Source organism: Oryx dammah, unplaced genomic scaffold (assembly GCF_014754425.2).
Source record: "Oryx dammah isolate SB20612 unplaced genomic scaffold, SCBI_Odam_1.1 HiC_scaffold_23, whole genome shotgun sequence".
Lineage (NCBI taxonomy): Eukaryota > Metazoa > Chordata > Mammalia > Artiodactyla > Bovidae > Oryx > Oryx dammah.
The window spans coordinates 39,608,809-39,680,504 of record NW_024070207.1 but is presented as its reverse complement, the minus strand read 5'-3'; the positions used below and the strand labels follow the sequence as shown (position 1 = coordinate 39,680,504).

At 43.3% G+C, this 71,696-nt stretch overlaps 3 protein-coding genes across 9 annotated transcripts in view; 1 reads left to right on the top strand and 2 right to left on the bottom strand.

Moving 5' to 3' along the window:
- The window catches only part of ZNF75D (zinc finger protein 75D), a 26,724-nt gene extending 23,199 nt beyond the window's left edge, over nucleotides 1–3,525 (bottom strand). For 5 of the 7 annotated variants that reach the window (XM_040266210.1, XM_040266206.1, XM_040266207.1 and 2 more), the window contains exons 1-2: nucleotides 3,189–3,450; nucleotides 826–1,349 (exon numbers count right to left, since the gene is read on the bottom strand). In XM_040266210.1, coding sequence (XP_040122144.1) covers nucleotides 826–1,272 — 447 coding nt within the window. In that variant the 5' untranslated portion in view covers nucleotides 1,273–1,349; nucleotides 3,189–3,450. Of the gene's footprint in view, nucleotides 1–825; nucleotides 1,350–3,188 lie in introns of all 7 variants that reach the window. The other 2 variants (XM_040266205.1, XM_040266211.1) reach the window with 2 other exon arrangements.
- Nucleotides 3,526–18,770: 15,245 nt separating this feature from the next.
- On the bottom strand, nucleotides 18,771–22,570 carry LOC120882279 (small integral membrane protein 10-like protein 2A). Its single transcript, XM_040266204.1, has 2 exons — nucleotides 21,890–22,570; nucleotides 18,771–20,331 (listed from the first exon to the last, which is right to left on the bottom strand). Exon 1 carries the CDS (start codon nucleotides 22,431–22,433, stop codon nucleotides 22,197–22,199), a length of 237 nt encoding a protein of 78 aa, XP_040122138.1. The 5' UTR covers nucleotides 22,434–22,570; the 3' UTR covers nucleotides 18,771–20,331; nucleotides 21,890–22,196.
- An 11,522-nt stretch (nucleotides 22,571–34,092) lies between these two features.
- CT55 (cancer/testis antigen 55) lies at nucleotides 34,093–46,856 on the top strand. The gene is made up of 6 exons (XM_040265278.1): nucleotides 34,093–34,217; nucleotides 34,432–34,502; nucleotides 37,420–37,604; nucleotides 40,077–40,221; nucleotides 45,387–45,499; nucleotides 46,665–46,856. The coding sequence occupies exons 1-6, from the start codon at nucleotides 34,093–34,095 to the stop codon at nucleotides 46,854–46,856; spliced, it is 831 nt and encodes a 276-aa protein (XP_040121212.1).
- The last annotated feature ends 24,840 nt before the right edge of the window (nucleotides 46,857–71,696 follow it).

Genomic DNA, 71,696 nt, shown 5'->3' with positions numbered 1-71,696 from the left:
ATGAATAAAAAAGGGTTTTCGGTCAGTTAGATTTTCCAATCCTCCCACGTCCAGGGAACAATTTCATGGAGGAAGGGGATGCAGCAGAGGAAAAAATGGGGGAAGAGCTGGATTCAACTTTCCTCCATACACTTCAGGTGTATAAGACACTTGTGCTCCTCAAGGTGGGCTCTCAAGGAGAGGAAGGAAGTATGCTGCCATCTCCCCAGGGCAGACCTGGTTACCCACTCAGCAGCAAGGCCAAGGGAAAGCATGAAGGAAGGCCACAGAGGCTCTTTTCTCCTGGCCCTGAGATGTGTGTTCCCATCCCAGAGAGCACCACCCCTCAGCATTCAGATTTTCTCCAATTTTCTGTTAGCTTTTTTCTCCTTTCTGATCCTTGTTTCCCTTTTCTCTTTCCATTTCTTCTCTTTCTTTGCAGTCTCCCCAGAAAGGTTTTATTTATACTTTGGCTGCTACCCTCTCCTGCCTTTGACCTTTAAAACCCTGCATTCAGAGGTTTTTTCCTCCCTTCCTAGCATTTTCTTGCCTTTTATTTCTTGGCTGCTAAGTCCTGCCTCCTTGGCCATCTAGGCCAGGCCCACCACCTTCAATTCACCCGGGTCCTAAAGAGGGCAAAATACATTTCTTTTTTCTAAGGCCATGAAAAGACTCTCAGGAACTCCCAAACCTGGAAGCTGTCACTGCTCAAGTCTGTGATTTCAGATTGCACTTAGTTATTCTAGAGGAACAACAGAAGAGTGATGTAATCCATCTCATTCTCCAATTATTGACCCCACTTTCACCCTCTTTCACAGTGTACATGTAAGGAATCTTTCTGCTCACCTCATTGCTTATTCCACCATATTCTCTCTTAAAGCGGTCTACCAGGGCCACAGCCTCTTTGACGTTCTGTGGATGATACTTCTGCACCCAGCTCTGGATACGACTGGGGAGACCTTCCAGGAACTGCTCCAGCACCAGCAATTCCAAGATTTGCTCTTTTGAGTGGATCTCTGGCCTCAGCCACTGATAGCATAATTCCTGCAGTTGGCTGATAGCCTCATACGGTCCAGGTGCGTCATGATAACAGAAGCTCCGGAAGTGCTTGCGAGCACTCTCAGGACTAAGACTGCCCATCTGTGGGCTGGATTTCTTACTCTTATTGGAACTCTCTTTCACAGACCTCTTAGTTCCCTGCAAAACCTCCACATGTGGGTACAAGCATGCATTCGCCTTCACATGGCTCATCATTATTTGCTCTGGGAACCGTTTTTCTCCTACTTGTGACATCCTCCTGGGCCACCTGATAACTGAGGCCTTGTCAGGTTTGGTACAAAACCAATGAGTGGATCTTCTCCCCAAGGGCACTGAGAGAGGGGAGGAAAAAAAAAGTACACATCAAGAATAAAGCCACATGACGCACATTTATTATTTATAGTTATCAGAGAAGAAGGAACAGAACGTTATCAGAAAAGGAGGAACAGAAAGTAACTGTTCTGCCTCCTCTTTAAAATTAACTGCCATTCCTGAAGACTCAAGACTCAGGACATGTTTTCAACCTTTCCTCTGTTACCCAACTTTGAAACAAATATACAGCTCTGGAAAGACAAATGTTAGTTCATCAGTTTTTCTTTAAGGTTGAGGGATGAAAAACTTGCATGCATTTGCTAAAAGGAGCTTTGATGTTATCCAATACTTAATCTGTGCACTCCCTGTCCCACCTTTATAAACGGGAGTATTTGACTTTCTCTACATTTTAATAGATCATTCCAGTTTCTTATCCTCAGTGAGATGAGGGATAACTGCTCTGTCCCTTCATCTTCTTATGCAGACTGATTCCTTTGCTTCATGGAACATCTATATTCTCTTTTCCATTATATTAATACTGGAAGGGAAACTGAGACACCCAGATCAGCAAAAGAATTAGAGAAAAAGTAACCTTATTCCTTTCAGCAAGTTTCCCCCACTAAGCTATCAGATGGCATCAACACTGCTTCTTTGGTACCTCCTGGGAACACTTATAAAAGTCACTGCCCCTTTCTACCTATGTATGAAAATTTCTGCTCACTTTACTAGAAAAAATGACAGCTGGCTTTGTTTACAAGATATCCAAAGGGTCACACTGTTTTAAAAAAAAAAAAAAAAAAGGAGAAACAGTGACGATTAAGGTGCCTCGGAAACAAGAAAGGTCCTAGAAAACGTAACCCTTGTCTTGACTTTACATTTTCTCAGGGTCATAGAGATTTTTAAGCAAGGCTGAGGATGGCCTTGAGAGTCTGATTTTCTCAGAGGTGACCCAAGAGAAACAACAACAAAGCTCTTTCAAGGAAGCCACAGGTATTCAAAGAAATAGTTGGTTCCTGCTGCCTATCTAGGCTCGAGAGGTACAGAGACACTTCCTGCATTTCTCTGTAAGCAGATACTAATGTCTTGGAGGCTGAAATGATCTCTTTCTCGGAGCTTCCCTGATAGCTCAGTTAGTAAAGAATCCACCAAAAAAAAAAAAAAATCCACCTGCAATGCAGGAGACCCCAGTTCGATTCCTAGGCCGGGAAGATCTGCTGGAAAAGGGATAGGCTACCCACTCCTATATTCTTGGACTTCCCTTGTGGCTCAGGTGGTAAAGAATCCACCCACAATATGGGAGACGCAGGTTCGACCCCTGGGTTGGGGAGACGCTACCCACTCCAGTATTCTGGCCTGGAGAATTCCACGGACTGTATTCGAAAAGAGTTGGGACACAACTGAGCGACTTTCAAATTCACCAGTAATATGCTCATAAGCCAGCAGAAACGGGCAAGTTTCGCTGGGTGCACTGGTAGGCTTTACTGCCCTATGCCCCACCTACACCTTCTGGGTCGAAAGTACCAAAAGCTCTCAACACACCAGCAGCCTCTGAGTCTACTTCAGCAGCAACCCTGGGTTTTATTTCCACAGCGTACAAAAGTTTGCTGCCGAAGATTAGATGTGACTACCTGAGTACCGGCCTCCTCGAGAACAGGTACCGCCGGTTCTCAGAGCCACCCGCCTCCCGGCAAAGACGCCACAGCGAAAACGAAAAGGCCGCGCCCCGGCTAACTTCCGCCCTTCCCCCACCCCCGCTCACCGCAACGCAGCCGGCTCGTGAGGTATCTCTAAGGGTATCGGGGGTTATTTCTCGGGGGTTTCCTGACCAAACCCAGAAGGAAAATCAACTTCTCGATTACCTCCACCCAGCTCTGGCTTCCGTGGACGCCACTTCGCTCTTTCTGGGCTCGGCTATGAAGTCACCACACCTCACGCCGTCGCGGGGAGGAAGGCAGGTCCGGGCTCCCGCGCCCCCGGGGGCTGTGCCAGGAAGGCGCAAGGCCCCGGGAGCGCACGGACCTTGGACTTTCAGTCCCCGCCGCGATCCCTCTAGCGCTTCGAGACCGTACCCCGCCACGCCATTTTGGGGTCTCGTGCGGTCGGCCGGGCGCCGACCGGAAAAGAAAGAGTGGCTTCCGGTGGCTGCGTGATAGCCACGCCCATAACCGCCTTCCCGCCACCTGCGGAGTCACGCGCGCGCGCGAGGCCGGAAGTATCCCGCACGTCCGCCCCATCCTGGGTTCAGCCCCGGATGCAGAAAAAAAAGGACAGTTCAGGTCATCGAGTCTCGGGCTCACGGGAGTCCTAGAGGCGCCGCGAAGCAGGCTGTCTCCTGCGAGCGTCCGCGATCTCGGAACCCCCGACTTGATGCGTGTCTTGCGTCCACGTTACTACTGAATCGCGTTCCAACAGCCGGTGGCCTTTTCTACCGGGAAGTTCGCCTGGTTAGGACCCCTATCTCCGAAAGTCATCACTAGGATTGTCCCGGGACTAGAGTTAAGAGGCTTTTGGTACTCCTGGCCAGACCCCTCGCTGGATCAGAAGCAGCAGTCCCTGGTATTTTTAAAATCCTTTTCTGGTTTGCAGGCACGTGCTTCCCAACTATTATTGTTTATTCTTGTTAGGTAGGTTTTAACCTCATGGTGTCCCTTCCATTTATATTTCCCTTTGACATAGAAAGAAATTCAGATATAGGACGCGGAGTCCGCAGAGTCATGTGGATTACAGGTGGCAGATTTTAGACCAAGTTAGGTCTCCTGTTATACCCCATGCTTTTGCTACTATATTATGCTTCCCTGAAGGACAGGAATCTTGTTTCATCTTACACGTCCTGTAGTGCTTAGCATAGTTCTTTGGAGAAGGCATCTTAGAAAGAACCCGGATATCTCAGGTTGTCAGTGTCTCCAAATTTTCATTGTTTACCTAGTATTGAGCTATTTGGACAAAAGTTATCTATAAGAAAGAGGAGAAACTATGTGTAGCTCAGTTGTACAGTGGAGATGAAACTGACGTCAGTGTGAAAACTCAGTGTGAGAAACTACTCTGGCAATGATACCAGAGATCTGCATGCCAAGGAGGAAAATAAACAAGGAGCGCCTGTCTGCCTTTTAACATGCAAACTAAGATTACACTCAGAAGATAAGGTTAATCTTTATTTGCAGAGCAAAGCTGCCCAGACGTGTGAGAGGACGCAGTGCATTATCTGTGATTGTAAAACTAGTAAAGATGTTTACTTCACCAGGGAGTCGTTTTCAGGCATTTTCAACCGAATGTTTTATGACAATGGAAGAGAAGTCAGAGCATTGTTGCTTCTGGATAATTCCCAGGCTTACCTTTCAGCTGAGTCACTAACCAGTGAGGATGGTCAGATAAAGGCATTTTCTTTTTCCTCTTTTTTAAATAGTGAGATTTTTAAACCATGTGAAATTTAATATTAATCTGCCAAAAGTTATTCCTTATAATTGTCTTCAATAGAAATTAGATTATACAGTTAGCCATTTTAAATGAATATGGAAATAAGTATGATGATCTCTTCAGTTTTCCTTATAACCTACTATGGCTTATACGCTTATATGCTTCAAAGAAAAGAAAAAAAAAAGTTAAATGACTATAGACTCCAGGAAGACAGGTTGTAATTCACTTAAATTTCATTACATATTATTAATATGATTAGTGGTTTAAGCATACATTGACCCATGTTTTCCATTATAAAACTCTGCATAATTAAAGGTTTATAATTTAAATCCGTAACACCCAGATCCCTTTCATAGTTATGTTTTGGCTAATATGTTTGAAACACTAAGTAAAAAGAAACTGTGTAAAATCTGTGTAAAAAGGATTTTCTTTCCTCTAAACACTTCAACTTTGAGTCACCCAAGGAATCAAGATGCAATCCTGAGCAGCAAACAACTTTATAGGTGGAAGCAAGAATACTGGAGTGGGTTACCATGTCCTCTTCCAGGGAATCTTCTTGACCCAGGGATGGAACCCGTGTCTCACATCTCCTGCATTGGCAGACGGGTTCTTTACCACTAGTGAAAGCTTACCAGAAGGGGGGCTGAATTGGGGACTAGGTGAAGACCCCTGCTGGAATGCCGTTTTAGTGCCTAAGAGCAATTATATGGGCCTCCTCTTTGCTCTGGCTTCAAGGGCAACATTCCAAGTAGGAGCAACATCAGTTTGGTGACATCATAAGATCTGTATGGGGCTATTACAGTGGCTGCAGTGGGGAGAGGGTACATCCTTATGAGACTTACCATTCACATCAATTACCATCTTACAGAAAACTGCATGCTCACTAGTTCCAGTTTTGTTCCCTGTGACTTCTGCACTGATGTTCTGCAGAACCATGCTGGTCACCCTAACTTTGTCTCACTCTACCAGGAACTACCCAACACCCCCACAATATCTGAACATGTATTGTGGCCCTCATGTAGTAGGCAAAAGGTGTCAGATTACCTACCACCTTTCTTACCTTAACAAGGGGAGAACTTCAGTTCCGGCCTGGAGACCCCTCCCCCTGCCACCCACCACCTCTCATCAATGCTCAGATTACTGAGCCCAGAGTCCCACTCGGTACCTGGTGTGATGCACACACAGAGCCGTATCTTCATCAATCATGCTTGTAGTCATCACAAATAATAACATCTACAAGTGGGAGCTTTTTCAATATACATATCTTCCTGAAAAACATAAGTATTTTACAAATTCTTCTGCCAACTGGGTTTGTATCCTCCAAAACACTTGGGAAAGGGCTTGCATGTATCTTTTTGAGCTAGCGTTTTTCTTTTTCTTTTTTGATATGTACCCAGGAGTGGAATTGCTGGATCATATGGTAGCTCTGTTTTTTTGTTTGTTTCTGAGGAACATCCATATTGTTTTCCATAGTGGCTGCACCAATTACATTTCCACCAGTGGTGTAGGAAGATTCATATTTCTTCACATTTTTGTCAATACTTGTTATAGCTCATCTTTTTCATAATGGCCATTCTAACAAGTGTGACGTGATATCATATTATCATTTTGATTTGCATTTCCTTGATGGTTAACAGCATAGTGCATCTTTTTTTCTATTTATTTTTTTAATTAAAAGATAATTGCTTTACAGAATTTTGTTGTTTTCTGTCAAACCTCAAAATGAATCAGCCATAGGTATATATATGTCCCCTACTTCTTGAACCTTCCTCTTATCTCCCTCCCCATCCCATCCCTCTAGGTTGTGGGTCTCAAACAGAGACCCTGTTTGATTTCCCTGAAACATACAGCAAATTCCCATTGCCTATCTATTTTACATATGGTAATTTAAGTTTCCATGTTACTCTCTCCATACATTTCACCCTCTCCTCCCCTCTCCCTGTGTCCATTAGTCTGTTCTCTATGTCTGTTTCTCCACTGCTGTCCTGCAAATAAATTCTTTGTTACCACTGTTCTAGATTTCATGTATATGCATTCAGTTCAGTCGCTCAGTCGTGTCTGACTGTTTGCGATCCCATGGACGGCAGCATGCCAGGCTTCCCTGTCCATCATCAACTCCCAGAGTTTACTCAAATTCACGTGCATTGAGTCGGTGATGCCATCCAACCACCTCATCCTCTGTCGTCCCCTTCTCCTCCCGCCTTCAATCTTTCCCAGCATCAGGGTGTTTTCCAATAAGTCAGTTCTTTGCATCGGGTGGCCAAAGTATTGGAGTTTCAGCATCAGCATCAGTTGATGAATATTCAAGACTGACTTCCTTTAGGATTGACTGGTTGGATCTCCTTCCAGTCCAAGAGACTCTGAAGAGTCTCCTCCAACACCACAGTTCAAAAGCATCAATTCTTCAGCGCTCAGCTTTCTTTATAGTCCAACTCTCACATCCACACATGAATATTGGAAAAACCATAGCTTTGACTAGATAGACCTTTTTTGGCAAAGTAATATCTCTGCTTTTTAACATGCTGTTAAAAAGGTTGGTCATCAGAGAAGGCAATGGCACCCCACTCCAGTACTCTTGCCTGGAAAATCCCATGGACGGAGGAGTCTGGTAGGCTGCAGTCCATGGGGTTGCAAAGAGTCGGACACAACTGAGTGACTTCACTTTTTCACTTTGCACTTTCATACATTGGAGAAGGAAATGGCACCCCACTCCAGTGTTCTTGCCTGGAGAATCCCAGGGGCAGGGAAGTCTGGTGGGCTGCCGTCCATGGGGTCGCACAGAGTCGGACACGACTGAAGCAACTTAGCAGCAGCAGCAGGTTGGTCACAGCTTTTCTTCCAAGGAGCAAGCATCTTTTAATTTCATGGCTGCAATCACCATCTGCAGTGATTTTAGAGCCCAAGAAAATAAAGCCTGTCACTGTGTCCATTGTTTCCCTATCTATTTGCCATAAAGTGATGGGACCAGATGCCATGAGCTTAGTTTCCTGAAAGTTGAGTTTTAAGCCAGCTTTTTCTTCCTCCTCTTTCACTTTTACCAAGAGGCTCTTTAGTTCTTCCTTGCTCTCTGCCATAAAGGTGGTGTCATCTGCATATCTGAGGTTATTGATATTTCTCCCGGCAATCTTGATTCCAGCTTGTGCTTCATCCAGCCTGGCATTTCTCATGATGTACTCTGCATAGAAGTTAAATAAGCAGGGTGACAATATACAGCCTTGACATAGTCCTTTCCTGATTTGAAACCAGCCTATTGTTCCATGTACAGTTCTAACTGTTGCTTCTTGACCTTGACCTTCTTGATATATGCATTAGTGTATGACATTTATCTTTCTACTTACTTCACTCTGATAGGCTCTAGTTTCATCCACCTCATTAGAACTGACTCAAATGCATTCCTTTTACGGCTGAGTAATATTCCTTTGTGTATATGTACCACAACTTCTTTATCCATTCATCTGTTGATGGACATCTAGGTTGCTTACATGTTCTAGCTATTGGAAATAGTGCTGCAATGAACAGTGGAATACATGTGTCTTTTTCAATTTTGGTTTCCTAAGGGTATATGCCTATGAGTGGGATTGCTGGGTCTTATGGTGGTTTTATTCCTAGTTTCTTAAGTAATCTCCATACCATCTTCCATAGTGGCTGTATCAATTTACATTCCCACCAACAGTGCAAGAGGGTTCCTTTTTTTCCACATTTACTGTTTGTAGACTTTTTGATGATGGCCATTCTGACTGGTGTGAGGTGATATCTCATTGTAGTTTTGACTTGCATTTCTCTAATAATAAGCAATGTTGAGCATCTTCTCATGTACTTGTTAGCCGTCTGTATGTCTTTGGAGAAATGTCTGTTTAGGTCTTTTCCCCACTTTTGGATTGGGTTGTTTCTTTTTCTGGTATTGAGTTGTATGAGCTGCTTATATATTTTGCAAATTAATCCTCTGTCAATTGTTTCATTTACTATTATTTTCTCCCATTCTGAGGGTTGTCTTTTCACCTTGTTTATAGTTTCCTTTGCTGTGCAAAAGCTTTTAAGTTTAATTAGGTCCCACTTGTTTACTTTTGTTTTTATTTCTATTACTCTAGGAGGTGGGTCATAGAGGATCTTGCTTTGGTTTATGTCATCAAGTTTTCTGCCTATGTTTTCCTCTAAGAGTTTTATAGTTTCTGGTCTTACATGTAGGTCTTTAATCCTTTTTGAGTTTATCTTTGTGTATGGTGTTAGGAAGTGTTCTAATTTCATTCTGTTACATGTAGCTGTCCAGTTTTCCCAGCACCACTTATTGAAGAGGATATCTTTGCCCCATTGTATATTCTTACCTGCTTTGTCAAAAATAAGGTATGGATAGATGCATGAGTTTATTTCTGGATCTTTTTCTGTTGGTCTATATTTCTGTTTTTGTGCCAGTACCATGCTGTCTTGATGACTGTAGCTTTGTAGTATTATCTGAAGTCAGGAAGGTTGATTCCTCCAGCTCCATTCTTCTTTCTCAAGACTGCTTTGGGTATTCAGGGTCTTTCGTGTTTTCAGATGAATTGTAAAATTTTTGCTCTAGTTCTGTGAAAAATGCCATTGGTAATTTGATAGGGATCACATTGAATCTGTATATTGCATCTGGTAGTATAGTCATTTTCCCAATATTGATTCTTCCTACCCAGGAACATGGAATATCTCTCTACCTGTTTTTTTTTTTAATCTTTGATTTCTTTCATCAATGTCTTATAATTTTGTGTATACAGGATACAGTTCTTTTGTCTCCTTAGGTAGGTTTATTCCTATATATTTTATTCTTTTTGTTGCAATGGTGAATAGGATTGATTCCTTAATTTCTTTTCCTGATTTTTCATTGTTAGTGTATAGGGATGCAATTTATTTCTGTGTATTGATTTTGTATCCTGCAACATTGCTAAATTCACTGATTTGCTCTAGTAATTTTCTGATAGTATCTTTAGGGTTTTCTTTGTATAGTATCATGTCATCTGCAAACAGTGAGAGCTTTACTTCTTCTTTTCCAGTCTGGATTCCTTTTATTTCTTTTTCTTCTCTGATCGCTGTAGCTAGGACTTCCAGAGCTATGTTGAATAGTAGTGGTGAGAGCATCTTTTAATGTACCTGTTGGCCATCTGGGCTTCCCTGGTGGCTCAGAAGTAAAGAATCCGCCTGCAATGTGAGAGACCTGGGTTTGATCCTTAGGTTGGGAAGATCCGCTGGAGAAGGGAATGGCAACCCACTCCAGTATTCTTGCCTGGAGAAGTCCATAGACAGAGAAGCCTGACCAGCTACAGTCCATGGAGTCTGCAAAGAGTCAGACACAACTGAGTGAGTAACACTGGTCATCTGTATGTCTTTGGGAAAATTTCTATTCAGATCCTCTGCCCAGTTTTAATGGCACTATTCACTTTTCTGCTCTTGAGTTGTATGAGGTTTTTATATATTCTATTTCTTCCTTCAGGTGATCTTCCCTACCCAGGGGTCAAACCTGGGTCTCCTGAGTTGCAGGCAGATTCTTTACCATCTGAGCCACCAGGGAAGTTCCCATATTTTTTTTTTGGATATTAGCCCCTTATCAGATATATGACATGCAAGTATTTTCACCCATTTAGTAGTTGCCTTTTCATTTCATTTATGGTTTCCTTTGCTGGGCAGAGGCCTTTTAGTTTAATATAGCCCCGCTTGCTTATTTTTTGCTTTTGTTCCTTTACTTTTTGTGTCAGAACCTCCTGACTTCTTCTGTGACCATGCCTAGGACCATACCAATCACTCTAATTCTGCCTTACCTTAGCAGGGTCAGGAGATTTCCTTAAACATTCTTATAGTCCTCGAATATGTATGTGTGGCCTTTGTGTTGTGGCCCAAAGGATAATTTTTCATAGGGATCTATTTATTTACCTACTCTCTTTCCTTAATGAATTGTTAAGCCTCAGAAATCACCAGTTATGCAGGGCAGCTTGAGAGACCTGGTATCTCACAGTGGGGCATTTAGTCATCTAGTATCAGGGAGGCAAGAAAAGATGAAGAGAGCATGCAGTTCCTCTAGTATATGCCAGGAAGACTCTCATCTATTGGCTTGACATAGGCTTCTTATAGCCACCTGATATGCAATAGAGCACCATCATGCACCACACCACATGGCCTAGTACACTCACTTGCGTCAGCTGGAGTCACCTGCAAAGGTTTCTCTTCCTATAAGGCTGTGTATTGTTCATGAACCTAGAAACTCAAAACATTATTCCTGCATGGGGGATGTCTGAATTATCTCACAAGCCAATAAAATGGCTGAATACAACAGATCCAAAAATTGCTTATTTAGTGTTATTCATAAGGCTTTCCAGTTCACCTTTTGAAAGCAATTTCCTGTATGTACTCATATAGGATTGATTTTGAATTAATTGCATGGTGGTAGGAAAGAGAAGGGGGCAGAGATCCATTCTGATTGAGTATGGGTTGATACTTATTGCTCATAGATAATGAGAATATGCAGTTTCTCTGTATTATTTTTCAACTTCCATGTGTTTTGATCATTGTCGTGAAGTTTGTGAAATGCAATCTGTTTGGAGAGAAGCTACAAGTTCAGGCCCTTCTGCACATGATGTGCTCTTTTAAGCTCATTATTCTCTGGAGAGCAAGAAAATAAACCTCATAGTGCACAATGTGTATCAGCGAGAAGGGATCATAGGTGCTCTGGAGATGCAGTTTAATCCTAAACTTTGAGATTTGTTGAAAGATATTGAGAGAAGAATGGAATGGCTATATTTATGATTTCCTTGAACCACATTATCTAGGAGAAGGAGGGTGAACTTGGCATTGCTTGGGGTGGGGCTGAAAACCTGGGAATGGGTAGACAGTGACAGGAAACTTGTAGAGAGTCAACAGCAAAATAAGTTGTATCTAAACCAAAGCAAGACTGATGGGGGATGGATTCAATAAACAACAGGAAGTGGAGTCTTACTAACTGGATGCATGAGGGAGAACGACACAGCCAATTCAGAGACAACTCCTGATTTTGGAGTGGATGGTGGTGACATCACACAAAATAGGGAACCAAAAAAGAAAAGAAGGGTATTTTGGGTTTTTAGAAAAGACAAATTCAACTTGGAACAGTTTGACTATGAACACTAGACTGTGCCAAAAGCAGCTAGATCTCTGATGAGAATCTGCTTGGTTACCATTAAGGGTTGGTTCTTGATATTGCAGGGTAATGAACTCATTTTTGCAAGAGTCAGAAATTAAGATATACTCACCAGAGACTGATCTACAAGCTAGAATGCCAATCAGCTTTCATGATGAGAACTACAGTGGGAACTATAATGGTCAGGGTAAAATACCAACACAAATTAGAAAGCAGAAGGTATTCTTGAGGGAAAGTGATGCCAGAACAGATGTATTTTAACTGGGGACCTGAGAAGCCCCAGGTGAAAAATAAGAGTCTACAGTTCCATAAATTTTCCAGAGGAAAACAATGTGGCTGACTTTGCAGGTTTAAGTCCTCTGTGGCATAAAAGGCTGAGCAAATTCGTATGCTCCATGGAGCACACAGGTGATGGAAAAGCATCGACAGGGATTGGTGGAGGCAGAGGGCAGAACCGAGTGAGGGCAGGAATCTAGCGGAGCTCTCAGCCTTCAGTTGTCCTCCCACCGGCCCCCCTCCCCATCCCCGCACCCTGGAGGAGAGGCAGTAGTACCAACTGGCTTGCTTCTGTGGCTGCGGGAGGCCAAAGGTTCAGGTACACCAAAGAGGCAGCAGGGGGCGACTATGAGGGGGTTTCAGCTGTAGTACGCCCTGAAAGTCACAGGGTGGCTTTGTCTTTCCCAAATCCAGGGAAGGTTGATGAATAGAATCCCTTCCATTTCCTGTGTTCTTTTTTCTTCCTTTGGATCTCGACTACCCACTCTGTGCAGCTGAGGGCAAGCAGATGAGAACTGGGTGAAGGAGCTACAGACGAGGCGGAAGGAGTGAGTTGTTTCCGGATGGTGCTCAGTGAAGGCGCCCCCGCAGCCGGCTTCACACAGAAGCTGCCACCCACCGAACCCGTCCCAGGACGAACCAGGCCCTTACCCATGCTCGCGGCTGCATCGGGCCCACGACAGTCGCCAGGTGGGTGCTACCCACGCCAATTTGACCAGTCATGAAGCTGCGGCTCAGAAAGGCCGAGTGGCCTGCCCCGGTTAAGTGGTAGAGCTGCTGTGTTTAAATAGAGAGTTGATGCCCTTGACCCTGACGCGGTGCTGCGTTTTGACATCCTAAGACTAAGCAGCTCTTCTGACCAGCTCAGAATCAAGCTGATCACTAACGAAGATGGGTCCTCAAAGATAGACCGCTTCTGCGTGTCAGCCACTGTGCTCAGTGTCCACTGATTGATGGGATGTGGATTGCCAACACAACACCCCCAGGATTTTCTGATGTAATTCAAAGAATCCACCAGTAGACGGCGCAGCTCCACTGGGTTTTCGAGTTATACGAGGCTCTGCACCCTCACGTTGACGTATATTCCTCCCACTCCCTTCGTGTGTCCCAAGGCCTATCTTCTCTTTCTTATCTTGCCCTTATCAAAACTGGCTGTGCACGGATGACTGTCCCTGTCGCTGAAGGCCTTGGCAACACAACACCTTTAGGGCTTTCAGATGTAGTTCAAGGAGTCAACCAGCAGGTGGCGCTGCTCCACTCAGAAATCGGGAGAATGTAGTCGGTTCCTAGGTTATTTTGGCTGTGCTGGGTCTTCTTTTCTCTGGCTACAGCGAGCCAGGGCTACTCTTGGTTTCAGTACGTGGGCTTTTCATTGCCGTGGCTTCTCTTGTTTCGGAGCACAGGCTCTAGGGCCAGAAGGCTTCAATAGTTGTGGCTCCCTGGCTTCGTTGCTCTGTGGCAAGTGGGATCTTCCTGGACCAGAGATGGAAGCCTTGTGCAGTGAAGTGGCAGGATGATTCTCAACCACTGAACCAACCATCAAGGGAGCACTGAAAGGTGAAATCTTCACTGCTGGATCACCAAGGAAGTCTCACAAATCATGGATTTAGATGCAAGGACATATGACAGGGGCTTGGTTGCAGAAACAAGGCATGAACTTGGCCTCTGGGACCAGAGGGGAATCTGCCACAGGGTGCAACTGATCGGAATAGTGCAGAAAAGCCTGAGCTGAAAGTCAGGAAACCTGGATGCTAATCTTGGCTCTCCCACCCATTAGTTTTGTGGGTTTGGGTACATCACTGTAAGTCTTTTTTTTAGTTCATTTAAAATACAGTTTACTTCTGTCAACCTCTTGACTCGCAAGATATCAGGGAGTAGTGATTTTCAAACTCTAATGTGCACTGGAATCACCAGTTATTATGAAAGTGTAAGTCCTAATTCAATAGGTCTGTGGTGATACTGATGCTGCTGGTCCCTGGACCACACTTTGAGTAGCAGGCAAGCGTACACTACAGAAGTGGCTCAAGGGCTCTCACTGCTGGTGTGGATGGAAGGCCAGAGGCAGGGCTCTAGTCACCAGCCCCTCCCCAGCTTCAGCAAGAGCAGCTTGTCTTTTGATATCCTGAGACTGAGTAGCTCTTCTGACCAGCTCTGAATCAAGCTGATCACTAACAAAGACAGGGTCTCATATACAGACCACTTCCACGAGTCAGTCACCGTGCTCAGTGTTCAGTGATTGATGTGTATTGGTTCACATGTTCCTCGGAGAACCACGGAATTACTCACCATCTCGCAGATGAAGTGAAAGAGAATCTGAAAGTGCTCAGTCGCGCAGTCCTGTCTGATCCTTTATGACCCCCCATGGACCATAGCCCACCAGGCTCCTCTGTCCCTGAAATTCTCCAGACAAGAATACTGGAGCCGGTAGCCATTCCCTTCTCCAGGGGATTTTCCAGACCCAGGGATCGAACCCGCCTCTCAAGCGGGTTTCAAGCAGATTCTTCACCACTTAGCCACCAGGGAAGCCCAGAGAGTCTGAAGGACCTGGCCAAAGTGACTCCACTCAAGAGTCCGGGTTCGAACCCAGCTAGTTTCCCCTCCCAAGTCTGCTTTAAGCACCATGTGCCTGATATACAAAAGGTAATGACAATTGCAAATACTGCTGGTGTTCTGAAAAGTCCCTGGTGACTTAAGGGGGTACCCTGCGTCCCAGATGTATTTGCAAATCTTGTGGTATGCATAGAAATCACATAGTCAGTTCATAGATTCTTATTTGCTCAAGATCTTGTACCTCCTATAACTCGAAAACCTGTATATCTCATCCTCATGGTGTGTTCATTACAGAAAGCAAATTCTGCCAAAACTTGGTGAAGGCCCCATGCTCCAGTCCAAGGCTGGCCAGTGCTGGTGGATCCCTTGAACTATATCAGAAAATCCCGTGGGTATTGTGTGAACAAGAACTTCATTGACAGAAGCAGTCATCCATATACACTCAGTTTTGTTTTTTAGATTGAAGTATAGCTGATATACAATATTGTGTTAGTTTTAAGAGCACAGTAAAGTGATTTGGTTTTATATATGTATATTCTTTTAAAAATTTTTCTGTTATTAGAAAATAGTGAGTATCGTTCCCTATGCTTTACAGTAAATTCTTGTTTATTTTATATATAGTAGTGTGTAAACTGCAGAAGGCGATGGCACCCCACTCCAGTACTCTTGCCTGGAAAATCCCGTGGATGGAGGAGCCTGGTAGGCTGCAGTCCATGGGGTCGCTAAGAGTCGGACATGACTGAGCGACTTCACTTTCACTTTTCACTTTCATGCATTGAAGAAGGAAATGGCAACCCACTCCAGTGTTCTTGCCTGGAGAATCCCAGGGACAGGGGAGCTTGGTGGGCTGCCATCCATGGGGTCGCACAGAGTTGGACACGACTGAAGCGACTTAGCAGCAGCAGCAGTGTGTATACGTTAATACCATACTCCTAATTTATCAAGGGTTTAATTTCCAAAATATACAAAGAAATCAGGAAACTCAATATTTTAAAACATGAAAAAAAAATGGGCAGAAAAGCTAAACAGACATTTCTTAAAAAAAAAAAAAAAGACATATAGATGGCCAACAGGCACAAGCTAAGGGAATGAGAAGAGAGGTCTTGGGGCACAGAAAGGGAGTGGGAGGAATGAGTGTCAAAATGAGGTTGTAGAGCCTCTGCTTTAGCCATATGACTGGGATTCCGAGGGTGACAGAAACTGGCTTTCTGTTAAACTTGACCTTGTAGAAAGGGCGCCCAGCAGGGCAAGGTCAAACTGCAGTATTTTGCAGGTGGCATGTACATGGAGAGTTGCCATCATTATGAAGTCATAGAAAATGAGAAAAGAGAAACATAGAGAAAATAGTCTACTGGTCTCAAAACATCAAAAGGAATTGAGATGTTGCTTCCTTGGGGCCTGCACTACTGTGCCTGTAGGCCAGGAAACAGGTGCAGTGAGGCACAGTGCCATACCCACATGCCCATAGCTGGTGATTTGTGGAGCTGGAACCCCACCAGGCCTTTGATTCCTGGGCTGGGGCTCTGCCCTCTGTACTCCTGGGTGCAAAACCCTGTTGTAGAGAGAAGTAGGAAAAGCAGGATGGAGAACACTCCAAAGGGTCTGGGATAAGGATGTGCACAATATCTGAATAAAAAATGTTTTAAAAAGTGCTCAGATCTGCCGTGGTATTCACCTGGAAACAACTTTAGATAAGACTTTGCAGAAAAATTTCCTCGAGAACATCGATGGAATTACCTTCCAGTTGTGTCTGGTGCATTCACTGGAATTCCTGCCACATGTGTCCTGACATTTCTTTTTAATCTACACCATGTAAAAATGCAATCTTTGGCTGCCAGTCTCGGGGAACTGGGAAAGTCACCTATGGCTCTGCTGGTCTGGGTGGCCAGGCTGCTCTGAGTTAACCTTGGACCTGGAGCTGGCCATAGCAATGACACCCCAGATTACTTCCTGGGAACATGAGGGGTTGCATTCCTCCTGACTGAACTCTCCCATGAGCCCTGCACCTATTATGCTCTCACATGGTCTGTGTGGGTTCCTCTGACTGGTCCATGGGTTTGGTGCTCAGGGCCTACTTTGGGGTCGGGCATGAAGAGGAGCCCAGGAAATATGTCTTGCCAAATGAGTGGCTGAGGGTCTCTGAAGAATTGCCTTCCCTGAGGCCCTCTGGGTGCCACTGTGACCCCATTATGGGGGTGAATGTTAATGAGCTGCAAGGGATGTGTGGCATAAATTGGGATGTGGGAGGCAGGGGAAGGAGGGATTCCTGAGGAGACTTTTGATTTCTGGGTAAGGGATGTTATGGGTAGATGAGCAGTGGCGGTTGCTGCAGATGGACCCTGTGGTGGCCACAGAGAGGGAGGGCTGTCATGGCAGCCACTGAGGGGAGCCTCGAGAAAGGCTTGGTGACCAGGCAAGGGAGAAGCTGGCCTAAGGTAGCCTTGGGGACTGCTCTGCAGAAGAGGCAGAGGCTCCCAGGTTCTGCCTGGTTCCCAGGGCTGAGGTGGAACACAGCCTCAAGATAATCAGGAGCTTCTGCCACTGTCAGCAGGGCAGTGGGGAGTGAGATAGTCTCTGAGTGCACAGGACTGGGGGGGATACCCAGTGCCTTGGTGGGGAGCTGTGGCCCATGGAGGCCTACTGTTTGTGGAGGTTGGGAAAGTCAGTCATAGACCCCAGGAGGCGCTCTGGCCAGAGGGGAAGCCCTACCATGCTGGCTTTCATGGGTAGGCACTGTCTTCCTCCTGCCTGGTTGGGTGTGGGGGGCAGCAGAAGGGCTGGAATGGGCCTCCCTGGAGGGGATGGGCAAGTGGGTGCAGGGAGCTGAGAGCTGGACGGGGTGCAGGGTGCAGGCTCAGAAGCAGCCTCAGGTCCAGGACAATCATGGGTGCCAAGAAGGAGACCCAGAGGCAGCGAGAACACTGGACCGAAAGTCACGGGCTGTGCCTGAGCCCAGATGCTGAGTGAGCCCTTAGCTCAGGGTGGTGGAAGTGAAGGAGCAGAGGAGGAGGCGGCAGGAAAGACACAGCAGGAGAGGTCTGGCTGAGACCAGAGGCTGAGGCTAAGGAGGGAGAGCAGACAGAATCATCTCTTGGGGGGCCGAGGGTGCCCAGATAAGGGCTGGGGGAGCTGTGTGCTCTTCCTCCCTGCCTGGATAGGTGAGTGCAGGTGTGGAGGTGGGGTCTGAGCTGTATCCTGGTCTAAGGGTGGGCAGAGTCAGGAGACAGACAGGGAGGATGGGGAGCAGAGAATGAGTCCCTCCAGTGGGGTGACAGGACCCTCAGGGAATGTCAGGGCCAGGCCTTAAGATCTGCCAGTAGCACAGAGCCTTGGTCCTGTTGTGGGACTCTGCTTAAGCACAGGTCTCAGCCACCCCATGACCTGACATTTCTGTTTCTGTGAGCAGAAGAGGGCCCTACCTTCCTTCCTCTGAGGTGGGTGCTGTGCTTCTCTGCAGGCCTCCCTCCCCCAGCCTCTGACCACCACCCCCTCTCCCTCTGCAGCAGTCTCAGAGTCCCCACCCCGGGCCCTGTGATGGGACAGCTTGCGTCTAAGGTGGAGGGAAGGGAAACTGGTCTCTGGTCCCCAACGTTGATCTTCTCCAAAACTGGGCACCAACCTGGCTGCCAGGGAAGCGATGGGTCCCTGCCACCTGCTGCTGCAGAGGGGCCTCCGGGTGACACAAAATGATCTGCAGATGGTCCATTTCACCTCACCTACCCCAGCCCATCCTTGGGTTCAACTGAATTAAGTGCTTTCTAACACCAGGCTTTAAAATAAAGAAAACGCTTAGCTGTCTGGTTATTCAAATAGTTTGTGAATGGGACAAATTGGGACAATTGCCACATCTTAGGCCAGGCCTATGCTGCTGATTTCTCATCACTGGAACAGCGCTCCAAGTCAAGTCCTGTCTCAGAGCATCTTCTGAACAGGCCACCATCCCTGCCATGACCCCACCCACTTAGAGCCCTCAGGATGCTCCCCTCCCCCAGCTTCTGGCCACCAGAGTGGGGTGAGCTCACCACCAGCCCCTCTCCTCCAAGAGGCACCACACCAGAAACAAGAGGCCTCCAGTTTTTATTTTATTCAATTCAAAGAATATTTTTTATTAACTTAGATAGACACAAGATTTGACAACACTGGAAACGAACATTTCTCTGACCAGATTGCGCTGACTGTGCCGAGTTCATCACACACAGAAAAGGAAAAGCTGTCTTATTCAAGTCAGTGATTGTGTATAAGCTCCACTGCCTGAAAACGAGACTGCAAACAAAGTGCATAGAGAGCAGCAGGGGCCCAGTCGGGAGATTAGGAAGAGGTGGGAGAGCAGAAGCAGCAAACTACTCAAGATCAAAACGGTAAGAAAAGCAGTGGCAGGAGCACGTGCTGAGGACGTGTCCCCGCCCCTCCCACGGCCAATATCTTTGGGGGCGGACAGCCCCCAGCCAGAGCCCCACAAGGAGGGGGGATTCTCTGCAGGTGACGAAGGGTCTCTGAGCCGGGGCCCCTGAATCTCCAACATACTTTCTCCACTTTGGGAAGCGGCCTCCCAGGGCCCAGGCAGCTCCAACAGAGCTGGGAGCCTGGGGAGGACAGGGAGCCTGTCCTGCACTGCACACCCGCTAAACAGCTCTGCACCCTCTGCAGCGCATAGAATCACACACTTGTGCACAGACACATACCCATTCACAAATGCACACTGACGTGTATTCACACACACACACTCACATCCACACATTCACACACAAACATCTGTGCATTCATGCATCTGCACTCATACCCACACACTCATCCACACACACCCCCACACACTCACACACTCAAGCCCTCATGCATGTGCATACATACTCGCACATACATCCCCACACACATCCCACACTCACACATGCACTCAACATGCGCACTCACACACACATTCACACACAGGCACGCACATATTAAGTAAAGACCCTCCCTAGTGCCCTCTGAAGGCCCTCTCAAAATGGCCCAGGAAGAGGCTGCAGCTGAGGATCCAGTCACCCAGAGGGTGAGACCCGAACTTGAAAAGGGCACATTTGTGCATCAGCCCCAAGGAGGCCCCTGGTCCTCCGCTCCTCTCCACCCCTGCAGCCCCATGTCACAGTCTCTCAGAACTCCAGGGATGCAGTCCAAAGGCTGGCAGTCTCCTGGAAATGGTCCTGGAGGAACACAGTTGGGGTGGAGGAGGGGCCACCAGGACCAGGGGTTTCCAGGCAACTTGGCACAAGGGAGGAAGCCTTCAGCGCCCTCCCGTCTGTGGGAATCTGCGGGGGGCATGTGGTAGCCCGGGTGCAGCCTCAGGCCTCAGGGTGAGTCAGGCAGAGATCTTCAGCCGGGACCTGGGTGGCTGAGAAGGGCACATGCTGTGAGGCTCAGCCCCTCTGTCCCAGGGGCAACCAGGCTGCTGTGGTTCTTAGTCCCAGGAACTGAGGACCAGGACCGCGAGCAATCAGTGAGGGGGCAGATGTGGATCTGGGATGGGGGGTGAGGGCCAGGGCCTCTCCCGGCTCCCCTCAGTGCTGCTCCTGGTGCCCCAGTCGGCAGCACAGCCAGGGCCGCTGCAGGCCCATCCAGAGCAGATGCTCCTGTGTGATCCTAGCAGGAGGGGCAGCCTGGAGACAGAGACATGGGGTCATGCGTGGGTCTCAGCTCCACCCCACCCACATGTATCCCTTCCCTCCTATTACACTAGGCCCCAGGAGCCAGCCAACACCCCCACCCAAACTGAGAGGCCTGTGCCACTCAACACCAAGGAACCCTTGGTTAAGCCTTGGGTGGGGCTTGGGTTGGGGTGGGGAGGCCTGACTGTGTGTGAGGACCTTGCTCCCCAGGGGGGTTCTGGGACTTGTCTCTCCTGTGACCATCTCAGCTCAGACTGTCCCCCAGTTCTTCCCTGTGACTTGACCCCACCTTCCCTGCCATGGGCCTTTCTCTCTCTCTAGATCTCTTGGGAGCCTGTGCTCCCTTCCCCCATCCCACTGTGCCAGGTCTCCCAGAGACTGGGGGGCAGGTGGGGAATGCAGGCCTGGAGGCAGGTTCGGCTCCCCCACTTCTGATCTATGTGACCAGGGCAAATGTCTCCCTTCCCAGAGCCCGGCAGGCGGGGAGATCAGAGCTCCGCCAGAGTGTCTCTAGCTCTGTACTTCCTTCCCCATGCCAGAACCGGACCACTAGGTCGCTCCACCCCTCGGGCTCTACACCTGGAAAGCCCTTCCTCTCCTCGGGGGGTCAGGCCCTTCTCTTGGCTGCTCCCCAGGCAACTCTAGGGTCAGGGGTGCCCCAGGCAGGGATTTGACTCTCTCGCCAAGACCACAGAAGGGGCGGTTCACCTTCTATAACACCAGTTCCTGCAAGAAAAACATGGGGACTTGAGAGTTGCCTCCTCACCCAGAGACATCCCTGTCTCCCCAACAGTCGTCTACCCTACAGGCCTCTTCTCCATCTGCTCTCCCACCCCGGCCTGACAGCTGCCCTCCACTCAAGGAGACCCCCACTTTCCCAAATCCTCTGGGACACAGGGGCTGCTGGAGGCTGTCCAGGACTGGAGCAGCACATTCGGTGGCACCAGGAGGGCACTGGTAGGAGGTGGAGGGAGCGTGGCTGAGACAGGGTGGGGCTGGGAGGAACCCGTCTTTCCCACTCTTCCCTGTCCCCTGATGCAAAGCTTTAGTGGGGGAGGGGAGCAACAGAGACAGCAGGAGCAGGTAGAGAGCAGTCCCAGAGACCCGCCAGGAGGAAGTCTTGTGAAGGGCTGAGAAAGAGACAGACCTGGGCTTGGGCCAAGAACACAACCATCCATCCAGGCTGTCTCTCGAGGGGTGGAGGACAAGGGGACCATAATCCGCTCGCTTCTAGGGCTTTCTCCGGGCCTCTCCAGGGCCATTTCCCTCTATTCCCCCGTGTTCAGGTGACACTACCGGGGCCGTGGGCCGAGGTGATGGGCTGACCCTCGGAGATGCCCAGGCAGCTGCCTCTCATCCCCATCTTGGATATATGACAAGGGAGTCCAGAGGACCTGCGTGCACCCTGACTTGCCTGCTCTCGGCCCGGCAGCTTTCCAGGCTGGCTTCCTCAGGTCCCTTCCTCCCCTAAGCCGCCCAGGTGCTGGATATCTAGATGCCATGGCAACCGCCTCCCTCCAGCCCGCAAGTCCAACCTCTGGCCTCCTACCTTTTCGGTCAGGGTCAGTCATTCATGTTCCTATTGAAGAATTTCTTCCTTCTGCTCCCCACTTCGGCCAAAGTGAGGCAACAGGTCGGCTGCATTCAGATAATTTTCTCGAGTTTGACGGAAAGGGCCCTTTTCGCTAGCTTTCTGTGCAGTTCGTCACCAGCCGCGACGTGGCTGCGTCCCTCGCTGAGGTCTAGGGCCCGGAGGTCTGATCCACTCCTTCCCCGGCACGTCCCGGCGGCCCCCGGCGCCCTGATCCTTCATGCCGATGCGGCCGTCGGGGCCGGGCGGAGGTGGTAGCGGGCGTTCACTCGATCCTCACCTGCAGGCGCACGTTGAGCATCACCGAGGCCACGATGTAGAAATAGGGGAAGTTCATGCGCAGACGCCAGGCCAGGTCGAAGAAGGTGATCAACGTGCGTGTGAGCCCCTTGCAGAAGGCGCCGTACGAGCCGCGGATCGCGGCTGAGCGCGCCAGCCGCACTGCCACGCCCGATAGGGCCGCTGCTGCCGCCGCCGCAGACAGAGCCCCCGACGCCGCCATGGGCCTGGGCCGGCGCGGGCCCCGCGGACCGACCGCAGCACGAGCTGGCGGACAGGTGGACGCGAGGCCTGGAGCTCCTGGCAGACAGCAGTCACGTCCCACCCCGCCCCTCCCCGCCGCGCCCTACCGTCGGTCTCCCCTCGGGGGGTGGTCTCGCACTGCCGCCTCTGCCACATCCAAGGCCAGGCCTGAGCTGTCCAGGGACAGCTCCGCCCCCTGCCTGCACGCACATTGGCGACAGCCAGCACAGTTCCACCCCTAACGTGGCCCCGCCCCTTGCCGGGTACCACAGAGCTGCTGCCAGCGACTCTGCCCCACCCCCGGGATCCGCCCCTCCGAGAAGCCCCGCCTCCTCCTGCACTCCCAAAAAGAGAGCCGGAGGGCCTGAATGGTTTGGAAGGCGCTGCCCTCCAGGGATCCTTTTGCAGAATGCGTTATTCTGCAAGGAAAGCCCGCCTGGAGCGCTCTGCCCCTTTACACCATCCCCTTCCCTGACTCCGCAGAAAACCAGGGCAGTCAGTCTACCCATTGTGTGTTTATGTGTGTGTGTGTGTCGGTCGCTCATTCGTGCCCGACTCTTTGCGACCCCATGGAGTATATAGCCCGCCAGGGTCTTCTGTCCAAGGAATTCTCCAGGCAAGAATACTGGAGTGGGTAGCCATTTCCTTCTCCAGGGGATCTTCCCGACCCTGGGATGGAACCCAGGTCTCCTGCTTTGCAGGTGGACTCTTTACATTCTGAGCTACCAGGGAAGCCCCAACTTTTCTTTAATTCATAATTTTTCCCCCTGGTAACTCTGCACTATAGAGTTTCACCAAATCCACACGCACTTTTTTTCCCTTTCTGGTATATTCGCTTGATGCTGTGTATTTCTCTATTCTTGAATTGCCCCATTGTCCTTACCTTTTACCTGCTGGGGAGTAAAGATTTTCCCTCTACTCTCTTAGCTGTATACAATTCATAGGTCAATGAACAAAAATTGACAACATGCAGATTAACAGAAAATGTATATACACTTAATTTTTAATATTATTTCAGCATGGGCATCATAAGAAAAAAATACCCAGAAAGACAGTGAGATTTGAGATCTTATAATGCCACTTGTCCAATGAGTCAACTCTTTGCATGAGGTGGCCAAAGTACTGGAGTTTCAGCTTTAGCATCATTCCTTCCAAAGAAATCCCAGGGCTGATCTCCTTCAGAATGGACTGGTTGGATCTCCTTGCAGTCCAAGGGACTCTCAAGAGTCTTCTCCAACACCACACTTCAAAAGCATCAATTCTCTGGCACTCAGCCTTCTTCACAGTCAAACTCTCACATCCATACATGACTACTAGAAAAACCATAGCCTGGAGGGATTGGGGGCAGGAGGAGAAGGGGACGACAGAGGATGAGATGGCTGGATGACATCACTGACTCAATGGACGTGAATCTGAGTGAACTCCGGGTGTTGGTGATGGACAGGGAGGCCTGGTGTGCTGTGATTCATGGGGTCGAAAAGAGTCGGACACAACTGAGTGACTGAACTGAACTGAACTGAACTGAACTGAACTGAATGCCACTTTGCCAGGGATAGGGGAGGGAGGATATGGGCAGTCTGCTGCTGCATCGCTTCAGTCGTGTCCAACTCTGTGCGACCCCCATAGATGGCAGCCCACCAGGCTCCCCCGTCCCTGGGATTCTCCAGGCAAGAACACTGGAGTGGATTGCCATTTCCTTCTCCAATGCATGAAAGTGAAAATTGAAAGTGAAGTCGCTCAGTCCTGTCCGACTCTTAGCGACCCCATGGACTGCAGCCCACCAGGCTCCTCCATCCATGGGATTTTCCAGGCAAGAGTACTAGAGTGGGGTGCCATTGCCTTCTATGATGGGCAGTCTCAGTCAGATGGGCAGTCTAGGAGACAGCAAATGATTTATAGAAAAATGAATGACTCCTTACAAGCATAGATGGGAGATTTGATAGTTTGAGACAGAGTTGTCTGGGTTTGGTGTTGACTTCTAGTTCTCCTTGACTTCCCTGGTGGCTCAGACGGTAAAGGATCTGCTTACAATGCAGCAGATCCGGGTCAGGAAGATCCCCTGGAGAAGGAAATGGCAACCCACTCCAGTATTCTTGCCTGGAGAATCCCATGGACAGAGGAGCCTGGTGGGCTACAGTCCATGGGGTCACAAAGAGTCGCACACGACTGAGGGACTTCTAGTTCTCCTGTGGTAAGACTCAATATTTCCTGGTTGTTGAAACTTCCAAGGAGGGGATTTATGACAATTGAGTTCCTTTTAAAAGATCTGTCTTTAGGCAAATAAGGGGATTTAAGAAAAAGTTGTTTTTTTCAGATGCTGCTGCTGCTGCTAAGTCGCTTCAGTTTTGTCCGACTCTGTGCAGCCCCATAGACGGCAGCCTAACAGGCTCCCCCATCCCTGGGATTCTCCAGGCAAGAACACTGGAGTGGGTTGCCATTTCCTTCTCCAATGCATGAAAATGAAAAGTGAAAGTGAAGTCACTCAGTCATGTCTGACTCTTTGTGACCCCATGGACTGCAGCCTACCAGGCTTCTCCATCCATGGGATTTTCCAGACAAGAGTACTGGAGTTCGGTGCCATTGCCTTCTCCTTTTTCAGATGACTTCAGATAAAAGTAATCAGTATAACTGAAACGTCATATTTTGAGTTGGCACATACTAAACTTCTTCATACCTCATAGTGATTTCTAAACACTTGTCTTAATCCTTTGTTTGCCCTGGACACTGCACAGAAATCACTCAGGTTTTCATTTGCCCTCATACATGGCATTTCTTACTGGTGTGTTTAAAAGCCGCTTTGTAGCTTCATTTCATCTTTATTCTAAACCAAGTCAACCCAAACTTGACCATGTTTTCAAGACTATTTAAAGAAGTGGAAAAATCCTCATATCTCCTTTTAGTCATAACTTTTTGAAACCGGTCTGCAAGAGGTAGAGTCACCATGACTCCATCCCAGTTTCACAAGGAGGGCTGATCTGAGTATTAAGGCTTTCTCAAAATGCCTGTTCAGCCCCCTTGAACATCTCTATGGCATCCATGTGACTTAAGAAACCCAACAGATTTATATACACTGATCAGACAATTGTCCTACCTACATGGTCAAGGGAAAAAAGGCAAACTTGAAGCATCAAGGAAGAAAGAAGTGGTGTGGACCAGGATTAATCTGTGGTTCAGTTTACCACCCATAAACATATACCCAAATTCTGTATTTGTGAATACATCCTTCAGAAGTGAAGGAGAGAGACTTCCCTGGCGGTCCAGTGGTTAAGAATCTGCCTTTAAATGCAGGGAACGTAGGTTCGATCCTTGGTCAGGGAACTAAGATCCCACATGCCTTAGACCGATGAGCCCATGTGCCATAACTAGAGAGACTGTGTCCTGCAAAATATCCCACATGATGCAACAAAGATCCTGTGTGCCGCAACTAAGACCCAACACAGCCAAATAAATAATTAAATAAAGTTAAAAGGCTATTGTAAGTTTAGAGAGTTGTTTCTGTAAACATTAGTAAAATATTTATTAGCAAAAGAACTTTTGTAGCTTTAAAACATCATTTTACTACAGACTGCACTTCACACTGAGGGGTTAATGTCACCAATATCACAGAAACTCCAAGTTATCTGGGGATTTTACTTGCAAGTTGTTGCCATAGCCTGAGCCCTAAGGGCAGGTCACAAAACTAGGATGAGGAAGGGTTAAGGACTGAACCACGTTATCTTCTGAGAAACACCCCTCCGTTTACAGCCAGCTGTATAACATTAACACTATCAGGAGTAGGGAAGAAGTCTGTTGAGTAAAGGACAAATGGGAAAGTAAAATATTCTGATTTGGTCTGAATCACCTTGGTTATGAAACGTATCCTCCCTATAGGTCATCTGGAATTGCCCAGAACATTACCTTTCTTTTATTCAATTATTCTTTAATGCCAGGAATTGTTCTAGGTGCTAGAAACATAGCAGAGAACAATGCCAACGGAATCCCTGCCCTCAAGAAATTGACATTCTTTTTTATGCTGGCAAGTGTAGTCATGGAGATGTTGATTTTTCTGTAGCAGTTTCTCAGTGACCAATCAATAGCTTCCTGGGAGCTGAGAGGCAGGTAGGTGGTGGCAAGCGACAGCTTCCAGATCCTGAGATGAAAGTTCCAATGAACAAATCCAGCGAATTCCCCTCCCCACCTTCCTGACTGGCAGAGCAGGCAGCTTCCAAGATGGGCAGGTTTGGAGATGTGACTCTGAGAGTTGCTCCTGAAGGACCAGTCAAGAGTCACATCTCCCAGCCGCCTCCTAGCAATTTTCCCTGGAAGCCTACAATCACAACAGAATACAATGTAAATATGCAGTGCACAACCCAAGGAGCATCACGTGACAGCCCTGAGACTAAACCTATTTTCTGGAAACTCAGCATTTTATGGAATCCTGAACATTAAAAAGTGTAAGAATGAAATAAAAAGAAGTCAATATTTGAGTTGAGGGAGACTGGCAGTACATTTGTAAATAAATCAGTAAATAAGATTTTGAAGCTAGTGACCAGGGACATAAAGAGAATAGAGCAGTATTTGAATATGTGATAAGATGTTTCATGGTAGAAGGAGGAGAGAACACTTTTATAGAATCCTGTACGGAAAAGAACTCTAAGATTACATTTGAGCTGAAATCCAAGGGATTGTGGGAAAGAAATAGCCATGGAAAAGCTAGAGGAAGAGCATTCCAGGCTGAGGAAACAGCGATTGCAAAGGCATTGAGGTTGATTCTCCCTAGGGACTGTTGATGAGGTCTTTGCTTAAGCTCTTTTTGGTGGTAACATATATTTTTCTGCAAAGAATGATGCAAGTCAGTAAGACAGGGGAATACATATGATGAAATAGTATGCTGTAGTTGAAAGTATGGCACCCCACTCCAGTACTCTTGCCTGGAAAATCCCATGGACAGAGGAGCCTGGTGGGCTGCAGTCCATGGGGTCGCTAAGAGTCAGACATGACTTTCACTTTCACTTTTCACTTTCATGCATTGGAGAAGGAAATGGCAACCCACTCCAGTGTTCTTGCCTGGAGAATCCCAGGGACGGGGGAGCCTAGTGGGCTGCCGTCCATGGGGTCGCACAGAGTCGGACATGACTGAAGCGATTTAGAAGCAGCAGCAGCAGTTGGAAGTAAGAGACTAGATGTACACACAGCAACATAGGAAGATCTTGACCAGTGCAAATGAAAAAAAGTAAGAAACAGGATGCGACCTATAATAAAGCACCGTTCTGGTAAAAATAAAAATACCTACACGGGACATTGAAAGTCAGGTTCTTCACTGTCGGAAAAAGAAGTTGCAAGTCAGCAAGAAGGAAGGCAAGAATAAACCCTGAGGTCCTGGACCACATTTTGAGTAGAAGACTAAGTAACATGCCATTTTATGAATCATTCATAGTTTATGTATCTATGCAGCTCCTCTCCCTAGTGCTGCTATGTTCCAGGCACTGTTTTAGGGGCTTATTGATGGACATACGGGTTATTTCTAGTGTCTGCTAGTACAAACGGTACTGATATGAACATGCTTCTACTTGTCTGCTGATGCATATATGAGTTTCTCTATGGTACACACTGAGGAGTGATATCCAGAGTCAAAATGTATGTACATCTCAACACTTAACAGCTAATTCCAATTTGTTTTCCAAAGTGTCTACAGTATTGATATGCCTTTCATCAGTGGATGAGAGTTGTACCAGCACATTCTTTCTGGTTCTTGATATAACCAAATAAAAATCTGTGCCAGTCTGAGACATGTGAATTGGCTTGTCATTGTCTATTTAATCTACATTTCTCCAGTTACTGATGAAGCTCAGTGTGTTGTCAATGTCTATTGGCAATTTGGTTTCCTCCTTTAACAACTGTTTCTTTCATATGTTCTATCCAGTTTTCTATTGGATTGTTTGGTAGAAACAAAATTGAATTTTATATTGACTTTACATCTAGCACCCTTGCTAAATTTTCCTATTAATTCCAGAAATTAATATATGGTTCTTTGTGTTTCTAAGTAGAAAATGCTATCATCTGTAAAGTATATTTTTTAAAAAAAGAATGATTGTTTTGTATCTTCCTTTCCAACCCTAAAACTGATTTTTATTGCATTATAAGACTCTGAGTGAACTCCGGGAGTTGGTGATGGACAGGGAGGCCTGGCGTGCTGCGATTCATGGTGTCGCAAAGAGTCGGACATGACTGAGCGACTGAACTGAACTGAAACCTTGTTGAAACCTTTAGTCTCAGGATTTTCCTTTGTCTTTATCTTGATCTTAAAGATTATGCTTTTAAAGTTTTACCCTGGATAGTTCTTACTCCAAATATCTACCTCCCTAACTCCCTAACTTCCTTCAAACCCTTGCTCAATTATTATTTCCTAATGAAGCTTACCCTGACTACCCTATTCTAAAATACGACTCACCAATCCTCCCCAGCACTCCAGAACTTCATTGTCTTGATATATTTTTTTCCATGGCACTTGTTGCTTTCCAACATACCACGTTTTACTTTTTTTTTTTTTTTTGCTTTTATCATCTACCCTTCTCCCGCCACGAGAAGGTTAGTTCTAAGGACCAAGGTTTATGTCTCTTTGTTTACTGATTTATTCTAAGTGCTCAGAAGAGTTGTCTGGCTCATAGCATTCAACAAATATTAATTAAATGACTATATAAATGGAAAGTATTTTGCAGAGCGATTGGATGGCATAGTGATGTAAGCACTTAATAAATAGTAGTAGTGATTAAGAAATAAGTCCATAATAAATTACTATTGGGATCCATAAAGGGAGTCAGAATATAAAAGGCAGGTATCAGCCAAATGTTGCATGCCCATAGGACCACACACACTTTACTCAAGCAAGTCATTACTTCTGGGTTTTGTTTGCATTTGGTCCCATTCTCATGCCCATAACCACTTGCAGGCAAGGTTCTAATCACAGTCTCTCTGAGAGACATTGCTGCAAAATGTGGAGGCCAGAAGGAGTGCATTCTTTCTCTAATATTGGTGGTGGCAGACTAGTTGCAGGCTTAAGGGATGGAAGTTCCTGCAGCTTTCCTGAATTGCACCCTTACCTGTCATTCTCCAGCACTGGGGTATCAGGAAAGCTCTATGGGTTCGGCACAGTTTCTTGCACTGTGCTAATTTCTTTGTGGTATCCATAGTCCTTGACCTTTGCTCCTCCAGACCTTAAACAGATTAGTCAACATCTAATTCCAGCATTAGGTTTTTTTTCCTTCTTGAAATGCCTGTAATGTTTTCTTTTAAACTGACTGGTCTCAACTGATTCAGGGAGCAAGGCAGACAAGGTCCTGCCTTCACTGAACTTCTTTTTTTTTTAAATAAATTTATTTATTTTAGCTGGAGGTTAATTACTTTACAATATTGTATTGGTTTTCCCATACATCACCATGTATACACGTATTCCCCATCTTGAACACCCCTCCCTCCTCCCTCCCCGTGCCATCCCTCTGGGTCATCCCAGTGCACCAGCCCCAAGCATCCAGTATCATGCATTGAACCTGAACTTCTAATAAGAGTGATATGGCCAAGGGAATAGGCAGTTACCACATAGCATGATAGGTCCACTGGTCAGTTTATCAGTCAGTCTGTAAAAATTGATGAGGGCTTAAGCCAGAGCCAAGCACTATGCTAAGAAAAATAGAGAAATGAGACTCAGTGTCTGGAGGAAAGGGAGACAGCAAGGCAGTGTATGTTCACAGGAGATTTTCAGAATGCTGGTGTCTCTGAGCACTTGTGGTATGTCTGGGCACCTTGACAGCTGACCCAGTGTAAGGGATCCAAGATGAAGTTGCCAAGCCAAGGGCCCACTGGGGTGTTGGGCCTTATTGTGAGAGCAACTAAAGAGTATTAGTGAGAATCAATTTAGAAATTGCAGAGTAAGGACAAAGATATCATATCAATAATCTAACCTTCTACCATAAGACTAGAAAAAGAAGAGTGATCTAAACCCAAAGCAAGCAGAAGGAAATAAATCAAAGATCAGAGCAGAAATAAATGAAGTTGACAATAGAGAAGAAAGGGAGAATATAAATGAAATCAAAAGTTTGTTCTTTGAAATGATCAGGAAATTAATATACCTTTAGTTAGACCCACCAAAGAAAGAGACTCAAATTGCTAAAATCAGGAAAGAGAGGACATCCCTATATATAAAAAGGACTATAAGAGAATGACATGAACAACTGTATGCTAAAAAATTAGATGACCTAGAAAGACAAAAATGATCAAAACTAACCAAAGAAGAAATAGACATTTAATTGTATAAATAGGTCAATACTATAGTATATGAGGGCTTCCCTTTGCTCAGCTGGTAAAGAATCTGCCCACAATGCAGGAGACCTGGGTTCAATCCCTGGATTGGAAAGATCCCCTGGAGAAGGGAAAGGCTACCCCACTCCAGTACTCTAGGCTGGAGAATTCCATGGACTGTATAGTCCATGGGGTCGCAAAGAGTTGCACACGAGTGAGCAATTTTCAATAGTATGTGAATTATATCTCAATAAGGGGCTTCCCTAGCGGCTCAGACAGTAAAGAATCTGCCTGCAGTGCAGAAGACCCGGGTTCGATCCCTGGGTGGGGAAGATCCCGTGGAGAAGGGAATGGCAACCCACTCCAGTATTCATGCCTGGGAAATCCCATAGACAAAGGGCCTGGCAGGCTATGGGCCATGGGGTCACAAAGAGTCAGACACAACTGAGTGACTAACAGTAACAATATATCTCAATAATGCTGTTATAAAAATTAAGCATAATCCCCAAAACCCTTATAAGAAAGAAACAGAAAATCTGAATAAATATATAACAAGTAAAGAGATTGAATTAGTAAGTAAAGCACTTCACACACACACACACACACATCCAGGTCTAGATTGATTCACTGTTGAAGTCTACCAATCATTTTATGAAGAATGAATAGCAATCCTTCTCAAACTCTTCCAAAAAAACAGAATAGGAGAGAATACTTCCAAACTCATTCTAACTGATACAAAAACTAAATGGAAACAACACAAGAAAAAGTAAATAACTACAGACCAATGTCCTTTATGAATTCAAAGGCAAAAATCCTCAAATCAATCCAGTAACATATAAAAGAACTGTCTGCAATGACTGTATTAGTTTTCTAGGACTGCCATAACAAAGTATCACAGACTGGGTGGCTTAAACAAAATAAATTCATTTTCTCACAATTCTAGAGGCTAAGAAGTCCAAGAACAAGATGTCAAAAAGGTTGATTTTTTCCTAAGGCCTCTTCCCTTGGCTTATAGATGGTTATTTTATTTCTTCACCTTCCCTCTATCTGAATATGTGTCAAATTTTCCTCTTACAAGGGTTGATAAGCGGAATTTGATATTGAACTGATATTGAGTCAGTGTCATCCTAATGACCTCCTCTTAACCAATTACACCTTTACAAACCCTATCTCCAAATTCAGTCACATTCTGAGGTCTGAGGACTTTAGCATATATATTTTAGGGGACAGAATTCAGTCCATAGCAATGACCAAGTGGGATTTATCCCAGGAACACAAGGTTGGTTAGACTTGAAAATCAATGTTGTACACCATGCTAATAGGATAAAGGCCAAAATCACACAATCAACTCAATTAAAAAAGCATTTGACATAATCCCACAACCTTTCATGATAAAGTCACTCGAAAAACTGAGAATAGAGTGGAAATACCTCAACTTGATAAATGGGAAGGGAACTGCCAGACAGCCACTAGATGCCATGGATATTAAGCTGCCCACTGTCCAGGGAAGGTTGCTCATCGAGATAGTGTGCACTGTTCCAGACTCCAGAGTCTGGGGCTATTTCTGAGGCTTGTCGGGTGCAGCCTGTAAGAGTTTTAAAGATATTGAGAAAAGTAACAGATTTTACAGGTTCTTGGTCTTCCCAAATCAATAGAAACTAACTACAGACCAGACAAGAAATTTAGGCAAGACTTTATTGGTGCCCCCTGCTGCAGTAGCAGGGAGCAAGAACAAACAAGTTTACTTACTTGCTCACTCCTCCACGTGCTTGTTCCTTATATAGGGTGAGCGTAGAGGCGTGTCCAGGAGTCTGGCTGGAGGGGTGCGTTAGTTTTGCCCACTCCTTGATGTTGTTGTGTGCAGGGAGCATGCTCAGTACCCTGCTTTTGCTCACGGCTCTTCAAAAGTGGCAGTTGGGTTTAGTTTTTTGTTTGTTTGTTTGTTTGTTTGTATCTTCTGTTCAGAATTTGCCTTAACTGCTGCTGCTGCTAAGTCGCTTCAGCCGTGTCCGACTCTGTGCTACCCCATAGACGGCAGCCCACCAGGCTCCCCCGTCCCTGGGATTCTCCAGGCAAGAACACTGGAGTGGGTTGCCATTTCCTTCTCCAATGCATGAAAGTGAAAAGTGAAAGAGAAGTAACTCAGTCGTGTCCGACTCTTCGCGACCCCATGGACTGCAGCCCACCGGGTTCCTCCGTCCATGGGATTCTCCAGGCAAGAGTACTGGAGTGGGGTGCCATTGCCTTCTCTGAGGTGGGCTACAATCCATAGGGTTGCAAAGAGTTGGACACGACTGAGTGACTGAGCAACACTACACGATGTTTTACAAACAGGTTTTTTTTTTTTTTTTGGTGAGTGGTTTACTGCTGCTGCTACTAAGTCGCTTCAGTAGTGTCCGACTCTGTGCAACCCCATAGACGGCAGCCCACCAGGCTCCCCCGTCCCTGGGATTCTCCAGGCAAGAACACTGGAGTGGGTTGCCAGTTCCTTCTCCAATGCATGAAACTGAAAAGTGAAAGAGAAGTCGCTCAGTCGTGTCCGACTCTTAGCGACCCCATGGACTGCAGCCCACCAGGCTCCTCCGTCCATGGGATTTTCCAGGCAAGAGTACTGGAGTGGGTTGCCATTGCCTTCTTCGGTGGTTTACTGAAGACAACCCAAATCCTCATTTAATATTCTTAATGTGACCATGTCTGCATGGTCCTTTCCCCCTCACCCCCAACCCTGCTCAGCCAAATACTAGTAGGGATGCAATCCAAACTCCCTGCATGGTGCTACATCATTTGATCCTCCTCACTTAGCCACCCAGCTCACACTTTAAAATTGTCTCTCAGGACCATGAGTGCTTCGCTATAAAGCAGCAGTTGGCTCCAGCTTCCAAGCAGCTTCGTAGCTTTGCTCAGTCGTGTCCGACTCTTTGAGACCCTATCCACTGTAGCCCGCCAGGCTCCTCTGTCCATGGGATTTCCCAGGCAAAGAACACTGGAGTGGGTTGCCATGCCCTCCTCTGTGTTTTGAGGCCCAAGCTGATGTAAAAGTTTGACTTTTCCACAATATCGATGGTATTGGTTTAACGTTGAACAGAAAACTGTTGCTTAGAGCGGATCATGGAACCCTCTGTGGAGCGTGTGTAGGGGTGAGGAGGTGGTGCTGTTGGGGTGTGGGTGGGTGTAGGAGTTCTAGAGGCAAAGGAAAAGACCTCAGGCCCTGAGGGATGGGGCTCCACACCTGGAAGCCCGCCTCCATCCTCAGGGCAAGTTGTGGCGCCATCTTCCAAAACAGGCACCAGGCTCTCCCTGCCCATGGGCGAATTCGTCTACCCTAAGAGATGCAAAAAAGGATTAGACTGGAAGCGACTTCCGCCATGGCCTCCAGGTTTCCACCTTCATCTGTGATGGGAGGAGCCACGAAGTCCCGCCCACCAGCTCGCTACATCTCAGGGCCCTCCTCCCAGGAGTCTATGCCGGGATTGGCTGGAGGGTGGGAACCGTAAAGTTCTTCGTAGAGCAGCCTCAGCCAAGTCCTGTGTGAGGGCCTTACTAGAAGTTGGGCGGTGCAGAGAGGCAGGCACGGCCTCTAGGCAGCTGCTGTGATCAGAGTGCAGCTTGGAGGCAGAGGATTAGACAGAAGCAAGCCTCGTGCCCAGTGTCACGCGGAGCCCAGGTCGCCCTGACTACAGGACTATGCTCCGGTTTATTTCCAGGGTTCTTGCCTTTTGGAGGAAGGTGGACTCGTCGGAAGCAGAGAGGGAGCAGCATCAGAGGCTCCTGGAAGGTACTCACCTCATCCCTTCCTTCCCCTTGAGTACTTAGCGGTGCGTCCCACTCCTAGTTCTAGGCCACAAGAGCCCAGAGGGGCGCTGTGTGTCCCAGGCAGCGCCTCCTTGTGGGGAGGGGCGTCCGAGTCCCTGAACACAACCTGGAGTCCCGAGTCTATAGTTAATATGTTGATTGAGAAGCTCCCTGGGGAGCTGTGCCCCACCCTTGCATTTCCCCAAATGCCTTTGGAATTTGTGCCTGTGTTATGCGAGTGTGTTGCGACTGCCTTTCCATACTGGGCATCACCCTGAATTGAGGGTAAATCTGCTATGGTTTCACAAAAGCGCATGTTTGGAAGCAAGTGGACGAATCATACATCTGTCCGCGGTCGGAGGGCAGGGGCCGCGTTTAACTTGCTCACCTTTGTGCCCTAAAAACTTGCCCCAGAGTCTGCCACTGAGGGGTGACTCGGGGAGCATTGAGAAGGCGTCATTCTGTTGGTGGGAATCCGTTAAAATGAAAACGTTTGCTGAGAGAGTGGCATCTCTGCTCTGGTTGCTTTAATTCTCTTGTGTACTGAGTGCTTGTCTGTGGCCAACCACTGGGCTCAGGGGCTGAGGGGCATCCACGTGCTTTAATCTTCAAAAATCTCCCCAAGAGAAGTCGCAGGGTTGTCGATCCGTTGGACAGCGGGGTCAGAGAGACACAGGCAGGGAGGACCGGACACCAGCTGATGTCACCCAGACTCCAGGCCCTGCAAACGCTTCCCGACCTCTGCGCTCCCGCCGCAGGCGCTTTATGCCATAGGAGTGAATCCACTGTGCGCTCGCGTAGGGTGGCAATTTGCCAGAGACGGCTCTTGAGCAGCATTATTGCTTCAGCAGGGCCCCGGCTTCCAGGTGCCCGAATCTCCCTGCAGCTTCTGCAGGAGTTTGAGCTCCAGAGAGGTGGCTGAATCTTAGCGAAGTTTGCGATGGGAGGCTGCTGCTTAGCTTCTAGCTGACACTGCATCATCCATTAATTTCTCTCCCAAGGAACAACACAGGAGTCTTTGACCAGTTATCATGTGCCTGAGTGGAAGCTGTCTCTCTTGTATTCCTCTTTTTTCAGTGCTATGATTTAAAATAATAAATGTGACTCCTCCCCTTTCTTTTTTCTTTTTTTTTTTCAAATTTTCAGGATTTTCTTGAGTTGTGATTCTATAATCTGTTATAATAATCAAGTTATTCCCTAGCCTTCCCCAGTCAGTTCACCCAAGTCTTTGGTCAAGCACCTAAGGCATTGTGGTTCATAGCATGGGTTCTGCAGGCTGACCTCTAGGTTCAGATCCCAAATTATGGCTTACTAGCTGTAATGGTTCACAAAAATAAAATAAACTCAAGTGATTCAGATGCACATTTGGGCTAGATTTAAATCCCCAGATCTCTTTATGTGCTTTGTCTGGTGAGTTGCTCAAGAATTTCCAGATCTGCTGTTCATGCTGTTGTTGATTACAGTAAAATTATATACCATAATTGATACATTAGACTGTCTAGATGTAGATACCACGATAGCAATTAACATATAAGCTCTAAGCGGTGGGAGGCACTCACAGTTCTAAGCAGTTGATATGTATATGTCAGTTAATATTTATAACAACCTTTTCCCACCAGCTTTATTGAGAAATAATTGGCATATAAAATTGTTTAAGGTGTAAAATGTGATGATTTGATATATGTATACATTGTGAAATGTTTACACAATAAGGCTGGTTAATGCCTCTATCACCCGATAAAATTATCTTATTTTTTGTGGTGATGAGATAGACTGGAACCTGGGACCCCAGTTGCTGCAGTGTTTGCACCTTTACACACCTCTGGGACCAAAAATAACAGCATGCGTGTGCAGTTGGGGCAAATTCCAGACCCAAAGATACAAAGAGACCAAAAGCACCCAACTGCCATTTTTGAAGAGCCTGGAGCACAAGCAGGGGGTTGGGAGCAAAAGCAGGGTACTGTGCTTGCCCCCTGCACGCATCACCAGAAGGGTGTGCAAACTCCCTAAGCCACCTTTTAGGCCTGACCCCTGGACACACCCCCTACCCCACCCCACATAAGGAGCTTGCTTGCCACCCAGCTCTGGGAGAAGACGCCTGTTTGTTTCCTTAGCTACCCAACCCCCATCCCCACCCCCGCTGCATCAAGGGCCCCAGTAAAGCCTTGCCTGAATTTCTTGTCTGGCGTCTAGTCAATTTCTATTGATTCGGGAGGCCAAGATCCCTGGCCAGTAAGGTGAGACCATTTAAGATTCACCTTTGTGAATTCACATTGTCATTGCCCTGGTTTTACAGATGAAAACAAATTCAGAGAGGGTAAGAAGTGAACTCCAGATTACACAGATTTAGGTAAGCGGGAAGAGCTGTGTGATTCGAAATCAGGTCAGGCTCCAGACTCAGCTTTCTTCACCTCAGAGCCCCACTGCCTTGGGCATGGAGCCAGTGTGCAAAACAGAAATAAATGGTGGAACCAGTATTTCAATTTAAGTAATCTGCCTCCCAAATCCTGCACACTTTACCACTATGTTCTACTCTCATTGTCATCTGTATCTTAAATCTAACCCAATTTATTTTTAGATTTAATTCATTTTCTGCTATATCTTCTTTTGGTATCACCTATGCATGCATGTTCAGCCGTGTCTGACTTTTTGCGACCCCATGGACTGTAGCCTGCCAGGCTCCTCTGTCCATGGGATTTTTCAACCTACTGGAGTAGGTTGCATTTTCCTTCTCCAGATGATCTCGACCCAAGGATTGAACAGGCACCTCCTGAGTCTCTTGCATTGGCAGGCGGTTTCTTTACTACTGAGCCACCTGGGAAGCCCATCTTCCTCTGGTAGGGCTTCTTTATAATGTGTGTTTGCTTTGGAGAATAATGAAACCTTTACTCATTTCTTAGGTCACACCAAGTCAAAAACTGTGCAAGGAGTCGTGACAAAGTTCTGTAGTAACTATGGCTTGATCGATGAGTTGATCTACTTCAGCAGTGATGTTGTGACTGGCAATGTGCTTCTGAAAGTTGGGCAAAAGGTTACTGCAGTTGTGGAGGAAAATAAAACATCTCATGGATTGAAAGCAATCAAAGTAAGATAAGTTTGTGAACTGTCTTTTTTCCCGGGGGGATTCCAACCTTGTTTCTATTTATTCAGCCTGTCTGAGCAGTGGTTAGGACTTGGTGCTTCCACAGCAAGGGGCCCAGTTTCAATCGCTGGTTGGGGAACTAAGATCCCAAAAGCCACTCAGAGTGGACAAATAAATAAATTCTAAAAAATAAGTTTTTTGCTTTTAGGATAATTTAAACCATTGTCAACGTATTTATATATTTATATATATTATGTGTTCCAACCAATTTTGTCTCCTACTGTAACTGAGTCCAAGCTCGTTCTACTCATCCCATGACAGGCCAGTAAGTCTAGAAAAAAGGTGTTGGGGCAAGGAAAATCGACTTTATTTGGAAGGCAAGCAAACCGAGAAGGTGGCAGACTAATGCCCTAAGGAACCATCGTAATTCAGAGTAGATTTCAAGTTTCTTTCATGCTAGGGAAGAGGGGGAGCAGTGTGCCTAATCGGCTCGTGGACATCCTTCTGATTGGTTGGTGATGAGGAACTGGGTGGTATTTCAGAAGTCAACATTGTTAACCTTATGGTTCCAACTGGTCTGAGGTCTATGTGCTGGTGGTCAGCATGCAATTAACTTCTGCCGGCTGGTGGGGTTTCAGTATCTGCTGAAAAGCTCAAAGGATATGGCTCAGAATATTATCTATAGACCTTGTGGAGGAACTAATGGGCCCTGATTTATGGCTAAACAGTTATTTTGTCTTACTTGACTGTTTTCCTTTCTGTGTTTTCTTACTTCTCTTATAAATTTGCTCTTTGGAAGTTGGAGAAGGCTTAGGAAGCTAAAGCTTTTCTACAAACAAGAGGCAGGGTGCAGGGAGCAGGGGACAGAGGGTCTGTTCCCAGGAAAGGCCCACAGGGTCCCACTTGGTTTCACTATAAAGTATGGATTTTTGTTATATAACTTGGTTGATGGAAAACATTGAAATTTCCTTTGTGCCTTTCTTTCTTAAATGGTTAAGATATATGTTGTTATTAGTAGTAGTAGTATCTCTATTATTTAGATAGCAGCTCTTAACTGAATGCTTAATATAAACTTTCTCTAAATTTGGAAAGTTTTATATACACATAAAATAATAAGAAATAATTCTAATTCTAGGATGAAAAAGCAAAAATCCAAAAAAAGAAAAAAAAGAAAAAGAAAAAAATCCCCTTTCATGCCCTCCTGGGCAGCTTTTATTCCTTAGTCATGGTGCTTTTATGAATTGTTGACATACTTGTGATCATTTGAGGGTGCATTAGTAATATATATATTATTAAATTTTCCTTCAAATAGTGCATAGATATTTATGCCTAGTAAAAACATCTGGAGCAGGGTAAGTACCAGAATATAATATGGTCAATGCTTATCTTTAGAAAGGTATTGGGTTTACAGATTATGTATAATTGGTTTTTGCTTTTTTCTTTTCTCTGCCTTGTATTTTTTGTACAATGAACATTATTAGTGTAATTAGCAAAGAAAAATATAAAGACCTTTTCATTTTTAATAATCAAACTTTTGAATGCCTCTCTGTTGTAGATAAATTAAGTCCTAATTTGACTTGTCTTTTAGAGCTAAGCCCCCCCGCCTTTATTTTCCCAACTTTTTGTCATGTTTTATAGCACTCTCCCACCAAGTGCCATGATCTGAAATCTTATGATTTTCCTCCTGGTTCACTACTTTTCCATGTGTTTTCTCTCCTCCTTTGCTATCTCCCTTGTCCTCAGCCCTATTCTCATTTGCTAGTAAAATATTTCTCTTCTTTCACAGCCTAGATCAAATCCCATTTTCTCCAAGAAATTGTCCTGTATTCTCTGAATCATAAATTCTTTCCTTACTGGGAATTCCCAAAAGCCAGTTTTTGCACATATTTTTACTATTTGTCATGCTTGCTTTGAATTAATTATTTTTGCATTTTACTCTCCTTTGGTTACAAATTCATACAGGCAGGAATAGTATCTTTTATTTTTGCATCTAATATGGTCAGTGCATTTAATTTGTTGGTGCACAAATAATGTTTTCAGACACATTTTTAGAAATATACGGCAGTATAACACAAAGTGTGAGCCTTCATTTAAACTATGGACTTTAATTAAATATAATTAATATTGATTCATCAATCGAACAAATGTACTGATTGAACAAATGCAAGATACTAGTAACAGGGGAAACTGCGAGTGCAGAAAAGGAATATATGGGAAGCTCACGACTGAGTGACTGAACTGAACTGAACTGATGCTTAATTTTCCTAAACTGCTCTAAAACATAAAATTAAAGATATATGAAGCTCAGGCATTATTTTGTCATCTCATGTCTCTGATATGTTTGCTACGTAAAATATATTCACCACTGTTTGTTATAGCTATTTAAACTATTTCTTAAACAACAATGATTTAAGCATATGTTTCTGATTTTTAAATTTTTGTTATGTGTGAAGTAAATGTTTCTTCTTCTCATAGGTGGATGCTTTCTGTGATAATAGCCATGGTGATGAACTGCCAGATTCCTGTACTAGAATCTCACTTGGCTGTATGAACTCTCTGATAGAAGGTGTTGAGTTCATTCATCACACAGCTTACTTCTCTCTAGACGTTGTTTGTAAAGGTACAATTTATATATATATATATATATTTTTTTTTAACTAGGTTGCTGAAATGCTCTTTTAATAAGCAGTGCAAAAGAGATTTTTGGAAATGCCAGATATATACACAAGATACTTTTCACAAAGACATTTCAAACATTGTAAATCATCTCTTCTTAAATGCTCCAACTTTGTCTTTATTAATTAAACTTTTAATTTTATATTGGGGTATAGCTAATTAACAATGTGATAGTTTCAAGTGGACAGCAAAAGGACTCAGCCAGAAAAGTTAAAACTTTAAAATTAGGTTTTACCTATTTTTTAATTTTATAGATTGCATTTGAAGATGGTTATAGGCATCATTTCCAGGGTCAAATTTGTGACATGCTTAACACTAATTGGTAAGAGGATTTAATTACTTCTCCATTGTCCTTCACTCCAAGTGGAAGCTCTTTAATACTTGAGGTGTACTTTTAGAGTTGAAAATTATGTACAGCAAGGGACAGATGTGTTATATTTTTAAAAGTTCATCCTGTCATTTGTTGCATTCTCATTTATTAGATGTATTCACTAGTATTTGTGTAATTTTTCCATTCCTATAGGCATTGAATTTCTAATCTAACTGAAAAATATTATTCATACAAGTATACAGGGATAATGGTTTTTTTATTCTTCAAAAGCTTTAAAATAAGGTTTGGAAGTAGCCTTGTACCTTTCTGTTGGTTCACAAACTGGCCCTGTATGTGGAAAACAAGGAGAGACCTAGAAAGAGGCAGGCCGCTCTAGATGGGTAGGGAGCAAGTTTAATAAGCAAGGGAGTTTAATGTATGAACCTTACTTTGAGTGCACAAGTAGATCTATACCCTCCCCTGCCAGAATTTCAACACTTTATACAGAGGCCTTGACAGAGTTCAGTCACAAATACCACCCAAATGGTCTCAGTGATACCTTACTCTGTCAAGGCTGTGTCCTTGAAACGTGGGAACGGTAGGTGGAACATACATTCCAAGGACCATGGAAGAGAGGAGGAGCCTCCAAGTGCCCAGGTCCAGTTTGTGGCTCAACCGTGGTTACGTCTTCTCAATAACCTCCTCCAACACATTCCAAGCGTGTGTGTGTGTATATAACATTTTGTTATTTTATGCCCAAAGCAATGATTTGTTGGTTTGTGATGCGATTTCAATTTATTAATTCAGCTCAAGATAGAGTGCTAGATATTGGCAAGACCAAGATAACTAAGACTTTACTAAACCCCGCCTGCAAAGAGCTGATAGTTCAATTGGGAGAGACTGACATTAAAAGAATGTGTTTTTCACAAAAAAAAGAAAAACACATTACTGAGTAGAGGAGACAGAATGATTGACTGCTATGGAGAGAACTGGGAAAGGCTGCCTGGGTGAGGTGTTTTCCCAGCTGGTCTCTGTACCCCTGCAACCCCTTGCCAGGCTGGGATTTTGAAAGATGAATATAAGTAAAAATATTGCACCTAAGTCCAAAGAGAAGTCCCCAAAAATGATTGTCTAGTGGCAACTAGGATCTTAAGACCCATTTAGTCAGAAATACTAATGCTAAGAGAAGAAGCCCCTTGGATTGCTAAGTTCCAAAGGCAATCTCTTGGTCCCTATACACCATGTCAATAGGAAGTCACCACCAATGGTAGCCCTTGCTAGGAGAATTCTTCTCAAGATGGGAAACACTTGAACATGTTGGTAATGCCAAAGGGATTAATTGAAAGTGAAGAAGAGAGCAGGAAGGACTGATAAAACACAGTCCCTGGTTGTAAAGAGAAGATGGGACTCAAAGCACAGGTGGAGGGATTTACTGTTGCAAAATAAATCGAGTGAATTGAAATAATAGACTGCCTGGGGTAAAAGAGTGGAGAAGGTGATGGCACCCCCCTCCAGTACTCTTGCCTGGGAAATCCCATGGGTGGAGGAGCCTGGTAGGCTACAGTCCATGGGGTCGCTAAGAGTTGGACACAACTGAGCGACTTCACTTTCACTTTTCACTTTCATGCATTGGGGAAGGAAATGGCAACCCACTCCAGTGTTCTTGCCTGGAGAATCCCAGGGACGGGGGAGCCTGGTGGGCTGCCGTCTATGGGGTCACACAGAGTTGGACACGACTGAAGCGACTTAGCAGCAGCAGCAGGGTGAAAGAGAGAGTAGATGAAAAAGAAGACCTGAGCACCTAACCAGTCATATTTAGAAATGTCAGAATAGCTGTTTTTAATCTAATTATAAAACCCAATGAAAATGGTAAAAACTTGTTACAATTTAAAGCATAATAGGAATCCACTGCTACTGCTAAGTCGCTTCAGTCGTGTCTGACTCTGTGCGCCCCCTTAGACAGCAGCCCACCAGGCTCCCCCATCCCTGGGATTCTCCAGGCAAGAACACTGGAGTGGGTTGCCATTTCCTTCTCCAGTGCATGAAAGTGAAAAGTGAAAGTGAAGTCGCTCAGTCATGTCTGACTCCTAGTGACCCCATGGGCTGCAGCCCACCAGGCTCTTCCATCCATGGGATTTTCCAGGCAAGAGTACTAAAGTGGGGTGCCATTGCCTTCTCTAATAGGAATCTAAAAGAAGGAAAAATTGTGTTGATTTTTTTGTTTTGTTCCACATCATGCTGAGTCCGTGTATGTTCTTTCCTTGTTTCTGTTCATTCAACAGATACTTGAGTACCTCACTCTGTTCCAGGTACAGTTTTCATAATACTTATATTCTAATGAGGTAGAAAGAGGTAGAACTCAGACAATATGCAAGTAAACCTTCCCCAGCCCCACTCCCAAAAGAGATTCAGATTGTTTTCTGCTCTCCAGGACTTGAGGAAGGCATTGTGATAGTAAAACTGAGAGTAGAGTGAGGTGAGCTTACTATAGACAGCAGGTTCCCGAAGGCTTCTCTGAGGAGGTGATACATGAGCCGAGACCTGAGGGAGACGAAGGAACCACCTGGGAAAAATATTTCACAGGGAAGAAATGTGAGAAAAGTCCTGATGTGGAAAAATGCTGGCATTGCCTTGGCAAAGAAGGAGGGGCAGGATGGCTGGAGCATCGTGGGTAGGCATCATATCTGTGTCAGCAGCTCAAGTTCGTTTGTTTTAGTTTTTTTTTTTTTCAGAGTGTCTTCGGGTTTTTACAAATCCAAGTGCCTAAACAGTACCCTCATGCCTCTCTCCAGTCAACCCCCCGCCCCCATCTCCAAGGCAAAATACAGTTTTGAGTTTTTTTCCCCACCATTTAATTTGCTGGTCTAGAATTTTACAGATATAATGAAATCAGACATATATACTTGTTTAATACTTTTTTACTCAGAAGGGTATTTTTAGATTCATCTATGTTGTTGCACGTGTCTGTAGCTCATTCTGTATATCACAGTTTCTCCATTTTCCTATTGAAGGTCATGTTGGCTTCTGTCAGCTTTTGGCTATTACAAACAAAGCTGCTAAAAAACAGTCTTATACAAGTCTTTTTTGTGAACATACGATTTTCTTTGTCCAGGCTAGATTCTTAGGACTAGGCTTGAAACTGCTGAATCATAGTTTCAGGATAATGATAAATCTAGGGAGCTATGGTTTGAAAAATTAGGCATGGTTTTACTGAAAAAGTAGTTTCAATAAAGACCTTAAAGAGAAGAGTAAAGAGGTGAGCTACACAGGGATTTATAGATCATATTAAGGATTTGGCCTTTTTGGGAGGGATGAACTTTGAACAATGATGTGATATGAAGTGAGTTATGTTTTAAGGTGTTCGCTCTGGCTGTCCTGCTGAGAATAGGTTACATGGGACAGGGATGGATTTGGGAACACAAGTTAGGAATCTATTACAATAGTCCTGGTGAGAGATGATGGAAACTTGGCTAAGATTGGTAGAAAGGAAGGCTGTAAGGATTGCTTTGATTTTAGAAATACTTTGAAGTTAGAAATCAAAGTATTGGCTGATGGACTGGACATTTGGTGTGAAGGAAAGTGGAGTCAGGAGTTACTCCTAAGTGTTTCGCTGGAACAATGTTAAGGGTAGAGTTTCCATTTTTGAGATATGGAAAAACCAAGGAGCAAAACTGGGTGCATGAGAAGACTAGGAAGAGCTCAGCTTTAGACATAATAATTTAAGTAAACATTTGGATATATGAATCTGAAATTGGTTAGAGCTCCAGTTACTGGAATTATCAGCCTATGGATATTATAGAAAGCCACACAAAGGAAATGTGGAGAGAAAGAAGACAAGAGGTCCCTCGTGTGGTCTTCAGTCCTTCTAAAATTTGGTTGTGATGGAACTAAGGAGAACAAAGAAAGAGCTATGATGGAACTAGAAAATGCTGGATCATAGGGTACAGAAATGTTTAGCTTTAATAGATATTGCCAGCTTTCTGACAGAGAAGGCAATGGCACCCCACTCCAGTACTCTTGTCTGGAAAATCCTATGGGCAGAGGAGCTTGGTAGGCTGCAGTCCATGGGGTCGCAAAGAGTCAGACACGACTGAGCTACTTCACTTTCACTTTTCACTTTCATGCATTGGGGAAGGAAATGGCAACCCACTCCAGTGTTCTTGCCTGGAGAATCCCAGGGATGGGGGAGCCTGGTGGGCTGCCGTCTATGGGGTCACACAGAGTCGGACATGACTGAAGCGACTTAGCAGCAGCAGCCAGCTTTCTGAAGTGGTTGTATCAAGTTTCACTTTCAGTAGCAGCATTTGATAATTCTATTGGCTTTAAATGCTCCATGGTACATTTGGGCACTGTGACTTGCTTTTAACTTGTGTAAAATCCGTAAAGATTTGTTGACAGTTGAAAAATGTAAATTATATAGAGTTCATTGTTGTTCCAAAACACTTGAGAAAATTGTTTCTTCCTGTAGCAATATGTTCTTCTCCTATTAGTTCAGTTCAGTCACTCAGTTGTGTCTGACTCTTTGTGACCCCATGGACTGCAGCACGCCAGGCTTCCCTGTCCATCACCAACTCACAACTGGAGAGAGAATCAATGCCTAAAAGACTATAAACTTCCTTTCTGACGGGAAGACAGGTTACCTGTTTTTAAATGTTTAAATGTTTTTAAATGTTTAAAATGGAACTTCAATGTCATAGAATCTACTTTAGGGTGTTCCAACATCAAAGTAACTTGTGAAATTTCACATGACAACATTGTGAGATAATTCCAACTTGATTTCTCTCCCTGGTGGGTTTTAGATTTTGAACCTTATCAGGGTGACCGAGTAGAAGTTGTATTTTCCATCCAGCCAGACACACAAAGCAGAAAGGCCCTCTCAGTGAAGCCTCTGAGACACAAGCACGTGCACAAGGTAATTCATCTGATGTTGCCCTTGTTTGTTTTGACTTAGCCTGTTTGTGGTGATAATTTGCTGCTTGGGATTCTATTGGTTGGCTTGGAAAACCTAAAAGAAAATACATTCTTTGCCAAAGAGTTTATTTTTTATTGAAAAGGTGGTGCTTCTGAAAGGAAATAAAGAATAATATAGAAGACATATATAATTAAGATCTAAATTATACAGTTTTTATGAGAGGTATTAAAATGTTGAGAGCAACAGAACAGAAAACAAATCATGTTCAGGGAATTGCTGGGGAAGAATGAATGGCATGGGTGAAGGGACTAGATCTTACAGTAAACGCTTGGTGTGGTTTGGGTCGTGAAGACTAATAGAAATTCAGTTTGCAGGCTTTCCCTGGTGGCTCAGCTGGTAAAGAATCCACCTGCAATGCGGGAGACCTCGGTTTGATCCCTGGGTTGGGACGATCCCCTGGAGGAGGGAAAGGCTACCCACTCCAGTACTCTGGCCTGGAGAATTCCATGGACTATATAGTCCATGGGGTCACAAAGAGTCGGACACGACTAAGCAGCATTCACTTTCACTTTTCACAGATGAAGCTTGAAATGTGACAGAGGAAGTGGGGGGAATGATGTTCTGTTTACCACCACATTCCTTTCTTACTCAATCCTTTTCACTCTCACTGCTGTAACTGTGGAGGTTAATGGACAGAGTATGTTATATTTAGAGCGGGATTTCTAATACTAGACTTGAATCCACAGAAATTCTGAATTGATGTGAGATGGGGTCTCGGCATGAGTAGTTTTACAAAGCGCTCCACTCTGGTGTCTCAGATGTGTCAGCCATGTTGGGAATCACTGATTTGGAGTGACCTACAGATTAAATCCAGGCTTCCCAGGTCACTCAGTGGTAAAGAATCCGCCTGCCAATGTAGGAGACACTGGTTCGATCCCTGGGTCAGGAAGATTCCCCTGGAGAAGGAAATGGCAACCCACTCCAGTATTCTTGCCTGGAGAATCCTATGGACAGAGGAGCCTGGAGTGCTGCAGTCTATGGAGTTGCAAAGAGTCAGACAGGACTTAGCGACTAAACAACAGATTAAATCCTGAGTGAGGAGGTGCAGACCTTGTGAAAGTACACGAGTCTTTTACATAAACATTTGCATTATTTGTAATTACAGGTCTGCATTACTAGCCTGCAGGGAAGAAATGGGGTGCTAGATGATACTATCTTTTTCACCCTGGAATCTCTGAAACTTCCTGATGGCTACGTACCTCGAGTATCTGACATGGTCGATGCGGTCGTGGTGGAGAGTGTTCAGTCCTGCTATGTTTGGAGAGCAATTTCTATGACTCTAGTGAAAAAGGAGTAATAAGAAAGCAACGTTTTTATTCCCTGTGCATCTTTTCTTCTCTTGGCAATAAACGGCTTGGTTTAAATGTGTTCTGGAAAAAAAATAGCTTTGTAAACCTCAACAGTTAATTCAAAGACAACCTTTAAAATCCTCTGTGGTCTAGCTAAATGGAATGCGTCTTCTGAAGCGTGTTTAGCATTTTAAATTATTGATTAAAGGCATTTTCATCTTCATCCCTTGTAATAATTTATGTTCATGATTTTCTGTTTTTAGTGGATGTGTTTATTTTTAAAAATTAATCTACATTCTGTGATTTTTTTCACCTTTCAGAGTTTCTAATCCAAGAAATGTTTCTTTAGAACTCATGTGCTTGTGGTCCAGAGGGACTACCATCTAGTGGTTAGTTCCCCACTTATGGTTGGGTAGTTGGAGTCAATATTTTCTAGATTTTAGATAGTCACCCATTGGTCCACTTCAGAAATAGTGATTGACTCCTAGATGCTAGGGTTATAACCTTGAACACAATGGCCAAAATTCTGTGCCCTGATGGAACTTGTGTTCTGTGAATGCCCACCTAGCTTCCTGACCTATGGACTCTGCAGGTAGAAAGGGGCCAGTGGATGCTGCTGCGGCTCTAGGTCCCTAGGAAAGTGGTTATTCCAAAGCAGCACCACACATTGTGGGAATTCCAGAAAAGTCCACCACTGGACTTGAAAGATGCATGGCCGTGGATTCTGCCAGCTCCCCACTGAATTTTCCTGTTTGGTTGACATAGAAGACTGTTCTTGGAGAGTGACTGGATTGTTGCAAATCTGGTTGTTGGTGATTCGATCCTAGTTGCCAGTTCACAAATTTCCCAAATGGAGTGAATGAATCATGTCAGCACCTGGCGTGCAGTGGTAGGAGTAGGGGAGAGAGCAGAATACTTTTCCTTCTTCCTTTTGGCAAACTCCAGAATCTGTCCGCTTTCACAGGGCTGGCCCAGCAGAGTTTTACTTTGGACATTTTGCTTCAGGGCTGTATCAACTCTGAGGTCTTTGCCACCTCAAGGATACAGGGTCCTTGATCATCTGATCCTCATCAGTGCAGCACCTGGTCTCCCTAACTGAACGACATCATGGTGCTGGGACCGGGGAGCAGAAAGTATGAGTCTGGCTTGTATTAGAAATGGGGTTTTAATAAGTTACATGTAAACACAGGGACCTGTCATCACACACTTCTGGGACTCCAGTGTTGTGTGGTAGAGCTTCCCAGCCTGAAGTGCTGATATGCGGATTCCCTTCAGCTCATTCAGGGGATACATGCAACAGGAAAAGAAATAAGACAATCATCTTGAGCTGCCAACTACAGTCCTTGGGCCAAATCTGAACTGTGCGTTTTTTATTTTAATCAGTTTTATTGAGATGGAGGGCTTCCTTGGTAGCCCAGCTGGTAAAGAATCTTCCTGCAATGCAGGAGACCCCAGTTCGATTCCTGGGTTGGGAAGATGCCCTGGAGAAGGGAAAGGCTACCCATTCCAGTATTCTGGCCTGGAAAATTGCACAGACTGTATGGTTCATGGGGTCGCAAAGAGTTGGACATGACTGAGCGACTTTCACTTTCACTGAGATGAAATTCACATAATATACAATTCACCCAATTCAAGTGTACAGTTCAGTGGTTTGTACTATATGTGAAGTGGTATTCGACCATTGCCACAATCTTAATTTTAGGACATTTTCACTCCCACTTAAAAACAGTCCATATCAGAAATAAAAATCAGATTGTATATTTCACCTTTTTTAGACACATTCACTCCATTCACTACATCTTAAAGTTAGCTCTGGACTTCCCTGATAGTCCAGTGGTTAAGAATTCACCTGCCAATACAGGGGACATAGGTTTGATCCTTGGTCCAGAAATATCCCATGTGCCACGAGACAACTAAGCCCATGCACCCCAACTATCGAGCCTGTGCTCTAGACCCCATGTGCCACAACTGCTGAGGCCTGCATGCCCTTGAGCCTGTGCTCCACAACAAGAGAAACCATTGCAATGAGAAGCCCATGTGCCACAACTACAGGGTAGCCCTCACTTGGCACAACCAGAGACAGCCTGCATGCAGCAATAAAAACAGTGAACCCAGCACAGCCAAAAATAAGTAAATTAATAAGTATTAAAAAATAAATTTAGCTCTTCAAGTGGTTCTTAAGCCCTATAAGCATTGAGACCCAAGTGCAAATGTTCAAGTGGTCACACTTACAGATAGTATCAGATGCCACTTAAAATCTGAATTTCAAATATCCACTCCCACCCAGGTGTGCTGCTTACATTCCTTAAATGTGTAACCAATCACCTGCTGCAGTCTATCTGGAGCTCAAACTCAACTGTCATAAACAACTTTTCACCTGCCATCTTTGGAGCAACACCTTGGACTCACTATATTCTATGCCTAGTGACTAGGCCCAGAAATTTCTTCATTCACAGGTGACATGCACTACTCTTAAAACATGCTTCATGGTTTCCTTTTGCATTATTCTTGCTGATGCTATTCACCCTTAGAATTTAATCTCTATAATCTTTACAATTCCTTTTTTTGCCTGTAAAAATTACATCTATTTCAGGCTCAAGGGAAACATATGTGAAATAGACATGTAGACAGTATCAGTTAGGACACTATTCATTAGTTTCAAGTTCCACACATCATATTACTTTCTTATAGTATCTAAGAGCACTATTTCTACTACATTAACCAGAATGTATGACAAATGCTCTAAAATGCTGGCCATTTGGTATGAGAATGGGACTGGGGCTCTGCTGTCAGGGAGTAGGGTGAAGAGAGCAAAATGGTCATGAATTTTGACAGACAACATCCTCACAGCATCAGGCTAGGAGCTTAAATCCACAATCTCATTTAATCCTCAAAAGCACAGTCAGAGATAGGGAGTTCAGGGTTAGTAAACACAGGCACAGAAAAGTCAAGTGCTTTTGTAAAGGACAGAGGCCTTTTAACAAATATATAGAACTGGGACTCAATCATGCTTGTTTGTCTCCAACCTTGCAAACTCAGTACATTTGAAAAAGTGGAAATTCTCCCTGCAGGGGTCTAATGGTTTTCACTTAATTCATTCAACCAGCCTTTTAAAAATAACAGGCTGGATACAATACATCCAATGTAAAGCTGTGAAAAAAAAGAGGTTGTGGGTTAGCCTTTTTTTGGTCAATGACACTGTTGATATAATGTGAAAGGTAAATATGATCACTTAAGTAACCATGAAAGTAAAAATTATGATGGACTGGGAAGGAAGAAATAGGCTGCTCTGAAAGTGATATAATAGTGGTGATGGGGACCATGTTAGGTTAGGTGTCAGGGAAGACCATATTGAGTAGAGGGGATGATATATGCAAAGATTTTGAAGCAGAAAAAAGCTTGGTGCATTAAAAAAAATATTTGGCTACACCATGTCTTAGCTGTGGCACGTGGGATCTAGTTCCCTGACCAGGGATCGAACATGGGCCCCCTGCATCAGAAGCGCAGAGTTTTAGCCACTGGACCACCAGGGAAGTCCTTTGGTGCATTTTAAAGAGTTGAAAAGCCTTGGGATTGGCCAAATGACTTGATACAGTCAATGGGATGTGAGAGTATGGGATGTGAGTAAGTGCCTCTGATGTTCTGGTGATCCACCATGCAAAACGCATGCCCAGTTCATCCTAGGCCCAGAATGACAGCACACAGCTGATCTGAATCCAGCCTGCAGCTGGAGCCAAACCCAGACAACTCATATCTGCAACATGGCTCCCTAGGCAAGAACTGACAAACCCTAGCTCATGAGCAATGTGCAGAATTGTAAATGTACAAATAAATGCTTGTTATCATAGACCACTGAGTTTGGGACATTATTGTTGCAATAGCTAATACAGACTTTTAACAAATAAATGACCCTCACTAACACACCCAGACACATGCACACACTATCTGCTCTGCACTGGTTCATCATCAGGCTTGACTAAAACAAGAACAGGAAAATTATGACTAGGAGTCTATGCAGGGTATAAAGCATGATTATTAACTATAACACTAGATGATGGGCAGTTGGATAGTAATTTTGTCTTTGAATTTAAACCAGGCTGCTACTATTGGCTGCACTGCTCCAGGCTTTTTAATAAAGCCATTATACAACATATTTCAGTTTTCCTGCAAAGTTATTTTACTTTTTTAAAAAGGTAGGATAATAGCACAATACAATAGCAAATAGAACTGCATTGACAAGATACCACCTTGATGATCTCAATTTCTGGCTTAGAGAAACCTCAGGTCTTATCTAGAATATGTTTTTTCTTCACAGTCAATAAGATAATGGCACTTAAACATATTATAGTTCCCTCTCCTATTCAGCCAGGGGATTTTTATTGCTGTAATGCTTCCCACTTCTTAAGAGCTTTTGGGAAACAAAACTTTTAAAGGTGAGATTTTACTATACAGACTTTTGGGTGACATTGATAAGCATCTACAAAAGAGAAAATTACATTGATATACTGCCATTTGTTAGTGATTGAACTGGTCTAGTATCTGTGATTTCATTAAAATATATCTGATGGCACTTAAGCATTATTGTAAGATAAGAACATAAATGCATTGTAAATGAGTTGTTCATGAAATCTAGAGTCCTTTCCACTGTTCAGGGAGTCTTTCTTATAGGACAATTACATTTCTTGTTCTTATATGGGTTGGTAGAGGAAAAAAACTTTCCTCTGCTCTCTTATGTTCTGTAACTGGGACGTAGAAATTAAACTGATAAAAGCAAGATTAACAGGAGAAAATGCATGCAAACTTATTTTAATTATATGTGCACAAAGGTTTGACAGAAAGGAAGTGAAAAATCCAGGAAGCTGTTAGACTTGACAGCTTATATACCGTGGAAACAAAAGGAGATAACTTATGAAGAAGTGACTGGACAAAAGAAAGTTGGGGAGGGGTGTTGGGCTTCTAGGGGCAGTAAACTGGAGGAAGGTAAATATATTGGAAATTATAAAGACAAGGGTATTTCAGTAAGGAGTTCTTTTCTGTGTGTGCAGACTCATCTCAATGCCATGTTTCATGTCCAGTGATAAGGGTTGTTTTCCTCCTCCTAGTACTAGAGAAGGGACACCTTCGAAAGGAAAAATTATGTCCTGCTTTAGGCACATAGGAGAAAGGCAAAGAGCTCTTCCTGTATTTGCTTTTTCTCAATTGCCTGAAACTCAAAATAATTCTTGGGGTTCCCAAGTGGCTCAGCGGTAAAGAATCCACCTGTCAATGCAGGAGATGCAGGTTTTGGGAAGATCCCCTGGAGGAGGAAATGGCAACCCACTTCAGTATTCTTGCCTGGGAAATCCCATGGACAGAGGAGCCTGGAGGGCCACAATTCATGGAGTTGCAAAGAATCTGGCACACCTGAGCGCACACACACACACAAAATAATTCATATGCCAAAGTGGCATATTTGGAGTGGCATGTTCTCATCCCCTTCAGGTTTGTAGAATTTTAAACCTGGAAGAAGCTTTGTAAACTCTAATGTAGTATATCTTAAACTTTTGTGAATCATTAATGACTTTGAGAATGCAGGGAAACCTATAAACCACCTCCCTAGAAACAATTTCAAATAAAATTTAGTGTATAATTACATAGAGTTCAGACTCTCCTGAAACATGTCTATGGACACCTTATGAGTCTCAAAATGATTCTCAGAAAATGAGAATCAGTTTTCCCTGTCTTTGTCTAGTTAATGCTCCAGTGTCCTATGGGCTTAGAGGCAGCCAAAAAGAAAATGAGAGCCTGGGTGATTGCATGATTACTGTTTAATTCATTAACTTGCTTTCAATTAATTTTAAATTTTTTACTATAAAAATTCAAACATTCATACTTTTTAAAAGTTAAGTTTAACGAGCTTCTGGATCTGTTCCCCAGATTCAATAATTGTCTACATTTGACCACCTTGTTTCATTTATCCCTCCCTTGATTTTTTTTCTTTCTTTTTTGAAAATCAATTAAAAATTTTTAATTGAATAAATTTGACATGTATCATCATTCAAGTTTAAGATTATATACATTTAGAACTTTTAATGTATGTGACTATATTTTATCACATTATAGAACTATAGTACAATATTGTCTGTATTCATTATACTGTGCATTAAATCTATATGGCTTATTTACTACCTGTTATAAGTTTGTACCTTTAAACACTATCACTCTTAACCCCCTTCCATTCCGTCATATCCACAGTTTTACTGTTTTCCACAAGTTTCACTCTTTTAGATTCTATATATAAGCGATACCATACCATAGCTGTCTTTCTCTCTCTGGCTTAATCTCACTTAGCATAATGTGCTCAAAGCCATCCATGCTGTCACAAATGGAAAGATAACTTCCTCTACCATGGTTGAATAATATTCCATGGTATATACATACCACATATTTTTTATCTATTCATCTGCTGATGAACATTTGGCTTCTTTTGACAAAGTATTTCACAACAAATCCAGGACATTATGTTATTTTACTCATGACCACTGCATTATGCATCACTTAATCATAAGGATATGCCATATCCCAATTAATAGTGATTCCCTGGCCAATTAATAGAAATCACCTAATATCATTTAAGTCCCAAGTTTATATTCAAATTTCTCTTGTTTTGTTCAAATGGAGATCCAAACAACACCCACATAGTTACTTTGCTTTTTGCCTCTCTTTCATTCATTCAGTCATTTGCTCCTGACACCCCTTTTTATTGATTTGGTTTTAGAATGAGTTTTTTTCCCTTCCAATTAAAAATGAATAAAAATTTTAAAAAAGGAATGAGATTTTTATTCTTAAAGAATCTCCCACATTCTGAGTTTGACCAGTTATTTCTTTATGCCATCATGTTATTTGTTCCTCTATTCCATATTATCATAAAAGCTGGGAATTAGAGATAATATATATGTAAAATAGTGCAAAACATAAAAGAGGAGCAAGAGTCTGAGAATTTTGTCACCTCATTGGGAGTAAGAAACATATTTTCTTATCCAAAAAGAAAAAAAGCTATGACCAACCTAGACAGCATATTAAAAGCAGAGACATTACTTTGCTGACAAAGGTCCATCTAGTCAAAGCTGTGGTTTTTCCAGTAGTCATATATGAATGTGACAGTTGGACCATAAAGAAAACTGAGCGCCAAAGAATTGATGCTCAAGTATTCTTGCCTGGAGAAATCCCATGGACAGAGGATCCTGGTGGGTTACAGTCTGTAGGGTCACAAAAGAGTTGGGCTATGACTGAAGGGACTGAGCACAGCACAGCACATTCTGTATTTGGGACGGAATAAGAATATCCCTTCCTATTCATTGGCACAAACAATTTCAACTTCTAGAGAATTTTGTGATTGTCTGGTCCCCCAATATTGATCATAAAAAAACCAACTAACAAATAACAAAGCTACTCAAAAGGCTGAAGGCCCAGCACACAATTTAGGAGGGTGAAGTCAATTCTTAGTTCACATATAATGCTTGTAGGAAAAATGAATAGTCTGTGTAATTATCGTAAGTTTGTAAACTTATCAAAACCTTAGTAACTATACAGTCAACCCTCTATCTGAGGAAGATTGATTCCAGGAGCCCTGTGGAGACCAAAATCCACCTTTATATAAAATGGTCTGTAATTGTGAATGCAGAACCTACAGATACAGAGGGATACAGAGGGGCTGTTTTGCTTATTGTCCCTCTTCTTGAGTGTTACCTATTCATGTGCCCAACTTTTAGCCTCTTCTCTTCCTATTGCTCACATGCATTGATTCAGTCCACTGTTTTAATTTTCTAGGGTCATACTGATGGTATTCATGTGCTTACAACTCAGAGCACTGTGCTTGGATCTTGGCAAGAGTTCAATATAGGCTTGTGGAATAAACTTCCAAATCTACTTTGTTAGCCCTGATTCTCTCCCAAGCTCCAAATCTACATTTTAGGGAGCTGATACAGGGCAGTGGCCAATGCGGTGAGCTATAAAATAAGACTGTGCTGTGTGTGCTAAGTCGCTTCAGTTGTGTCCAACTCTTTGCAACCCTATAGACAGTAGCCCACCAGGCTCCTTTGTCCATGGGATTGTCCCAGCAAGAATACTGGAGTGGGTTGCCATGCCCTCTTCCAGGGGATCTTCCCAACCCAGGGATCAAACCCGCATCTCTTACATCTCCTGCATTCACAGCTAGGTTCTTAAGATTGCTTAGGTATATATAAACTGACTCAGTACTAGCAAGTTGTGTGGCTCAGAGGAAGTTACTTAACTTTTCTAAGGCTCTTTTTTAAAAAAAAAATCTATAATAGAGCGCTGTGTTTAGTCACTCAGTCGTGTCCGACTCCTTGTGACCCCATGGACCGTAGCCCACCAGGCTCCTCTGTTCGTGGAGATTCTCTAGGCAAGAATACTGGAATAGGTTGCCATGCCCTCCTCCAGGGGATCTTCCCAACCCAGGGATCAAACCCCGGTCTCCTGCATTGCAGGCAGATTCTTTACCGTCTGAGCCACCAGGGAAGCCAAAGAATACTGGAGTGGGTAGCCTATCCCTTCTCCGAGGGATCTTCCCAACCTCGGAATCGAACCAGGGTTTCCTGAATTGCAGGCGGTTTCTTGACCCGCTGAACTACCAGGGAAGATGGTGACAAAAGAAGCCTTGTAAAGCTACTGTAAGTTTTAAGCAATATAATGTATGTCAAGGGCTTAGCAAAGTGCCCAACACACAGTAAGCCCTCTATGAATAATACCTTTGTTTAACTGCTTGGTAGGTATTGCCTCACTGATGTCTCCCAAACACCTTAAATCTGTCCAAAGCTTACTCTATTACTTTAAACTCAAAAACTGTTTCTCTTTCTCTGTGCCCTGCTGCTGCTGCTGCTGCTAAGTCGCTTCAGTTGTGTCCGACTCTGTGTGACCCCATAGACGGCAGCCCACCAGGCTCCCCCGTCCCTGGGATTCTCCAGGCAAGAACACTGCAGTGGGTTGCTATTTCCTTCTCCAATGCATGAAAGTGAAAAGTCAAAGTGAAGTCGATCAGTTGTGTCTGACTCTTAGCGACCCCATGGACTGCAGCCCACCAGGCTCCTCTGTCCATGGGATTTTCCAGGCAAGAGTACTGGAGTGGGGTGCTATTGCCTTCTCCATCTCTCTGTGCCCTACTTCAGCTAAATAAATACCCACCATGTCAGCCACTGAGGCTAGTAATTGATTTCTGAGTCATTTTCCACTTCTAAATCCTCGAATCTAATGAATTGCTAACCTTTGTCCAAAAAATTGTTTTCATTAAATCTTAAAACTGAACTGTGTCCTGCTTCTTTTCACATCAGCCTAGTTGGGGTTCTCATCATTCTTCACCTGGACCACACTGATAGGCCTCTAACTGGAATATTGTATTTGGATTGCCTTGTAGCTTGCTAGCCCATAATAGTTTCCCTTTACCTCTAACACATTCATCAGATTGTTGTCAATAATGTTCCTACTTAATATGAACAGTTTTAAATGACTCAGAAACTTTCAGTGGTTCCTTCCTGCCTAAAGAATCAAGTGCAGGTTTCTAAACACTCAGATTTTGACTCAACCCACGACTGATTCCCTGTACCTGGCACATTTTCTCACAGTTCCAGTGGTCTAGTCATCATATTCTTTAGTTCATATTCTTCTGTTTTGATTTCTGAATTTTGTACCAATTCTTCAACCTTCTTCACTTTCCTGGTTTTCTTAATAAACCTCTTTTGAATTAAGAGCTCCCTCTCCAGTGCTGTGTGTTTGTTAATATGGTTTCCAACCCACTTGTTTTGATCTAAGAGAGAAGCTGTTTACATTAAGGAAGTGTGTCATCACTGATACCTGTGGTTGACTATAAGCACTGAATAGTTCAGCTTTAGCACTGCTGGGAGTTTATCAATAAGAACACGTGGAGGAGGGACTATGGCTGGGGACATTTAAGCTTTAAATACCAAGGCCTTCCCTGATAGCTCAGCTGGTAAAGAATCCGCCTGCAATGCAGGAGACCGGGGTTTGATCCCTGGGTTGGGAAAATCCCCTGGAGAAGGGAAAAACTACCCACTCCAGTATTCTGGCCTGGAGAATTCCATGGACTCTATAGTCCATGGGGCCTCAGAAGTCATTTTATTTTCACCAAGAGGTGTGAACAGTTAACTTGAGGGTGTTCAGTCTGGGCAAGGCGACTCTTTGCTGATCTAAATAGTTCTCTGGAAACCTTGAGGAGATGGGGGAAGGGAAGGACTCTTTGCTTGGAATGGTGAAAACCTTGCAGCGACCCCCTAGAAAGAGATCATCTTGCCAGCTACCATGGCAACTTCCCTCCCACTTGCAGGGGGCAGGGGCAGCTGAATGTCAGTCTTTGGTTGCCTTAGTCTACTTGTAGAAAATCCAGCTTGTAGAAGAAGGGTGCAACTCAACTAAATTTGAACTTTATTCCTTTCATCTCCCTGTTGCCTGGAACCATAGTGTGATTAATCTAATATTAGTTTGGAGTATATAATCTCTTCACTGGCTTATTAAGAGACTTTTTTTGGTCTATATCCTATTGGCTTGTGAAATTATTATAATCCCCACAGTGAACCTGTGTTAAATAAATTATTGGCAGAGATAATTCAGTCCCTGAGAATAATTTACACTCAAATATGCAGGTTTCTGTGATATCCTTTAAAACTAGCTTAAAACACCTATTTGTCTATGTTTAATAGTTATTTGTGTATATGTCTGTCTCTTCTAATAGATTAAGTTAATTGAAGACTTTACTTACCTTTATCAATCATAAGGCTTAACACAGGCTGATGGGTCAAAAGATGAATGAATAAATGTATGAATGTATTCTAGTGTTTAAATTATGAATAATGGGAGTTTGAAATGCACTGTAGAATATGTGACAGAAAATACATTTTTCAAAATCATGCAAAATGAAACCCAAAAGTAGTTAGTTAGCATTGACCCATTTATAATCTAAGTAAATTTATTGGGTCAAAAAAATAAAGACCAGAGTTCAAATGAGCTTGAATTAAGTGTGTGGGATAAAAGTGCACTCATTTTGTGTGGGATAATTCACATATTCCTATTACAGTGGTAGGAATCATGTAAAATGTCCTACTGCCTACAAGAGAATTATTTCAAGTTCTGTTAATCTCTTGACTTTCAGCATTCGCTGTCTTCTGACCCCTCCTATTTCAGTCCTGTTCCATTTCTGGCAGTTTCTTCCTCTCTGTATAAGCCCCCAAATCCATAGCTCGAGTGATGGCCCACTTGACACTTTGACTTGTTTTTTTTCTTTAGATATATCCCCTTGCCTCCACACAGTGCAGCCATAATGACAACCAAATTGTGTCCAACCCAAATTTCCAGAGACCAAACTCTCTCCATGAACTTGGTACCTTGTCTTCCTGAAGACTGATGGATTAGAAAAAGAACTAGAGCACTACAAATCCTAATATTTCAATCACCTTTTTAAAAACTGTGGTAAAAAAACTCATAAGATAAATTCTGTCCTCTTAACCATTTTTAAATGTACAATTCACCAGTATTAAGTATATTCACACTGCTGTGCCATATATCTCCAGAATTTTTACCTTGTAAAATTGAAACTCTATATTCATTGAACAATGCTCCATTTGTCCCTTCCCCCAGCCCACGGTAACCACCATTCTACTTTCTGTTGCTATGAATATGACTACTTTAAATACTCCATATAAGTGGAATCATCATACAGTATTTTCTTTTTTTCGACTGGTTTATTTCATTTAGCATATTGTCCTCAAGTTTTATCCATGTTGCAGCATGCGACTGGATTTCCTTCGTTTTTAAAGGCTGAGTAATATTCCACTGTGTGATATATGACATTTTGTTTTATCCATTCATCCACTGATGGACATTTGGGTGGCTTCCTCTCCTTGGCTATTGTGAATAATGCTGCTGTGAACATGGGTGTGCAAATATCTTGTTGAGACCCTGTTTTCAGTTGTTTGGATTATACCCAGAAGTGGGATTGCTGAATCATTTGGTAGCTCTGATTTTCATTTTTTGAAGATTCAATCATGTTTTTAGAAAGAAAGATGATGCTTTTCAATAACTTAAAAACCATTTAGTTTTGCTTTTGACTCCACTATTACAAGAGAAAAATCAGTTCAGTTCAATCGCTCAGTCATGTCCAGCTCCTTGCGACCCCATGGACTACGCATGTCAGGCTTCCCTGTCCATCACCAACTCCTGGAGCCTACTCAAACTCATGTCTATTGCACATAGCCTCAATTTAAAGGAAAGAGTGTACTTAAAAATGACTAGTATTTTGAAAAAATACTTTTTCCCATCTCGTCTGCAGACATTCTTCTGTGCAGACTGAACAATCTTAAGAGAACAAAGGAAGAAAACTGTGTTTCTTGTCCCATAAATCAGCAATAGATCAGGATTGCTGTCATAAAAAAACCAGTTTCTCTCTTACAATAACAATATACACACCCTGTACCCTCTACTTGCAGAAATTGATATATTTGTGAGTGTTTTCAGTTTGACTCTGGGAAGTGAGAGAGTGGATCTTGCAATGTGCTGGAACTAGCTGACAGTAGTTTTTGAGAGTATACCACTTCACAATGGCCAGGAACTGATTGTATATTTAGTGACATGATGTTGGTGGGTTGAAATTGACCAAAGTGAAAGTATTTATACAATGAAAATTGGCAAACATTACAAATCAGGGCCTTCATATATATATATTGAGAGCCAGTTGGCAACTATTTACCAGCATACCAATGAGTAAGTACTAAGGAACTTTCAGTTCACTGTCTCAGAGATTAGTAAAAAGATTTTTTAAAGATTCTTATGCAAAAAAAGAGATTTATATGCAAAATAGATGTGAGTAAAAAAAGAACCTTGATTAAAATTGCATTAAATGAAACGAATGACCTGAAAGAAAGTAAAGCTAGTTTCCTTATTATAAATAGAAATTTCCATTTGGTTGCTTTTTTGAAACAAATAAAATAGAAAATATTTAATTTACAGTACTTAAGAAATATATGACAAAACTTTAAAAGGCCATTTTTCCATAAAACTGGATCAAATATTTGATCTGATAGTATAAACTTATACATATAAAAATTGACTTAGATATCCAAAAATCAACTACTGCAACAAAAGTAAGTTTATAGACACGTTTTTAGGTTGCTCACTCTTGTTAAAGTTCCCTTTGGAGCATACAGTCAGTCTTCTGGTATGACTGGCTTATATTCTGAAATAATTATAACTTTATGGTTCTGTCATGAATGAGGGGCCTGTTAGGGCCGGTATCTTGGAATTTTTTTAAGCTGGAATGCCACATTTATAAAGATAACAGTTCCAGCATTTTACATTGACAAATGGAATTTGATTTTACAGAAGCCTTCCAGCCTTCTTTTTTTTTTTAGGGTGGGATCAATTTGGTGAGTCTTATCAGTCATTCAGACAGTAGGCAAGTATGAATCCAGAACGTACTGCAGACAAGATTTTGTGTTGTTTAGTAATATAAATTGGTGTATTTAAAAATAGATTATACCTCGGCAGAGTCACACATAGACAAAATGCGTCCTATGCCTGAGATCATTGTTGAGTTTGAAAGATGTCCATAAATATTCTGAACAGTTTTCAGCAAATTGGGGAGCATAAGAGGTCTGATCTTACCTTGACTTGTCACTAAAGGAAAACCTGTGGCTAGAAATTAGACTGCATTGATCCCAGGTAACCTGGCCTGAACAAGACCATCACAATAGACAGCACTGGACTATAGAATTGGACTATAGGAGCCCTTTGTGGTATAATTTAAATTGAGAATGGGCCAAACATTGGCCAAATGCTGTGTATTGTGAATGGTCTTGTTTAGGTCATAGCATCCAGAGTCCTTTCTATGGAGATGGGCATGGGGTTCCCTCTAAGGAAAATGAATGTATTAGCTCCATCATCCAGAGGCAGAAAAGGAGTTGTTTTCAGGGGGAAAGAATTCCTTCTTTTTCTGTGGCGAAATGTTCTGGGTTCTGGGTGTGGTGATGTGGCGTGCCAGTGCTCCCCACCTCAAGGCTGAACTGGGCTGCTTGAACTGGGCTGGTGGTGACCAGTGAGCAGCCATGTCTGGGAGTGAATATAAGCTGTTTTCTTCATCGGGGTCTTCCCTAAGCCACTATCAAGGTCTTTATAACACTCAGTTCCCTGAAATGTGTGTTGTGAGAAACTCAACAGAGCAGCAACTTGTCCCACAGCTTGGAATAGGAGGATGAGTGACCATCCACAGTGGAGGAACGACAGCTGTTCTCAGAAGATCAGGCACCTCTCTGCCTTATCAACAGCACCAGAGGCCTGGGGACAATAGAAGTCCAGGCAAGCCACGAAGCAGCATGTTCCAGAGCACAGGTGAGCAGGTCCCACTCTCAATGCTCAGAAATACTTAAGGGAAACACTCTTAAAAATATATACTTCTGTATTTATTTTTTATTTTGGCTGTGCTGGGTCTTCCTTGCCATGCTCTGGCTTCCCTAGCTGCCTGCAAACAGGCTTCTCTTGTTGAGGCCCACAGGCTCTACAGTGTGGGCTCACTCAGTAGTTAGGATCTGTAGCATGTGGGATGTTCCCAGACCAGGGATTGAACCCATGTCCCCTGAATTGGCAGGCAGATTCTTAACCACTAAACCACTTTGGAAGTTCCAGTGATAACTGAGTGGGCTGAACTCCAGCAAATAAGGGTGGGTAAGTAATTATGCCTTGGTGATATAGGTGTGCAAAGAAGAGTAATTTTATTAATATTTTGTAGGCACTGGCTATTGAGGAATGTGACACAGTTACATTATTGAGTATATAACTTTGTCTTAAGGTCCTCAATTTTACCCTATGACTTATGGGACTTAGATTTACCAAAGTAATATATAAAATACTATTTTCTATAGAGAGTTATTGTCAGGGACTAATTTAGCTACCAAAAAAATTAAAAAGTCTGTCTTTCTGCTGTGACCAACAGTTAGATATTTGCTTGTAAAAGTTTCCCTTTTTATGGACAAAAGCAAGAATCTGCTTTGATGTGTTAAAACTTCTCTTTGTCACACCTGTATTTGACTACAAGTCATTATGCTGCTGTGGGACCTGACTTACTTGCATTGATGTTGAAGGTCTGCTAAACAAAACAACTGCATGCTGTTAGGGGAAGCACACTGAATGAAACCACCCACCCTGGCCAGGTACCACAGTCACCATTTGCATGAGCTGTTTTATGACAGGAGGTCCTGGTAAGGAACACAGAACTAATAAACCCCCACCAACAGGGAGAGTTCAGGAAAGGTCAAAAGTGACACCACGTGCCCAACCACCTCCCAGAATCCTTCTCACTGGCATCCATCTTGGCTGAACTAGGCGTGCACCACCAGGAAGGACTCTGAGTCAGAATGATTGGCTAAAGACAACCCAGAAACTAATCCCATCACCATAAAACCTGAGACTGAAAGCCATGTGGCAGAGCAGCTCTGGGTTCCCTTACGCTACTGCTCTCTGCCTGGGTGCCCTTTCCCAATAAAATCTCTTGCTTTGTCAGCACATGTATCTCCTCTGACAATTCATTTCTGAGTGTTAGACAAGAGCCCACTTTCAGGCCCTGGAAGGGGCTCCCCTTCCTGCAACAATACCATATTCTTGATATTGAAATAACATATGTAGATACAGACAGGAAAGATGCTTTTTCTGCTTCTGATATAGTAATGCAGAAGAGAAAATTGATTTTCTTTAATGTAGCCCCAAATGCTGTATAACAAAGCAATATCAAATTAAATACTGACACTAGTTGGATTACTTCTTGCTGAGTTATAAATTGCTATTTAACCATGGATAATCATAACTTTCATAAAATCTAAAGTATTTATTTATAACCTGTCAATTTTTATTAAAAACATTTATTAAATATTTACAATGTTTCTTTGATAAAACTGGCTCATGGGAAATGGCACATCCTCCTTAAAACTGCTTTTTGTTTAATTTGGTTATTTGGCTTTTACTTTATCAATATTAGAGTCACTGACTAAGATGAACTGACAGCTATGGGGCCAGAAATAAATTATTACTGTTTTCTACACATAACCTTCAGCTTGAATTATTAAAATAAAGCTAAAATCATCATAATAACATTAAAAAACAAATAATGTAACTTTCACTTTTATTTTTGCCCTTGGTGTATTGTCTGGAAAGAAATGGTCTTTAAACACTTGAAAACTATAGTCTAGGCAAACAAAGATGAAAGGTCACTTTCCTGTCCCCCAGGCAAAAGTGCAAGCAGTTTCAGGCATCCTACTTGTCTGCTTCTTCTTCCCAACACCATGGCTAAAATGAACCATAGATGAGCTTTAACAAATCATGAATGTAGTGGAAGAACAGCTGCCAAAGGCAGGACACTGTATTAGCATATTTTAATGTCTGCTTTCATTCACAAACAGTTTAAGAGAAAGCGAAGCAAGGTGTATCAGAGACCCCATAAGCTAAGTGCTTGCCATCTCAATAAAGAAAATAATAGATGTCAGTTCAGTTCAGTTCAGTTCAGTTCAGTCGCTCAGTCCTGTCCGACTCTTTGCGACCCCATGAACCGCAGCATGCCAGGCCTCCCTGTTCATCACCAATTCCTGGAGTTCACCCAAACTCATGTCCATCGAGTTGGTCATGCCATCCAGCCATCTCATCCTCTGTCGTCCCCTTCTCCTCCTGCCCCCAATCCCTCCCAGCATCAGAGTCTTTTCCAATGAGTTAACTCTTCACATGAGGTGGCCAAAGTACTGGAGTTTCAGCTTTAGCATCAGTCCTTCCAATGAACACCCAGGACTGATCTTTAGAATGGACTGGTTGGATCTCCGTGCAGTCCAAGGGACTCTCAAGAGTCTTCTCCAACACCACAGTTCAAACGCATCAATTCTTCGGCGCTCAGCCTTCTTCACAGTCCAACTCTCACATCCATACATGACCACTGGAAAAACCATAGCCTTGACTAGACGGACCTTTGTCAGCAATGTCTCTGCTTTTGAATATGCTGTCTAGGTTGGTCATAACTTTTCTTCCACGGAGTAAGCGTCTTTTAATTTCATGGCTGCAATCACCATCTGCAGTGATTTGGGAGCCCCCAAAATAAAGTCTGACACTGTTTCCACTGTTTCCCCATCTATATCCCATGAAGTGATGGGACCAGATGCCATGATCTTAGTTTTCTGAATGTTGAGCTTTAAACCAACTTTTTCGCTCTCCTCTTTCACTTTCATCAAGAGGCTTTTTAGTTCCTCTTCACTTTCTGCCATAAGGGTGGTGTCATCTGCATATCTGAGGTTATTGATATTTCTCCCAGCAATCTTGATTCCAGCTTGTGCTTTTTCCAGCCCAGCGTTTCTCATGATGTACTCTGCATAGAAGTTAAATAAGCAGGGTGACAATACAGCCTTGACGTACTCCTTTTCCTATTTGGGACCAGTCTGTTGTTCCATGTCCAGTTCTAACTGTTGCTTCCTGACCTGCATATAGGTTTCTCAAGAGGCAGGTCAGGTGGTCTGGTAGTCCCATCTCTTTTAGAATTTTCCACAGTTTATTGTGATCCACACAGTCAAAGGCTTTGGCATAGTCAATAAAGCAGAAATAGATGTCAGCCAGGTGCAAAGGTCTCCATGACAACAGTGAATTTAGGTCCCCACCAACACCGTTTGTACAGCACGAAAGATCCATCCCACTAGCCTGTCTAGCAAACCCCACCTTTCTAATCTTCATTTCTTTGCCCTGAATTTGTATCTTAATCCCTAGTTACCTGTATCTTACTATTTAAACATGCTGGAAAATGGCAAAATAATTTAAAAACTGAATTTAAAGCACTGTTTCATTGGTATTCACAGGACAGAGATAGATTCAGGACTGTGTAAAGTTCATATTTAAAGACAATGTAGTTTTATTTCAAAGATGGACAGTTCTTTAACAAACATGAGTTTATTCAAATTGTCCCATTTTTTGAAATGAGGTTACAATTCAACAGAAGCAAAAAACGTGGTAAAACCAAACCAAGAAAAGACTCACAGAAGAGAGAATGTTTGGATGTTGATTTAAAGTTAACTTTTATATACTGATGTCCACCCACACCCACATCTAGCATCTGGAGATACTCTTCTGGGTATTCTTTTTAGCCAAAATTTTCTATTTTATCCAAGACTTTCACAGTCATACATTCAGCAAAATATTTTAAACATATTTTAATGAATTAGGTACCAAGTGGATTCTGGGTTCATGTCTTATAGCCAGATGATCTGAGGTAAGATATATAAGGCCAGCTTCTTCTTTTTTTCCTAACACTATTATTTTTTAAATAATTTTATTTATTTATTTTTGGCTGTGCTGAGTCTTTGCTGCTAAACAGTTGCATTGCATGGGCCTCTTGTTGTGGTGACTTCTCTCGTTGGGGAGCACAGGCTCTAGAGTGTGCAGGCTTCAGTAGCTGTGGCACACGGGCTTAGCCATTCCATGGCATGTGGGGTCTCCCTAGACCAGAGATTGAACCTGTGTCCCCTGCATTGGCAGGCAGATTCTTTACCACTGAGCCACCAGGGAAGCCCGAGGCAAGATATTTTAAACAGAGATAACATACATGCTCCAATGAAATTAGGTTGCTGTGAGAATTAATAGAATGATACTGTAAAATTATTTTTTAATTCTATAGCAGTATACAAATATAAATTGTTAGGGTGATATTTGATGTTGTTCAAAGGAAACAATGGAGAAGGAAATGGCAACCCACTCCAGTATTCTTGCCTGGCGCATCCCATGGACAGAGGAGCCTGCCAGGCTACAGTCCATGGGGTCACAAAGAGTTGGACACAACTGAGTGACTAACAACAACAAAAGGAAACAGTAATAGTGTTGAATTATAGAGACTTGTATTTACTATCATTAGCTCAAATAAGAACTGAACGAAGTGACTTAAAAATTGGGTTTTTAGTATAAAATAAAACAAAATGACTTTTAAAAATTGGATTTTGACTATAAAATGAGCTTAATCTAAAAATATTTGAACAGCATATACTTTTATAAAGTAAAGGGTAGTGCTGGGGTCCAGCCCCGGTGGCTCCAGGGTGATTCGAAGGTGGGGATGGAATCGGCATCCTAGGAAAAATCTTAATTACAGATATATAGAGAGATTAGAAATGGATAGTGTAATAGGAAAATTAGTGGAGAAAAAAGAGGCTGAATAACTTGGTTTACGTGGAATAGCATCCATGCTCCAGATGGGAATTCAGCCAGGAAAATGAGGAGCAAGAAAGAAACGACATGGGGGAATCAGTCTTTCCAGAAACTGATCCAATTTCTTTATTTTTCAGGTTTGTTTATATACCTTTTTGTTATACATAGGGATGAATACAGAGTCATGCGGGGGTCAGCAGACCTGACCCTTGTCACAATCAGGTGCTTCATATAAAATTATACAAAGGTCTTTGGGTTTGACATCATCTTCTGGCCATGAGACCTGCTGACATTTTATGGCCCTTTCTGATACCGGTCAGTTAACCTGAAAACTTATTTTTCCAGGGGTGATTTTTTCTTAAATCAGGCGTCACCCTCCAAATAAAGTTGCATTCCTATAGGGTGAGGGTGTAGTGAGTTACAACTAGGAAAGGAATTTACTTAGCCTAAGGTTTAACATGATTAATCTTAAAGGTTAATACTTATTTTTCCTATATGCTAGTTATATTCATTATAAGGGCAAGGAATATGGGGATTTAGCAGCAAATATTGGCTCAGCAAATGTAAACCCTTGACCAATGTTCCCCTTAAGATCTATTTAGTCTTAAGATAGTGATAAATTTACATTTTTACATAGCAAGGACACAGTGATTTATAACAAAGTACAGTGATCTATAACAAAAGAGAAAATTCATTAACTCAAAAAGTCTAGTATTGCCAACATCAAAAACTACTATATTTCCTTTTCTATATTCCAAATACATTGATTAATATATTCCCAGGTGCCTAAGGATATGGAGGCCTGGCAGCAATCACTGACTCAACAATGAGAAAAGCCCTGTGCTAATACTCCAAACTCTCTGTGCTGTTTATGGTTGAGAGGTTGTCACACAAGCTAGTCTGTCAGCAGAGAGGTTTGACCTGAGACATCCTTGTCACACCCAGGGCAGGGAATTAGCAGTAATTATTGTCAGGACAAATGAAAAAACCCTTCACCAATATAATTTCTAATCAACCCACTATACTATACTAATAATTTTCTAACTTCTCAAAGAGTCTGTATTTAGAAAGTTTTAAAGCATCTCGTGCCTCTCAAGTTTGGAAGGCTGTAAACAATCACATGTGGCCTGACGAACCTGATCAGGGAGGCTAGAGGACCTCCAGAGGAATTTCTAAGTTGAAACACTCTTGTGACGCCCAGGAATTTTTGTTAACTGGAGCTGCAAGTTAACTCCTTCTCGGAGAGAAATGGTTATGGGGGAGAGCACCCCTGTAAAGTCAGAGGTGTAGGTGAGAGCATGAAACAGACTCTGGTTTGGGGGTTGGATGCTCGGGAACAGGGGGTTTCCTGAGGCTTGATCATGCCTTTGCGTATGCCAAGCCTTCTTCCTCATGACCTTTGCCATGGGTGGAGTTCCTCACGCTGGCCCCCGGCAGGGTAGTTTTTGTTTGTTTGTTTGTTTGTTTGTTTTGTTGTTGTTTTTTCGGATTCCCCAGGTCCGCACTAGTTCCAAGTCAGCTGCTAGGCACTGGACGAGGCGAGGCGCCACACGGAACCGCGGCCCTGGGAGCACACCCGGCTGGGGAGCACCGACGCACCTGCCGCTGCAGGCTGCAAGGGGCTAAAGGGTAGTTTTTATTCCACAAAATTCCAACCACTGTACCACTGTCCTTTTAATATAATTGTTCATCCAGTCCTAAATCATTTTCCTTTAGGCCGTGGTTGATTTTGTTTTGCAGGCCGGGTTCACGGGTGCCTGTGTTTTCTGAGTCAGTGCATGTTTGAGATTTCCTGTTGCCTGCAAAACAGAAGAATGCCCATTGTATGTAACTCCAGGGGGGATTTGTCACCTAGGATGAGGTGTGCATGGTGCCTCCAGAAACACAACTCACCTTGCAGTCTCTGAGATTGTGTCCTCTGGAGTTGTACAACTCAAGACCCTGCTTAGAAAGCTTTACAATTTCTGTGTCATGTATTTCCTCTCTCCTAATTTTGAGAAAAATCACTGATATGCCTTCTGTGATGGGTTTAATTTTGGCCCCCCCAATTCATGTGTTGAAATCCAAACCCCCAGTACCTTAGACTGTGACCTTATTTGGAAATAAGGTTGTTTCAGGTGTAATTAATTAAAATGAAGTAATTCTGGACTAAGGTGGCTCTCTAATCTGATATGACTTGGTGTCCTTATAAAAGGGGTAACTTTGGATACATATATGTACACATGGAGAGTACCATGTGGAGATGAAGGCAGAGATCAGAGTGATGCAACAGAAGCTAAGTGCAATGGTTAATTTTATGTATCAGACTTTTCTGAACTACAGGGTACCCAGCTATTTGGTTAAACATTATTCTGGGTGTGTCTGTGAAGGTGTTTTTTGGATGAGATTAACATTTAAATTTGGTAGACTTAGTAATGCAGGTTGCCTTTCATAATCCGGGTGGCCATTATCTAATCAGTGGTTGGCTTGAATAAAACAAAACTGTTGACCCTCCTACGAGTAAGAGGGAATTCCTCATAAAAGAAAAAGAGAGAGACAGAGAACCCCTTCTGCCTTGATTGAGCTGAGACATTGATCTTTTCTGACCTTCAAATTTGGACTGAATCATCAGCTGTTCTTGACTCTCCAGCCTGAGCCTACTGACTTTCAGACTGTAAAATTAGACCATCAGCTCTCCTACTTTCTCAGGCCTTTGGACTCAGGGTCTTCAGCTTGCTGACTGCAGGTCTTGGGACTGCTCAGCCTCCATAATCACATGAACTAATTCTTAATAATAAATCTGTCTATCTGTTATTATCCATCCACCCATCGTATTGGTTCCATTTCTGTGGAGAATCCTATTATACTAAGGAACACCAAAGACTGACAAACGATTAGAAGCTAGAAGAAAGGCCTGGTCACAGCCCTCAAAAGGAACCAAAATTGCCAACCCCTTTATCTCCAAATTAGTCTCCAGACTATGAGACAATATATTTCTGTTTAATCTACTGAGTTTGTGGTTAATTAGTATGCCTTTTGACACTAAAAATTACAGAAAAGAATTTTAAAACCAGCCTGATATTTTCCCCTTGTAAAAAATGACATTTCCAGTTGAGAATTGTGGTAGGAGTTACAACAACCCATAGGTTAATGCTTTGTTCTCTCCTTTTCTTATTTGCTGCCTTCTTCTAGTAGTTTTTATTTCTTGGTGGATTTTTTTTTCTCTGTTCTATTCTATATCCTGGTATCAGACCTTTTTTCTTCTGCACCATCCATTCTGATTCCTGATCCTTCTAATAATGTTTCACTTCAGCAATGGCTTTATTTTTTTCCTATTTTCACAAGAATTTTGTCAGCTCATTGTTGTCAATTTCTCCCCTTTAATTTTTTTCCATGAGTTGAAATTTCTTACTAGTATTAAAGAAGATTATGACTAACTTCTTCTTGTACTATTTGGGAATAATTCTTCTTTCTAGGATTATACTTTCTCTGCTTTTTGAATATCATTGTTGTATTACATTACTCTCTTATGTCTGTTTCTTTTTTTTTTCAATAGTGTCAACCTATTGTTTCATATTTAAACTTTTCTGCTCACTCATTGTTTAATCACTAAGTCATGTCTGGGAGTTCCCAAGCAAGAATATTGGAGTGGGTTGCCATTTCCTTCTTCAGGGTATCGTATTAAAAAGCAGAGACATTACTTTGCTAACAAAGTTCCATAGAGTCAAAGTCAAAATATATATATATTTTTTTCCAGTAGTCATGTATGGATATGAGAGTTGAACCATAAAGTAGGCTGAGCACCAAACAACTGATGCCTTCAAAATGTGGTGTTGGAGAAGACTCTTGAGAGTACCTTGGATTGCAAGGAAATCAGTCAATCCTAAAGGAAATCAACCCTGAATATTCATTGGAAGGACTGATGCTGAAGCTGAAGCTCCAATATTCCGGCCACCTGATGCAAAGGGCCAAATCATTGGAAAAGACCCTGATGCTGGAAAGATTGAAGGCAGGAAGAGAAGGGGAGGACAGAGGACATTGAGTGGCATCACCGACTCAATGGACATGAGTTTGAGCAAACTCTGGGAGATGGTGAAGGACAGGGAAGCCTGGTGTGCTGCAGTCCATGGGGTCACAGAGAGTCAGATGTGACCAAGCGACTGAACAACAACAATGAACCAGGAAGAAGACCGTCACCCGACCATGCTGGCATCATGACCTTGGACTTCCAACCTCTAAAAGTGTTAAAAATAAATTCAGTTGTGTATAAGCTTTCCAATGTGTGATATTTTATCATAGCAGCCTGAATGGAGTAAGACAGTCACCAAGCAGACGAAGGAACTCTATCATTGGCCTCCTGCTCATTAACCATCACACTTATCATTTTAAGCCATTCCCAGTTTCCCAGACACCTCATGGTCTCTTTTCTGTCTTGACCTTAATCACTTTGCATGAGCTGTCTTTCGTCAGTACTAATCATTACCTACACTCTAGGGTAATGATTAATTTAAACATGTGTAATCGAGCAGCAGTAAATACCAAGATTCAAAAACAACTACTACTAACAAGCTGTACCTTAGGGCAAGATACTATACCTATTTAAACAGTTTTTCCTGCTGTAATACAGAGTAGGTAACAGGACTGAACTCATAGCTTAGCCATAAGAATCTAATGAGGTAATTCATGTAAAGACTTTCAAGAGCTTGGAAATGAAATTAATTTCCTCCAATTTAATACAAGGATCCTGATCCTATCTCTCTGTTTTCAGTAGTGTATAACCTAATGCAGTGGGAGCTGTTTTGTCACAGCAGTGGATTCTTTAGTCTAGAACAACAAATAAACACATAATTGAATCGCCATTCTACTTTCTTCCTGCACAACATTGTGAAGAATATTTAGCATTAGTCAAATAACAAGAGAAATCTATTTTGTTCTTTTAAAATAATAGACTAGATATAAATTGTAAAACATCATTATTCTAAATTTGGCTATTTCAGAGGAGCCTGGTGGGCGTCCATGGGGTTGTGAAGAGTTGGACACGAATGAGCCACTAACACTAAGCTAAATATGACAGAGACAAAGATAAAAGTGACAGAGACAGAGACTAAGATGTACTTTGTTGGGAAGATAAGATCAGTGTCAGAAATAGGCTGGAAGAGGATGAAGTCCATTATATCAACCCATTATCACACTAATAAAAATCATGAAGCTGTTAATAGTAAGCAGCAGCACAGCAACCTAAATGCCTAACTAAAAAGAAAAGCCAGAATATTTGGATAGTAGATTTAAACTACATTTGTCAAACAGTGTTACAAATAAATAAGAAAGCATGTTTATTGAAAATGACATGACTCTCTGATGCCACTTCATTTCTATGGTAACAACAGAGGAAAAACATAGTAAAAAAAAACAAAAACAACAAAACATTTGTGACTCCACAGCCCCTTGTGCTCATTGGAGCAAACATAGAAAAGAAAAAAACTTTTCTACCCAAAAAGCTTGATCATTAAAAATTATGATATAAAGTATTATCATATACACTATGGGTTTAATATGAAATAAGTAATTCCATTCAGAAGAATTGTATCATCCTGACATGAAAACATATTGAAAGAAAAAAATTAAAAATTTTATTAACAAAATGTAATGATTTA

Coding starts and splice junctions, on each gene's coding strand:
- LOC120882279 (XM_040266204.1), bottom strand. CDS start 22,433: ATGGCGGCGTCGGGGGCTCTGTCTGCGGCGGCGGCAGCAGCGGCCCTA.
- CT55 (XM_040265278.1), top strand. CDS start 34,093: ATGGCCTCCAGGTTTCCACCTTCATCTGTGATGGGAGGAGCCACGAAG. Junction 34,503..37,419: donor GCATCAGAGGCTCCTGGAAG/GTACTCACCTCA, acceptor CTCATTTCTTAG/GTCACACCAAGTCAAAAACT. Junction 37,605..40,076: donor ATGGATTGAAAGCAATCAAA/GTAAGATAAGTT, acceptor TTCTTCTCATAG/GTGGATGCTTTCTGTGATAA.